Raw genomic sequence first — 72,089 nt, 5'->3', positions numbered from 1 at the left:
AGTGGCGACAATTTGACAGTCCAAAAAGTCACGAAAGTGAGAGCGATGGCGCCTATGTGACATGGGGGACCCAGAGCATTTTTTACATACTCCTGTTCGCTCAGCATAAAGTCAGGAGGAAACGGCCCCGCCCCTTGTGGTGCTATAACTTAATTCATGCTACATATTGTCACAGAGTGGTGCTGTGACGCTGCACATTCCTTCCCCTCCCAGGTATTTCTTCTTTTATTTGTCCAATTAATGAGTGCGCCTTTCGTCCATGGGATGCTAATCGTTCGGTTGGCGCAGTGTGCATGTACATAGAACCTTTTGAAGAAGTCATTTGCAAGTGTTGTTGCAAGGTAGCTCTCTAACTGGACCCTGGTCCTCTTGGTCTAATGTGACAGTGCCCATAAAGTGTGTGCGAAGAGAGCGATACTCATAAATAGTGATTAACGCGATTATTAAAGAGAGTGATTAATCAATAAGTAGACTAGACTCTAATTTACAGTGTTGTTTTAGTTTACTGTAAAGTCAGTTTGAATGTGCTACAGTTTATAGCTATTGTTTCCACAATGTTTAAAAATTATAGCTACAGTGCCCTCCATAATTATTGGCACCCCTGAAAAAGATGTGTTTTTTAGCTTCTAATAATTTTTTTTTCTATTCAAATAATATGGGACCTTAATGGAAAAAAGAGAAAAATCCAACCTTCAATACAAGTGTATTCATTCAGTGGGGAAAAAAATCCCACATAAAGAAAAAATTATTTCACATCAAATAATGCGTGTCACAATTATTAGCACCCCTGGTGTTAATACTTTGTACAACCCCTTTTTCTCATCTGACCAAAGCACACAGTCCAAGTTGAAGCCTGGAACCGTGTGTATTTTTGTGTGAGACAAAGATTGAGCTTTTTGGCAACACACACTCTAAGTGGGTCTGGCGTGCCACGAAAGATGCGCATGCTGAAAAGCACCTCATACCCACTGTGAAGTATGGGGGTGGGTCAGTGATGCTGTGGGGATGTTTCGCTTCCAAAGGCCCTGGGAACCTTGTTAGGGTGCATGGCATCATGAATGCTTTGAAATACCGGGACATTTTAAATCAAAATCCGTTGCCCTCTGCCCGAAAGCTGAAGATGGGTCATCACTGGGTCTTTCAGCAAGACAATGACCCTAAACATATGGCCAAATCTTCACAGAAATGGTTCACCAGACACAAAATCAAGCTCCTCCCATGGCCATCTCAGTCCCCAGACCTTGTTTTGTTGGCAAAAGGGGGTTGTACAAAGTAATAACACCAGGGGTGCTAATAATTGTGACACACATTATTTGATGTCAAATAATTTTTTCTTTATGTGGGATTTTTTCCCCACTGAATGAATGCACTTGTATTGAAGGTTGGATTTTTCTCTTTTTTTCCATTAAGGTCCCATATTATTTGAATTAAACAAACAAATATATATGAAGCTAAAAAACACATCTTTTTCAGGGGTGCCAATAATTATGGAGGGCACTGTAGATACAGTATATTTGTAGTTATATATTTCCCCGCGGTGGGACTAATAATGTTTATTCACATTTTATGTTATGCTAAACTGTTGAGCATGTTTTTTTTAATTTAATAAAACTTATTAATTAATTAATTAATAATAAATTTTATTAAAATCATAAAATAAAATATTACTAGATACATTAACATCCTCTGCCCCTCTCCCTCTCCATTAGTTAAGACAGATTGATGAAAAAGGGGTGGAGGTGTCACAGAGATAACCGGCGGGCTATGATTATTTCTAAAAACATTGGTGGATTTGTTGTAAGGTGTAATTTAAACTGGAAAAATCCATGGCATGTTGCTCCTCAGACTGTCCAGGAGCTCAGTGATGCCCTGGTCCAGATCTGGGAGAAGATCCCTCAGGAGAACATCCGTCACCTCATCAGGAGCATGCTGAGGCATTGTAGGGAGGTCGTACAGGCACACGGAGGCCACACACACTACTGAGCCTCATATATACTCGTTTAAAAGACATTACATCAAAGTTGCATCAGCCTGTAGTGTTTTTCCACTTTCATTTTGAGTACAACTCCAAATTAGGACCTCCATGGGTTAATATATTTGATTTTCATGGATAATTTTTGTGTGACTTTTTATCAGCACAGTCGACTATGGAAAGAACAAAGCATTTTATAAAAATATTTCATTCATACAGATCTACAACGTGTTTGTTTTTTTGAGCAGTGTATATATACAGGGGTGAAAGTGGGCCATAACGGTCCAGTCCGCCGTTCCGGGATTATATTTGAGGGCGGAACGGTGCTTTGATCCTAATAATATGACGGCAACTGTCAAACCTTCATGTAAATAAAAACCTGTCAGGCTGCCAGACACGCATCACCGAGAAAACAATCTACTAACGTCAGATTTACATACACAAGTGTTAACAACAATAATAATAATAAAGTGCTTGTGTGGCATCATCCGTTTCCACCGATATTTACCATTTATTTATTCCACGGAGTTCTTCCAGCATGTATATCTGAAGACCATGAGACAGTTGACTCGTGTCGATGTGCGCATGTGCAGAACCACCCTACCTGGACTCCAGTTGTCTGTTGAATTGGCTGACATACTGACATTTGATCAGCATAGATAGTTACACTGCTGGCCAAAAGTATTGGCACCCCTGCAATTCTGTCAGATAATGCTCAATTTCTCGCAGATAATAATTGCAACTACAAATGCTTCGGTAGAAATATCTTCATTTATTTTACTTGCAATTAAAAACCACAAAAGAGAATGGAAACAAAAAAATTAAATCATTATCATTTTACACAAAAAACCATAAATAGGCTGTATTGGCACCCTTTGAAAAATCATGTGTTGCCTCTCGAATTTGTGTAATTAACAGCACCTGTTAATTACCTGTGGCACATAACAGGTGGTGGCAATAACTAAATCACACTTGCAGACTGTTAAAATGGATTAAAGTTGACTCAACGTTCGTCCTGTGTCTTTGTGTGTACCACATTGAGCATGGAGAAAAGAAAGAAAACCAAACAACTGTCTGACGACTTGGGAAGTAAAATTGTGAGGAAGCATTTGCAATCTAAAGGCTACAAGTCCATCTCCAAAGACCTGAATTTTCCTGTGTCTACCGTGTGCATTGTCATCAATAAGTGTAAAGCCCATGTCACTGTGGCTAACCTTCCTAGATGTGGACGGAAAAGAAAACTTGACGAGAGATTTCAACGAAAAATTGTGCGGACGGTGGATAAAGAACCTCAACTAACATCCAAACACGTTCAAGCTGTCCCGCAGTCTGAGGGTACAACAGTGTCAACCCATACTACCCATACCCATACCGTCAGCGTCTGAATGAAAAGGGACTCTACGGTAGGATACCCAGGAAGGCCCCACTTCTGAAGCACAGAGACATAAAAACGCCAGGCTGGAGTTTGCCAAAACTTATCCGAGAAAGCCAAAAACGTTTTGGAAGAATGTTCTCTGGTCAGATGAGGCAAGGCAAGGCAAGGCAAATTTATTTATACAGCACAATTCAACACAAGGCAATTCAAAGTGCTTTACATCACATGAAGATCATAAAAATCACATTTAAATCAATACAACGTAAAAACCAAGACAATCAAAATCGGGAAAAAAATTATACATAAAAATTGCATTTATTAATAAATAGAATAAAAATAAATAAATAAATGAAAATAAAACAAAAACTACTACTACTAATAATAATTGAAATCAGCAATGGAGATAAGCACAAGAGGAATAGAAAGCAAGTTGATTGAAATATATAGACAGTTATGGATATGCAGTGCTAAACAAAAGCGTTTTTAGCCCTGATTTAAAAGAGCTAACAGTTTGAGCATACTTCAGACGTTCAGGTAACTTGTTCCAGAGGTGAGGAGCATAATAACTAAATGCTGCCTCATCCTGCTTGGTTTTAATTCTTGGAACATGCAAAAGACCGGTTCCAGACGACCTTAGAGGTCTAGATGTCTCATAGGAATCTAACAAATCAAGCATGTATTTTGGTCCCAGGCCATTAAGTGTTTTGTCGACGAGCAGTTGTATTTTATAGTCTATCCTTTGACTCACTGGAAGCCAGTGTAGCGATTTCAAAACCGGTGTAATGTGGTCCAGCTTCCTTGTATTTGTGAGGACTCTGGCTGCAGCATTCTGTACTAGCTGCAGCTTCCTGACTGATTTTTTTTATCAAGACCCGTAAATATACCGTTGCAATAGTCCAATCTGCTGAAAATGAATGCATGCATAAGTTTTTCCATGTCTTGTTGAGTCAGAAGCCCCTTAATTCTGGTTATATTTTTTAGGTGGTAATAAGCGGATTTAGTGACGGACTTTAGATGGCTATCAAATTTTAGGTCTGAGTCAAAATTACGCCAAGGTTTCTGACTTGATTTGTAGCTGTAAGTGACATTGAGCTAAGTTGCCTGCTTATTTTTGACCTTTCCTTTTTTGGCCCAAAAATGATCACCTCTGTCTTCTCCACATTTAATTGGAGAAAATTCTGGCACATCCATTCATTGATTTGATGAATGCATTTATATAGGGAGACTAAGGGACTATAATCATGTGGGGATTAAAATGTGGGAGACAAAAGTAGAGCTTTTTGGGAAAAGGCATCAACATAGAGTTTACAGGGGGGAAAAAACGAGGCCTTCAAAGCAAAGAGCACAGTTCCCACAGTCAAATATGGTGGAGGTTCCCTGATGTTTTAGGGTTGCTTTGTTGCCTCTGGCACTTGACTGCTTGACCGTGTGCATGGCATTCTGAAGTCTGAAGACTACCAACAAATTTTGCAGCATAATGTAGGGCCTGGTGTGAGAAAGATGGGTCTCCCTCAGAGGTCATGGGTCTTCCAGCAGGACAATGACTCAAAACACACATCAAACAGCACTAGAAAATGGTTTGAGAGAAAGCACTGGATACTTCTAAAGTAGCCAGCAATAGTCCAGACCTGAATCCCATAGAACACCTGTGGAGAAATCTGAAAATAGCACCCTTCAAATCTCAGAGACCTGGAGCAGCAGCTGGCCAAAGAAGAATGGTCTAAAATTTCAGCAGAGCAGAGCAAACTCATTGATGGATACCGGAAGGGGTTGTTCGCAGTTATTTTGTCTAAAGCAGTGGTCTCAAACCGGTCCTCAAAGGGCCGCAGGGGGTACTGGATTTCATTCCAACCAAACGAGACAAATACCTTTTCACCAATCTGGTTTCTTACAAGTGTAATCAGTTGATTGCAATCAGGTGCTGCTTATGTTAGTAGAAACCTCATTGGTTGAACTGTTTGTGCTGGATCTGTTGGAACAAAAACCAGGACCCACTGCGGCCCTTTGTGGAGTCGGTTTGAGACCGCTGGTCTAAAGGTTGTGCTACCATGTATTAGGCTGGGGGTGCCAATACTTTTATACGGCCCATTTTTGGAGTTTTTTGTAAATGATAATGATGCCCCCCCCACCCACCCCATTGTTTTTGTGTTTTTTATTGCATGCAAAATAAATGAAGATATTACTACCAAAGCATTTGTAATTTTAATCATTTTTGGGGGAAATTGAGCATTTTCCGACAGAATTGCAGGAGCGCCAATACTTTTGGCCAGCAGTGTAACTCTGATGATTTCAACTGCACGTGTTTCTGGAACAACAAAAAAATGAAAAAAGAACAAGCTTGTTGAATTAATGTGATGAAAAAGGGCTTTGCAACGGAAAATTGATCAGATCTTTTGTTTGAAAGCTTTATGTGGTCCTTAACGTAACAATTAAAAAAATGGATTGGTATACAGTATATGTTCTCAAATTTGAATCATAAATTATACATCAAACATTACATGCAGTTCTCGTTATAAAACAAATACAACTAAAGTGAAATTGAACAAAATACGGTTAAAATAATAATAATGATAATAATAATAATAACTGCAATTAGGTCCAGAAAAGCTGAAATGTAATTTATATATATATATATATATATATATATATATATATATATATATATATATATATATATATATATATATATATATATATATATATATATATATATATATATATACACTGTATACATATACATATGTGGCCAGATAAGGCTGAAAAAGCAGCTCTTGCAACCCTCTTTAAAATAAACTGCTGTATTTTAAACCATAAAACTTGTTTGACAGAACAATATTCATTTTTCCATTTTACCCTGGAGACCCCCGTTTACAGACACCGCACAACCGCTTTAGTTTCAACCCTGTCATAAAAAGGTAAGTAATTATATTTATGATATTGATGTCTAATATTTAGTTTCAAAAAAAGACTTTATAAAATTATTCACTCGCATAGTTTAAAGTTTTGAACAAATTACGTCACAATGAAAAAAATATTGTTCACGGATATCTACCTTAAAACTCGCTTATTGGTATTTTATTTTATTTATTTATTTATTTATTTATTTATTTATTTATTTATTTATTTATTTATTTTTAAAAAAGAAAATTTTTTTTTACTGTTATTGGCCTTTGAACGTGAGAAAAAAATACTTTAGAAGTTGGGAAATGTAGTTTAATTACTGGTTTTCCAAAGGATGCAAAACGTTAAAAGCAACAACTTTGACTTCGTTTCCCACAATTCATACCGCCTCGCATCGTGTTCATCGTCAGGTTTACGTCACGCATACGACTGTCATGCTCCACATCCGCTTCATAAGTATCAGACGCCAAACTTTGACATTATCTGTTTGTTTTATGGATTTGGGATTGTAGCCAACGAATCAAAATTATCATCCTGTGTTGACTGAGTTAACTAAGAAGTCCAAGATTGAGAAGAATAGCCTTTATATTGGGGTTTGGTAGCGTTCTTCCTCGCAATGTATACATTGTTATCCGGGTTTTACAAATACATGTTTCAAAAGGACGAATACTGCATTCTAATCCTTGGATTGGATAACGCTGGAAAAACGGTATGTTTCATCTCGTCCGTCTCGTACATCTTTATTACAGGGATCGCCATTTTGTTTGTTTACATTCCCTCGGAAAGCTACAATAAGAGCTGAGCTTAGTTAAGTTAAGGAGTACAACATTATGTTTTTTTCCTTTCCTAATGAAGATCTAAATGCCAACTTGTTTCGCTTTTCGGATCACTACAAGCATAGTTTGTCTTCATCTCTCGTCATCTTCCACTACATCACCAGAAAGTTCCATTACTCCGCAAGAGCTGCTTACTTCTAGAAATTGTGTTTTTGTCCGATCTAGAGCTAACATTTACATAATTTACATAGGCTACAGGTTTATTTGTTTTCTTAGGCAGGTCATATAAGGACTTGAAAATTACAACAATGTTTTTTGGTGTAATATACAGGATCTTCTCAAAAAATGAGCATATTGTGATAAAGCTCATTATTTTCTGTAATGTACTGATAAACATTAGACTTTCATATATTTTAGATTCATTACACACAACTGAAGTACTTCAAGCCTTTTGTTGTTTTAATATTGATTATTTTGGCAAAAAAATTGAGAAAAAACAAAAATCCCTATCTCAAAAAATTAGCATATCATGAAAAGGTACTCTAAAGAAGCTACTAACCTAATCATCTGAATCAATGAATTAACTCAAAACCCCTGCGAAAGATTGCTGGGGCTTTTAAAAACTCCCAGCCTGGTTCATTACTCAAAACCGCAATCATGGGCAAGACTGCCGACCTGACTGCTGTCCAGAAGGCCATCATTGACACCCTCAAGCAAGAGGTTAAGACACAGAAAGAGATTTCTGAGCGAATAGGCTGTTCCCAGAGTGCTGTATCAATGCACCTCAGTGGTAAGTCTGTTGGAAGGAAAAAGTGTGGCAGGAAACGCTGCACAACCAGAAGAGGTGACTGCAAGAAAGATTGTGGAGGAGGGCCGATTCCAGACCTTGGGGGACCTGCAGAAATAGTGGACTGAGTCTGGAGTAGAAACATCCATATCCACCCTGCACAGGCGTGTGCTGGAAATGGGCTACAGATGCCGCATTCCCCAGGTCAAGCCACTTCTGAACCTGAAACGGCGGCAGAAGCGCCTGGCCTGGGCTACAGAGAAGCAGCACTGGACTGTTGCTCAGTGGTCCAAAGTACTTTTTTCAGATGAAAGCAAATTTTGCATGTCATTCGGAAATCAAAGTGTCAGAGTTTGGAGTAAGACTGGAGAGAAGGAAATGCCAAAATGCCTGAAGTTCAGTGTCAAGTACCCACAATCAGTGATTGTCTGGGGTGCCATGTCAGCTGCTGGTGTTGGTCTACTGTGTTTTATCAAGGGCAGGGTCAATGCAGGAGATTTTGGAGCACTTCATGCTTCCATCTGCTGAAAAGCTTTATGGAGATGAAGATTTAATTTTTCAGCACAGCCTGGTACCTGCTCACAGTGCCAAAACCACTGGTAAATGGTTTACTGACCATGCCATTACTGTGCTCAATTGGCCTGGCAACTCTCCTGACCTGAACCCCATAGAGAATCTGTGGGATATTGTGAAGAAGTTGAGAGACACCAGACCCAACACCGTGGATGAGCTTAAGGCTGCTATCGAAGCATCCTGGGCCTTCATAACACCTCAACAGTGCCACAGGCTGATTGCCTCCATGCCACGCCGCATTGAAGCAGTCATTTCTGCAAAAACATTCCCGATCAAGTATTGAGTGCATAGCTGATATGATTATTTGAAGGTTGACTTTTTTTGTAGTAAAAAACACTTTTTTGTATTGGTCGGATGAAATATGCAAATTTTTTGAGATAGGGATTTTTGTTTTTTCTTGTCTTTTTGACAAAATCATCAATATTAACACAATAAAAGGCTTGAACTACTTCAGTTGTGTGTAATGAATCTAAAATATATGAAAGTCTAATGTTTATCTGTACATTACAGAAAATAATGAACTTTATCACAATATGCTAATTTTTTTAGAAGGACCTGTACTATCGTAGGTCCTTTTTATGATTTCAGAATCAATTCATTTGTTGTTATTGGGCAAAAAGCACAATAAAATTTGAACTCGAGACAGCATCTCTAATGGATGGTGTAAACAGAAGAACTGTTCAAGTTGCTAATTAAGTTTTCAATTTTGTCTTTTGAAAAGTTTAACAGTGAGGCTTTACTATCTTTTCATAGACCTTTTATTCTTCTTTAAAATTCCTTGGGTTTAACCATGTTGCAAAGACACTGTTAACAGTCTGGAAGGAGCAGAGTATCATACTCAGTCTGTTCACATCAAGAAGTGTTTTCAATATTTGATTACAAACATGTAAGTAAAATCATTTACGAGAGAGTGGGTAAATGTTTAAAAATTTTGTCTGGAAAAGAAATCACAAAAAGGGCATTTGTTGGTAGATTAAGATATATGCTGTTTCAATTTATGTATTTCTTAGTTATAGAAGTCCGTCTGATTTCAAACACAAAGAGAAAGCAATTCAGGAACACTTTTGAGCACCTTGAAAGGTGGAAAAGTGCTATACAAGTATAACACCATTTACCATTTATTTTAGTTGTCAAATAATTGTAACCACAACTGTAAAATGTATGTGTGATAACGCTCTCGTTACAGACCTTTTTGGAACAAACCAAAACAAAGTTCAGCAAGAACTATAAGGGAATGAATTTGTCCAAGATCACAAGTACAGTAGGACTAAACAGTAAGTAGGTTTTGTTGTGTTTGTGAATGTGTATATAAGTTAAACCAACCTGTGTATTGACAAAAGTGATTCCTAAAGTACCCCTCTCTGTAATGGAGATAAGCCTTGAGCTTAATAGTATTGAAAATTTTTAAACCAATCTGAAAATGTGCTTCAAGCCAAGCAGCCTCCCAACTTGGCACCTTGACACCTGTTTTGTCCTTGGGAGTGGTCCAAAATTTCCACTAGTTTTGTGAGAAACAAAACATTTTACCCAAGTCATACCATTTAAACTAGGTATGAAAAAGTATGTGAACCTTTTGGAATGTCTCACATTTTTGCATAAAATCACCATCAAATGCGATCTGATCTTTGTCAAAATCAGTCTGCTTTAACTAAAACCACCCAAACACTTACAGGTTTTCATATTTTAATGAGGATTGCATGCAAACAATGACAGAAAAATAATTGTAATTGTCAGACCGAAGCGACACGGCAAAACGCCACGCTAAAAAATAAGTAAAAATATCAAATTAGCTTACCTCTTCAAGGCCGGCTGTGGCAGGCAATGGATCAGCATTGTCATCTGTTGGTCCATGGCCCTCAACGAAACGTTTACTGCATATGAAAGTGAATGGCTTCACTTGGCTGGCGTTAAACTGGTCTTTTGGACGTCCGCACAAGTTTATCCGTTGTTCACATTTTCCCCTCTTTTTTGGCTTCGGGAAACGTATGAAGATAACATCCTTCATATGTGTGATGTCGAGAGTCCTTTCTACAAGTTCCATAGCAGCAGTGTTTACTCTGTGTGTTCTTTTTTGAAAGATTACTGGCAGAAAACAAGCAGTACTAGCATTCGTTGTATGCGAACGCGCTTCTATGTTGACCACCCTTCCGGTTTACGATAGTGACGTCACGCAGCCTTGCGGTCTACAAGTAGCATTCGTGTGGTACGCTATTGTTTACCTTTATTCAGTCAGTTTTTGTTACATCAATAGAATTTTAACAACCTGTCCTGAATTTTGGGGTTAAAATACCTTGTAAATACACAAAACTTTTATTTTTTTGAAACTTTTTATTTAATATGTGTATTAAATTGCGAATTTCATGCCTGTAGACTGGTCGACTAGTCGCCCAAAAAAATCTGAGACTAGTCGGCAGGGAAATTAGTTGAAATTCCAATCCCTATTCCAAGAGGACAAAAAGTTGAGTCAGAGTTCATTTCGGATCTTGAGGAAAAAAGTGCTTGTCTTTTTATGTATTTTATGGTTTGAACTGTGAAGTACGGCTTTCGACTGCTACTCAATCATTTTTGCTAATGTAAATCATTTGCAGTTGGAACTATTGATATGGGCAAGGCTCGTCTAATGTTCTGGGATCTGGGAGGCCAAGACGAGCTGCAATCTCTCTGGGACAAAGTAAGTGATTTTTAGTGATAAGTTAACAACCAGTTACACTCCCTGGGTGTTTATTAGAAAATATCTGTGGCATTTGTTCCTATGGAATTTAAATGTTTCCCTGTTTAGAGTGTTGGATTTGAACTTCGGTACAGTCAAAATAATTAACAAAGTTGCCATGCTTTTAGTCTTATGAAGCACATCACACACATCCTGCCCAGCCATACTTTGATGTCGATTGCTGTCAATGGCAGTGAATGACTGAACAATGTTTGTTTCACATTTAGTACTATGCGGAGTCCCATGGAGTTATTTATGTGATTGACTCAACTGATGAAGAACGACTTTCAGAATCAAAGGAGGCCTTTGGTAAGTCATCCCACGCACAGCAAGTACTGGGTTTCTGCAATTCCCAGAGTGTCTGATGACTTTTTGGTGTTCTACATGTACAGTGTATCACAAAAGTGAGTTTACCCCTTGCATTTCTGCAGATATTTAAGTATATCTTTTCATGGGACAACCCTGACAAAATGACACTTTGACACAATGAAAAGTAGTCTGTGTGCAGCTTATATAATAGAGTTCATTTATTTCCCCTATCTAAACCCCTGGCAACAAAAGTGAGTACACCCCTAAGTGAAAGTTGTCAATATTAACACACGTACAACATGTCAACTGTCAATATTATTTTGTGTGGCCACCACTATTATCCAGAACTGCCTTTACTCTCCTGGGCATGGAGTTGACCAGAGCTTCACAGGTTGCCACTGGAATGCTCTTGCACTCCTCCATGACGACGTTGCGGAGCTGCCGGATATTTGAGACTGCGCACCTCCACCTTCCGCTTGAGGATCCCCCAAAGATATTCTATTGGGTTCAAGCCTGGAGACATGCTTAGCCAGTCCATCACCTTTACCCTCAGCCTCTTCAGTAAAGCAGTGGTCATCTTGGAGGTGTGTTTGGGGTCATTGTCATGCTGGAACACTACCCTGCGACCCAGTTTCTGGAGGGAGGGGATCATGCTCTGCTGCAGTATTTCACTGTACATATTGGAGTTCATGTTTCCCTCAATAGAATGTAACTCTCCAACAACTGCAGCACTCATGCAGCCCCAGACCATGACATTCCCACCACCATGCTTGACTGTAGGCATGACACACTTATCTTTGCACTCCTCTCCTGGTCGCCGCCACACATGCTTGAAACCATCGGAACAAAACAAATTAATCTTCGTCCCATCAGACCATAGGACATGGTTCCAGTAATCCATGTGCTTTGTTGACATGTCTTCAGCAAACTGTTTGCGGGCTTTCTTGTGTACCGTCTTCAGAAGAGGCTTCCTCCTGGGGTGACAGCCATGCACACCAATTTGATGTAGAGTCCGGCGTGTGGTCTGAGCATTAGCAGGCTGACCCCCCACCTCTTCAATCTCTGCACTAATGCTGACAGCACTCCTGCGACGATCTTTCAAAGAAAGCATTTGGATGCTCAGGCTCAGCACATGCTCTCAGCTTCTTTGGACGACCGACCCGAGGCCTGTTCTGAGTGGACCCTGCTCTTTTAAAACGCTGGATGATCTTAGGCACTGTGCTGCAGCTCAGTTTCAAGTTTCAGTTTCAGGGTGTTGGCAATCTTCTGTTAGCCTTGGCCATCTTCATGTAGTGCAACAATAAGTCTTTTAAGATCTTCAGAGAGTTCTTTGCCATGTGGTGCCTTGTTGGAATTTTCAGTGACCAATATGAGACAGTGTGGGAGCTGCACTACAAATTTGAACACACCTGGACCTAGTAACACTAATGAGTCACATTAGATTTTGGAGTGAAAATGAGAAGCCGTACTCAATTTGGACATTTAGGGATGTAGATTTTAAGGGGCGTACTCACTTTTGTTGCCAGGGGTTTGGATATTAATGGCTATATTTTTAGTTATTTTAAGGGAAAAATAATCGAACTCTATTATATAAGCTGCACACAGACTACTTTTCATTGTTTCAAAGTGTCATTTTGTCAATGTTGTCCCATGAAAAGATATACTTAAATATCTGCAGAAATGCGAGGGGTGTACAGACTTTTGTGATACACTGTATACAACATACAGTATGTAAAGAAATTAAGAGGCTAAATTTTATTGAAAACAATTTTTCCCTCTTAAAACCAGACATAAATATTGTATTACACTCAAATTGTATTGTACTTTTTGAGTAAAAGATGTGTGTACTCTTGAACTAACATTGACCCTAACATTTAATGCTAAACCTTCAAAAGTTTAGACGAGTCACATTGATCGCGTGAAGTCCGTTATTTTCGTGATAGCAGCTGTCATCAAGGTCTTGTCAACCCACTAGAATGCTACCAAAACCAACGCAGGCTCCCTCGTAGAATCTGCAGACCTTATTGATAACACAAATTTCATGGAAAAACACCAATTTCATGGCTACGTTCATACCTCAGGTCAATTCAGATTTCTTTGCCCATATGCTGTATCTGCTATTTTCCTTTAGTAGGAACAGTCCAATCGACTTATCGCAAAGCCCCGTCTGCTTGTAAAACTGCGTCAACCCAATGCTCTGTCACATTCTTTCAGTGACAGTGATTGAGTGATTTGCTGATGATGGCGGTGTTCAAATTTCTTAATTTGCACTACCACAGACGGCATTAGACCTGTTTTTTTATTTTTTTTATTTCATATTGAAGCAGACAGACAGGGTTGCAGTATGCAGTGGAGCGGTATGTGGTGGTGGTGGTGTTATACTTATATAGCGCTTTTCCTCCTTTCAAGGCGCTCAAAGACCATGGCACAGTGGGGAGAACAAGTATTTGATACACTGCCAATGGGTTTTCCAATTGGCAGTGTATCAAATACTTGTTCTCCCCACTGTACTTAAACTTTACAGAGAGAACATTTTTATAATCAAGGCGAAATGTTACCGCTCACAACTTAAAAATGAGAAACCCCACTGGCTGAATACAGTGGTATAAAAAAGTATCTGAACCTTTTGGAATTTCTCACATTTAAAATCTCCATCAAATGTGATTTGATCTTTGTCAAAATCACACAGTTGAAAAAACTGTCTGCTTTAACTAAAACCACCCAAACATTTACAGGTTTTCATATTTTAATTAGGATAGTATGCAAACAATGACAGAAGGGGGGGGGGGGTAAGTAAGTCAACCATCACATTTAATATTTTGTGCCCCCCCCCTCCCCCCTTGGCAGCAACAACTTCAACCAGATGCTTCCTGTAGCTGCAGATCAGTCTGGCACAACGATCAGCACTAATCTCGGCCCATTCTTCTCTACAAAACTGCTTTAGTTCAGTCAGATTCAGGTCTTTAGGTCATGCCACAGCATCTCAATGGGTTTTAAGTCTGGAATTTGACTTGGCCACTGCAGAAGGTGTATTTTGTTCTTCTGAAATCCTTCTGAAGTTGATTTACTTCAATGTTTTGGATCATTGTCTTGTAGCAGCGTCCATCCTCTTTTTAGCTTCAACCGTCTGACAGACGGCTTCAGGTTTTCCTGCAAAATATCCTGATAAACCTTTGAATTCATTCTTCCATTAATGATTGGAAGTTGTCCTTGCCCTGAGGCAGCCCCAATCATGATGCTCCCTCCTCCATGCTTCACGGTGGGGATGAAGTGTTGATGTTGGTGAGCTGTTACATTTTTCCTCCACACATGACATTGTGTGTTTCTCCCAAACAATTCAACTTTGGTTTCATATGTGTAAGAAATTCCAAAGATAGATACTTTAGATAGAAATATACTTTTTCAACCCACTGTATACCACATTTCAATACACTGTAACACCAAATTTTATGAATCTACTCCAATAATGAATCGATTATAGAGCAGAAAATCCAATGTCCCTGCCGAAACAATATGTACTCTTAATTTTTTATTAATGGTGTCACTTTGCATATGAAAACTGGTAAGTCATGAAATTGAAGCATATATCCTCAGGTGCTGTACTGTAATTATCCTTAGATCACGATGTCACAGTTTTTTTTTTATATGAAGATTTTAAAAGTACCTTGACTTTCAATGCAGTAAGTTTTTTTTTTCATCATGAGAAGTCATTGAAAAGTCTGTCTGAAAGTCATTTCTCATGTCATTTTAGAAAAAATGATCAGCAGTAATGTGTTAGAAGGTGTCCCGCTCCTGGTCCTGGCCAACAAACAGGATGTACAGGTACTGTTGAGTTTTGTTCAGTTAAAAACAAATTGTTTTCATCTAACCTCCATGCTTTGTTTTTTATGAATCGAAAACAGGAACATTAAAGACGGTGCCATTTAAAAAAATTAATCGAAGAATGACAAGAATCCCATGACGCAAGAGCCACTTTTCTATTGGCACGCCTTAATTTAAGGAAATTAAGACATCTTCAAAGTGATCGAGGCTGTTGTACAATTTGACACATTTGCATGTTCATGTGCTTCTATGTGCAATCATTTGTATGCACTTGGCAATCATGTCTTTTTTTCTATGCACTTAACAAGGGCAAAAAAATATTAAAAACAAAGTACCTTTAAAAAAAAAAAAAAATCTTACATTTATACACTGGTATGAAAAAGTATCTGACCCTTTTGGAATTTCTCACATTTCTGCATAAATTAACCATCAAACGTGATTTGATCATTGTCAGAATCACACAGATGAAAAAGCAGTGTCTGCTTTAACTAAAACCACCCAAACATTTAGAGCTGAAACGAATACTCGAGCAACTCGAGTAACTCGAGTTTAAAAACTGATCCGAGTAATTTTATTCACCTCGAGTAATCGTTTATTTTGACAGCTCTAAGCATCACGTTTTGCTCGGACTACTTTTAATGCGGGACAACGCGCTGATGTCACGTGCGTAGAGGAAGAAGCAAAAAAAAAAAAACTTACTGCAGCCGACAACCGCTACAAACGACGCCGACGTTGCTAAATACTAGCCCGCTCATGCTACGTTAGTTGCAGGTGGCGTCCAGTGAGTCTCATAGAGATCACATGTATGTTGAACTAGATGCGCAATGACAGACTAGGCCGCGTCTGGGCAGCGTTAGCAAACAGCCGCCATCTTAAAGCAGTAGAGCGCTAATAAAGAGCGCTAAACGCTAATATACTGTATAAGATTAACGTTACTGTCACTACTAGCTCACCTTACGTTAGCACTGCGGAGGGCTAGGTTTCAATTAATTAAGACCGCTTTCGATGCGTTGCTAACGTGTCTTACATACAGGCTATAACATAACATAGCGTTGTGGAGTGATGAGGGTGTCAAATAAAAACTCAATAATGCTAACTATCAATTTTAGCTCAGTAGTCATTGCAGGATAAAACACCAAGTAGCACTAGTCCCTAATGTGCTCCAATACAGCCTGTATCATACATTTATTTTGAACAGTGCAAAAACTCAAAATCCTATCAGGACTTACAGTTTAGACTAACTTAAAACTTAACTAGAACTTAAAAATGGCTTGACACAAATAGAAATTTAATTGAAAAACGTGGGAAAAAATCCCAACTTTTAAGTGATGTGTGTTATCAAGCGTAAAGGCATTTTTAGGTGTGTTTATATATATATATATATATATATATATATATATATATATATATATACTTTTTTAAAATAAGATCTAAAGGTTTTTTGAGTGAAAGCAGTGAATTAGTCATTTTTTAAAATTCTAGTTACATCTGAGATGCAATTGTTGGCTGTTTTCAACAATATACATAAAAAATAAAGACATTGATTGACTAAAAATGATAAAATGTCTTGTTTTCTCATGTATATCTATAATTGCTCTTCACCTAAAAATATATTTGTTTTATCCGATTACTCGATTAATCGATAGAATTTTCAGTCGATTACTCGAGTACTAAAATATTCGATAGCTGCAGCCCTACAAACATTATAGGTTTTCATATTTTAATGAGGATAGTATGCAAACAAAAACAAAAGGGGGAAAAATAAGTAAGTCAACCATCACATTTATATTTTGTGACTCCCCCCACCCCACCTCGCCTTTGGCAGCAAAAACTTCAACCAGACGCTTCCTGTAGCTACAGAACAGTCTGGCACATCGATCAGCACTATTCTTGGGCCGTTATTCTCTACAAAACTGCTGTAGTTCAGTCAGATTCCCGGGATGTCTGGCATGAATCGCTGTCTTTCGGCCCAGCATCTCAAAGAGGTTCAAGTCTGGACTTTGACTTGGCCACTCCAGAACATGTATTTTGTTCTTCTGAAACAATTCTGAAGTTCATTTACTTCTGTGTTTTGGACCATTGTCTTGTTGCAGCATCCATCCTCTTTTTAGCTTCAACTGTATCACAGACAGCCTCAGGTTTTCCTGCAAAACATCCTGATAAACCTTTGAAAACCTTTGAGGAATTCCAAAAGGTTCAGATACTTTTTCATACCACTGCAGTTATGTATTATAGAGACTTGAAATTTCAAGTTGAAGTCTTTTTGCAGTACAGTAACACTCAATATCGGCGGGAAAATTTTGAATCAGTTGCCATCTAAAGTGAATATCCCTGATTCATCAAGCACGTGTCATCTTGTGCGTAACAGTTTTGTTAACTAATCATTTTTGCATATCCAACTCCTTCCCTGTCAGAACTGTTTGTCCGTGCCGGACATTAAAACAGCCTTCAGTGACTGCGCACCAAAGATTGGCAAGCGAGATTGTTTGGTCCAACCATGTACTGCCCTCACAGGGTACGGAAGCAACATTTGTTATATTCTTTCACAAAATGATCTCACAGCTGGATTATACTGTATATGCATTTCTGATGCAGAGATGGAGTCAACGAAGGCATCGAATGGATGGTAAAGTGTGTGATCAGGAACATTCACCGGCCACCTAGACAGAAGGACATCACATAGAAGTGGATCATGTCTCCTTTTTCTGATATTGGATTTATCAAGAACATTCCCTGTAAACCTTGGAGATGTCTACTCTCTCCTCCTGTGTCTGCTGTGACTTGGAACAGCATGAATATTTTCTGGTTTATGAACTTATGATAGAGTGTCTTTGACTGATACAGGGATACTAAACTATTATGTGGACATGGTCGTTCTCAATCTTTGTCAGATTGTCAGATTTTCAACGTAAGCTCGCTTTTGTAAGCCTGAACATTCCTATTACCCACTGCCTCATCAGAATTAAATATTGTCTCATCACATTGATCCAAGTACTGTAAATCAATCGTCATATTGGGCAGAAACCTCCCATGTCAAAATGTCACTTTCTTATTTTGGTTCTGTTATTTTTACAAGTTAATGACCAATTTAAACCCAAATAGTAAAATATCGTTATAACATCATTTCCCAACATTCACATGCACGCAACAGCAGGGCTAAACAAGCTTCAACACTGCAGAAGTAAACAATGTCATTTTGAGGTGCATCAAATGTACATGAAGAATTAAGAACTAAGGGAACAAGAAATATACAACCCCTAGCAAAACGTATGGAATCACCAGTCTCAGACGAGCACTCTTTTATTATGTAGAACAAACTCAGATAAAAAAGCTTGAAAAATATTGAATTGGTTCAAAAGTGCAACTCTTTAGCATTCAGAAATACTAAAAGAAATGAAAAAATAAAATAAAAATTGTTTTCGGCAACGACGACTATAACGAAAGTATTTCGTCAAGACAATAACGGGCTAAAAACTTTTATTGGGAGATTAAAACATAACGACATGAATGCCAGTTTTCGTCTGACAACATAAAAATGTACCATAGTTTTTGTCTCATGTTCACAAAGTGTGGTTGTGTCACTCATGTGACGTGCTGCGCCCTCCCCTTAATTGACCTGCTAGTGTCCTCTCCAGTCTTCCCATTGCCTGTTTTGAGATACACACGCTAAGATTAGTCTTCTTTTCGTGGCAAGAAGAGAGAATATGCAATGTTGCTTTAGCCTTTAAAGGTCTGTGCGGAGTGATCATCATACACAAAATGTAACTCGTAGCGTTAGCATAGCATTCATATTCACGTTAACAGAAGGCTATTGCAAATGGCAAGCGTCCTATTAAACTATGCTGAGTAATCACACACTAAATGGAACTCGTAGCGTTAGCATCTGGCTATTGCTAACAGCAAGCGTCACACTCTCAGACAACTTTTTTTTTTTTACATACAGTTTGTGGCGTCCTGGTGGGTATATATATATTTTTTTCCATTTTACAGACGAAAACTTATTAAACGTCAACAAAAACTAGATGAAGACAAACCGATTATGAGATAACTAAAATATGACAGACTAATAAGTATTGTCGTCCAAAAGACTAAGACGAAAATTAAAAGAGCTGCCAAAAACAACACTGGTGGTCAGTAAATGTTACTTTTATAGAGCAAGTGCAGCGAAATAAATATAGAATCACTCCATTCTGAGGAAAAATATATGGAATCATGAGAAACCAACACAGAAATAACAAGAGTTCAAAACACATCTCTAGTAATTAGTTGCACCACCTATGGCTTTTATGACAGCTTGCCGTCTCTGAGGCATGGACTTGATGAGTGACAAACAGTATTTTCCATCAATTTGGTGCCAACTCTCTCTGATTGCAGTTGCCAAATCAATCTTGCACTTTGTGGTGGAATTTTTTTTTTTTTTTTCAATTTCCACCACAGGTTTTCAATAGGGTTGAGAGCTGGGCTATTTGCAGGCCATGGCATTGACTGGATGAGTCTTTCTCCAAGGAATGCTTTAACAGTTTTAGCTCTGTGGCATGATGCATTGTCATCTGGAAAATTACAAACATATTTTCAATTGATGGGATAAGGAAGCTGTCTAAAATTTCAATGTAAATTTGGGCATTTATTGAAGATTTAACCACAGCCATCTCCCCAGTGCCTTTGCCTGACATGCAGCCCCATATCATCAAGGACAGAGGGAATTTTGATGTTTTCTTCAGACAGTCATCTTTGTAAATCTCACTGGAACGGCACCAAACAAAAGTTCCAGCATCATCACATTGTCCAATGCAGATTCTTGACTCATCACTTAAAAAACAGGCATGAAAATCTCTCACCTTTCGGCGAAATTCGCCGTTTTGAAGTCAAAAAGGATGACCTACTTGAATCGTGTAGATCCGAGGAGAAAAAATTGTAAAGGGGGGGGGGTCGTTTGTAGGCATGTGCCAGTTACCTTCACGGATACCATGCTATGAAAACGTCGCGGTTACAAAACCACTAAAATTTTCCGTCATACAGTAGTACGTATTCGTTATTTTTCATGTGTCGAAAATGCAGCCAGAATTAGCTTGGCGCGGCAGCGCTTACCCCTTCCCCTGTTTGATGCTGCGTGTGTCAGTGACGCTATTCCAGCAAACCCAAAAACAAGCACTCCAAACGCAAGGCGTAAATTCTTCAATTTAATGATCTCTCAAATCGTGGTAACTGAAATATACCAAATGAATACATTTAAAACGTTGTACACTCGTATTTTTCCACATGTGAGTAGCTTCAACAGTTTAGCTTCATGAAAAAGTTCGTCAAAAACAAAACACACATTTTCCTTTCAAATTCAATACACAAAGTTACTAAAAACTTACAAAGACGAATGATAGGCAAGGCTTAGCTAGGACAGCAACTTCATTGAGGTTAATCACAGCCGCTGAGAGTAGAGAGAAACAAGTTTGTATGCGGGGAGGGAAAAAAAAAAAGAGCGTCAAAGATCGCTAGTTGCGACAGATGATCTTGTACTAAGCACAAATTCACATTCGCTGGAGGAGGTAAAGTATCACTCCCAATTGTTTTTAGATGAATGCATTTGCCAGCATATTGAATTTAGTGAGTAATGGTTTTCGTTTTCATATTTTGTGGTATGACAAAGTTACTGCCGTTCGTTGCAGCTTGCGTTGACCACTGCCGGAGCGTCCGGTGAAAAAATAGCTCCCGTTAAGGTAGCGTCAAGCTTGTGTATTTAACGGTAATATAAAAGCAGTGTTGTCAATAACGCGGTATCGTAATGCGTAACTAATCTGATTACTTTCTTTCAGTAAAGAACAATCTAACGCGTTCATTTTTCTAAATCAGTAGGCAGGAGATATACTACAAACGGCTGCATTTGCACACTGGAAACACAGCCATTACTTCACATTTTTGTCCAGTAAAGATAACAAAAATATCCCCGTGCGCTGCATCTTTGCGCTGGCTCAAAAAGACTCTCGACCGCTAAAAGCATCCAATTCAAGCACCACTTGGAATTACAGCACAACAGGTAACACGACAGCCAGGACTTTATGATACTGCTCGTGCTCAATCCTCGGTTCAAGCTCAGTTGTTGTTGAGGGTTTTGAAAGCTTAGGTTTAAAGAAATTCTAAATATCCATCTTGCCTCCTCAGCTGTAGTTTTGGCTAAGCAATGCAAACGGCTGTCTCTAAGGTTCTATAGTCACATGATCTGTTCGAAAAATAATTTGGACCCATTATGAAATACTTTGAAGGATTCCTGTTCATTTTATTCATTTGTGTTGTTTGTTTTATTGCTCTAAAACTTTTATAGACAACATTTTAAGGGCCATATTCAATGGTCTTTATTTTAAAGGGGAAGTTCAGAATTTTTTACATTAGGCTTAATCTTTGAGTTAGCCGGGGTTTAATTAGTCGTTGGAAATGATTTGAACAAATTCTGTGCAGTTTGACAGTTATTTGTTAGTTTCAGGGCTCCGGAGTGGCTAAGCTAGCGCGAGTCAATGGTGGTTGAAATCAACTCCTTCAACTAATTAAACCCCCGTTAACTCGAATATTAAGCCTTATGTGAAAAATTAAAATGGTCAAATTCGCCACATGTAGGACGTTTTGCCGACGGCGGACATTTTGGCAGAACTCCGGAACATATTTCCTCCACACCTTTCTCACCTTTTTAACCCCTGACCCATTTTCATGCCTGAAAAAACCTTCATCCAGTCTAGGGATGGGAATTGAAAACCGGTTCCTATAGAGAACCGGATCCGCGTGTTTCAATTGCATGGAATCGTTTGGCAGTTTATTTAACAATTCCAACCAGCACGAATTACGTAACGTGGCTTCTGTGTTCTCTACTGCTGGAGACACCATAAATCCAGAAAGATCATGTATCCTTCCTGAAAAAGCAGACATGCTTATTTTTCTGCAAAAGAATTTTTTTTTTTTTTTTTTATATAAGTTTTGAGTGTTATCAGCTCATATGTCCTTTTGAAAAGGAGGGGTTTTTTTCTATTTGAAAAATCAGTGAAATGTTACACATTCTTGTGTATTTAGCGTCTTTGTGTGGCTTGAAAAGCGCTCTAGAAATAAAATGTATTATTATTATTTTCCACAGTTGCCACAGTTAACATTGAGGCTTTGGGCCTCTTTTGACCTCATTGTGAGCAGTGGTCACACAATGTGAAGTTTAAAGGGTTTTTGGGACAACTGGCCCTAGCCCAATTCTTTACCCTCCACTTAACTAGACACAAGGGTATTGCGATAACTAGATAGTAACCTTTGCTATGTGTGGAAGTCATTTAAAGTTGTGAATCAAGCGTTAAAGTTGTTAAAATTGCTCCTGCTATTGCATTACTTCCCTTCTGTCTACTTTCAACATGTGTAAGTTTTAAAACTGTTTCATCATTTAAAGATAGATTTAAGTCAAGATTTTGCCGATTTAGGACCATTTTAGATTAAAAAAAAAAAAAAAAGTAGGTTCGCTAGGAAGGATCTCTACAACAGAGCCTTCCTGAGAGGTCTGCTTTAAGATGGCGGCTGTTTACTAACACATGTAGTCCTTAAAACATGTTGCCAATGCAGCCGTGTCTATCAATTGCATCTAGTTCTATAATATGTGATATTTACCGTATCATGTGGGCATAGTTTGTAGGCTACAGTCAGGTATTATTGGAGCCACCTAAGATCGCGTTTGCAATGGCGTCTTCCCCACTCCTGCTCTGCTCTCTCGTGCCATGAGTCCGTCTCTCTGACTTTTTTTATTCAGCCAACTTAGTAACGCATAGTAACGCACGCCTTTCCCACCTCAGTAACGGTAATGGCGTTGCCAAGATGAGAAAAGTAATAAATTAGATTACTCACCACTGAAAAAAATAACGCCGTTAGTAACGCCGTTATTAACAACACTGATTGTGAGTTTGTAAGGTTGGGACTTCTGATTAAACAAACTTGATGCCAATCAAATTTTTTTCTTTTTTCCCAAATTAGAATCGATAAAGAATCAAATCGGTAGGCAGTATCGATAATGGAATCAGAATCGTAAAAATCGTATCAATTCCCATCCCGAATCCAGTCATTCACAGTCCATGATTGCCTCTCCTTAGCCCATTGCAGTCTTGTTCTTTTCTGTTTAAGTGTCAATGATGGTTTCCTTTTAGCTTTCTTGAATGAAAATCCTATTTCCTTTAGGTGATTTTGCACAGTTCTGTAACATACCTTGACTCCAGCTTCCTCCCTTGTCTTCATTTGTCTTGTACATCTTATGTTTTTAAGACATGTGGCCTTAAGTTGTTTGTCATGGCATTCGGATGTCTTCCTCGGTCTACCAGTACACTTAACTTTAACAACCTTGCCATGCTGTTTGTACTTGGTCCAGATTTTTGCGACACCTGACTGTGAACAGCCCACATCTTTGGCAACCATACATTTAGCGTTACCTTCTTCAAGAAGTTTGATAATCCTCTCCTTTGTCTCAAGAGACATATCTCTTGTTGGAGCCATGATTCTTGTGAATCCACTTGGTCCAACAGCCCTCCAAGGTGTGATAACTGCACTGTTTTTAACTGCTGACGAGCAGATCTAATCTGAGGCAGGGGCCCAATTAAGGAAAGGAAATTGACTGGGTGTGTCCGTATTTTCTACTCAAAATGGATTGATTCCATATTTTTTTCTTCAGAATGAAGTGATTCTATATTTATTTCCCTGCACTTGCTTTATAAAAGTCACATTTACTGACCACCACAATGTCTTTTATTCATTTCTTTTAGTGTTTCTGAAAGCCAAGGACTTGCACTTTTGAACTAATTCATTCTTTTTTCAAGCTTTTTATCTGAGTTTGTTCTACATAATAAAATGTCTTAGTGAGTGCTCGTCCGAGACAGGTGATTCCATACTTTTTGCTAGGGGTTGTAGTTGGCCATATGGCACCTAATTATAAAACCACACAAATTCAAAGCAGTTCAGCATCACACATTGTGATTACATGAGAACACTTTTAACTATTTCAACTAATAAGAACACGTGGAGTAGCCTACTAGCCAGAGGTGGGTAGTAAGCAAAGCAAAAGTTTGACTCAAGTAAGCTACTCAAGTAGCGTTACTTCAAAAATATTATTACTATGTACAGGTTGAAAAAACGTAATCGGTGACAGGATTACTCAAGTAATGAGTAACTGCTTACAATGTCAGATTTATTTAAACAGTGGTGTATATATTTTATCTTGGCACGTCTTCTATATGAACTGTTAGTATACTGTACCATAACCTATTACATGACTACATTAGGCCAACAAATACACAAAAATCATTTAACAATGAACAGAAAAACTTAAGAAATGAAACATCAACCATTGAAAAAGCATCAGTGCCTCTAGTGGAGAAAACATTTCTTACTATGAAATTAAAACGATCATATTCCTGGTTGTCCGTGGTCGTCTTTTCGGCTTTTTCCCTTCAGGGAGCGCCACAGCACATCAGTTGTTTCCATCTAACACTGTCGTCTGCATCCTTTGCTCTGACACCAACTACTTTCAGATCCTCATTAACTACATCCATAAACCTTTTTGTATCAATGCAAAATAAAAATTGGGAAAGAGGTTGAAATCCCGCGTACAGGTTTTGTTGACCGCAGCGCTCTATGCGAAATATTTAATGTTTTTATAAAGCGCTTTAAAGTGCCTGTGACACAAAAAAGCGTGTTTATTTCTTATTACACGCAGTATTTAATGCTCCTGAATGAAATAGACCACTTGGATGTGTGTGGAAGCGATCGATATATTTATTAGATCATTTTCTGAATCCCACGCTCTTAAAATGAGCGACTTCCGGCCAGAATCTAGATTGAGGAAGAAGGCGAATGTGATGTAATCGAAATATCCATCTTCACAATACAGCCATTACTATCATATGCAGAAGGACTGCGGGTTCAGCTAATTTTGCGGCTTCATTCATTTATTTTTTGCATCACGCCAGCCCAGTGGCTTGGGTGGGCGCAGGCTTTGTTGCTACACCAGGTAAAGTGGTATGGGGCTATTTGGATTTCCAAAAGATCCTGTTCACTGCGAAAAATGGGCAAAACAAGTCTGACAATCAAGCGACCATTGGACGGACGACGAAGTGAGTAAGCTACATGTTTTATGTCAAATACTGGGATCATGGCAAACGTTTTAATAAGGAGGTGGCTTGCATTTTCTGGGTGACAATGCTCCCTGTCCACCGAGAAGGCCATTCTGCCGGCGGCTTGTCGCACACCATGGTCACCGGCCGATAAAGGCGTGCCCGCCAATTGAGCGCTATCCTCTGCTTGGGCCCGGGGAGCACTATGCTTGGGCTTGGGCAGCCACGCGCTGCGACGTTGGCCAGTTAGTCCACCGAGATTGCCCCATTTTCGGCGTTCATTCCCCTCTGCGTCCCAAGTTTTTCCATGTCTTTTTGAGTCAGAAGCCCTTTAATTCTGGCTATATTTTTTAGGTGGTAATAAGCACATTTAGTGACTTCAGATGGCTATCAAATTTTAGGTCTGAGTCAATGATTACGCCAAGGTTTCTGCATTGATTTGTAGCTTTAAGTGACATTGTGCTAAGGTGCCTGCTTATCTTGGACCTTTCCTTTTTTGGCCCCAAAAATGATCACTTCTGTCTTCTCCACGTTTAACTGGAGAAAATTCTGGCACATCCATTCATTGATTTAATGAATGCATTTACTCAGGGAGACTAAGGGACTATAATCATGTGGGGACACAGAAATGTAGAGTTGTGTGTCATATGCATCGGTGTGATAGGAGATGTCTTACTGTTCCATAATCTGAGCTAGGGGAAGCATATAGATGTTAAATAAGAGTGCTCCAAGAATTGACCCTTGAGGGACTCCACACGTACTGATGGTTTCCGATTGACACAAAGAAATCCCTATCATGTAAATAAGATGTGAACCACTGAAGAAGTGTGTCAGTAAGCCCTACCCACTGTTCCGATCTGCTGAGTAGTATGTTGTGATCAACAGTGTCGAATGCGGCGCTGAGATCCAATAGTAGCAGAACAGATGATTTGCCTGCATCGGTATTCCGACGGATATCATTTAGGACTTTGATAAGCACAGTCTCGGTGCTGTGTTGTGGCCGAAATCCAGACTGAAATGAGTTAAAAATATTGTTTTGCATCATAAAAACCTGGATCCGTTTGAACACAACCCTTTCGATAATTTTCCCCAGGACTGTCAGAGTTGATATTGGCCTATAATTACTAATGGTTGAGGTAGCCAGATTTGTTTCTTTTAGAAGATGTAGTGCTGGAGTGCCCAAGTACGGTTCTCGAGATCACGTATCCAGCCTATTTTCCATGTGTCCCTCCTCAAACATACCTACGGTAAATCAAATAATCAGGATCGTTATCAGGCTCCCACAGAGTCATTTGTTCAGGTGTGTTAAAGGGGGAGACATGAAAAACAAGGTGATCTTGAGGACTGGACTTGGTCACCTCTGGTATAGTTATGATTGTGTTTGTGAGAATTTCTACCATTGAATCTGTTGGCGGACCTGAATGGCTGTCAAAAGAGTCAGTGCGTTCAACAAGTTGTTTTTTTTTCACTCAAGTGATTGAGAATTTTTTTACCCAGAATGCCTTTGAAGACAATATCAGCATTCCACCGAGTTTGCATCATAAAAAGCTGTGGTGTCCAAACTATTCCACATAGGGCCGCAGTGGGTGCTGGATTTTATTCATACAAAACAAGACGACATCTTTTCACCAATCTGGTGTCTCACAAGTGTAATCAATTGATTGCAGTCTGGTGCTGCTTGTTTTAGCACAATCTTCATTGGTTAAACTGTCTGTGCTCAATTGGTAGTAACAAAAACCAGGACCTACAGCGGTCCTTGAGGACAGGTTTGGACACCCATGATATAAAGTGAAATGTTAACGTAAAAATAAAGCTAGTCATACAGCACATCTTATTTAAATAAGACCCATGACATCACTATCAGTCCAGTAAAGAAAAAAACTTTAAACGTTCATTACCAATGATACTGATGCCCATTATAAGCATTAAATCACAGCCAATTGAATTAGTTTTACATCGTGCATGAGCCAGCGTAGGTGCCCAATTGAGACAGCACTACCTATTCTAAACCGTTGGTTAGGCCTTGTGTCTTTGCTGCTTTTGAACCTGAGCCTGGACCTAACGACAGCTGCCCCTACTTTACAAAAACATTTCTAAATCTAAAGGTCTCAGTAGTCTTACAAGAGGCTAAACGTTTGTGTGGGTGTTTAACTGAAGAACAAAAATAGTTGCACAAATCCACTGAGAACACATTTGTTTGCAGCTGAAATTTTGTTACACTTAATAACACTGAATCTGACTTTCTTATGGCACTTTGTGTTAGCTAGATTTAACATTAATAATAGACAAAACAGAATTTATCTGGTGTAATTAAAATTAAGAACAAGGTTGAAATCTGTTAATTGGATTCTGACTCAGACAAGTAATTAAAAAAAAATCCCAGTACAGTAGTCAGTAGTTAAAGCATTTTAGGGGAAAAACAACAAACACAAGTGTGTAGGCTGAAGGCTGACCTCTACTGGCTAACTCTTAACCTACAATCAATCGCAACATTAATTCATTCGTTCATCTGTGCGCTTAAGCTACGTGACTACGTCTACACTAGGGCCATGCCTATACGTAGCAGCGTATTTTACAAAAAGAATAATTTTTTCCTTTGGTTTGGCCTATCATCCACACGCACACGCACATTTAAACCAGAGTTCTTACAAACTCCTTCTGAAGTGAAGAAGTGCGAATTCTGCGTTTGTGGCGCCATCGTGTGGACACTGATAACCGAAGATTTAACTGTGGAAAAGTCACTTGCTGCGAAAAACTTATTTGTGAAAAGCTAAAAGTTTTTGTGAATAATTGCTTACTGTATTACCGTATTTATTGGGGGTTTTTTCTCTGGTGTGCAATGTTTGGAATATTTATACCCCCTGGCATATTTGTGTTTATTTTCTCTTATTTTTTGGTTTGCATTGTTGATTGTTCTTTTGTCTATTTTTGGTTCGTATTATTTGTTCTGTTTATCATGTTGTTAATGAAAAAATAATTTAAAAAAAAAAAAAAAAACGAAAGTTCCTGTTTCACACGTCATATGTCACGTGCTTTTAAGCAAGCGCCTTTGTAGTGGTGCAATATAAATATACGTCATCGTTTTTTTTTTTTTTTTTTAGTAGAGCTTCAATTGGGCCATACTCTAGAATAACTTACATTCAAATATGTATTTTTACCTGTACAGTATTCAGGTATACTGTGAATATAATTTATCTCCAAAAATGCATTCGATTGAACACGTTTACTGACGTGGCACAAATTAAAATGTAATATAAATCAGCTGTCACAACAGTGGACTGATTTACACGTGAATATTGGATGACAAAAACGTGTAGTTTGCCGAATGAACACAAGAGGTCACGTGATCCGAAGATCAGTGGCCTATACTACGAAGCCGGTTTTCTGGCTTAGCAGGGTAACTTCGAGAGTAACTTTATCACGTGCGACGTAAGTTCGCGGCTATGCGAGACTACGAAAGGTGGATATGTTGGAACCGAGAAGTGTTGCCATGGCAACACACGCCACACGCCAAACCTGGTCGTGTCAGAGTTAGATCTTGCTTAACATCAGGATTCCAATTAACCACGCTCTATTTAAACAGCACCCCTCCGCGGACGTGTCCTCCTGACAATGACAGCGTACTTGGACGACCCATACGACATTGGCGCGCGGATTGTGAGGGGCTCTCTCCGGAGGGCACGGGTATTTCGGGACCGCCAAAATTCGCTGGCGTACCCGGAAGATGTTCTCCATGAAAGACATATTTTCAAGTGAGGAAATTCTTTACCTGTGCCAACTGATCGAGGCGGACGTCACTAATGTAACCCGCCGAGTCAGGCCCTCACAACCGCTCAGCTTGTGTGCCTGTCCGTGCGCTCTTTTGCCAGGAACAATATATGTATTCCATGAGTCCATCGGTGATGCTGAATATCTGCGTAAGAACACTGTATGCCGTGCGATTCGGAGTGGGGTATGGAAACGCTTCAAATTGATTGTTGAAATCGCTGAATGTAAACGAATGCGGAGCTTTGCTCTCATACAAGAAATATATTTAACGGACTTTCCAGCGTTATTTCGTTGTGTAAATATTTATAATAATCATAGAAATATGTAGACTATTTAAACATTGAGAAAACTTGCGTTTTTTTCTGCCAACTCGAAGAGATTAAATTGTCAAATCCACTGATAGGACAGACGCACAAATATAAAAGATATAAATGTTTATTGAATATGCATCTTACAGTCTTGTTTGTCAGCGAAAATTCGTTACAAAAGACGGGCTTTAATTTACGCAACAACGCATGGCATCCCGGCATTTTCTTCTTCTCCTGAGTCCTCACAAATATAACATAAAATTTTGGGAGGGGGGGTTGGGCTTGGGCCTGCAAATCAAGTTGATTGATCGGACTCGGGTCGGGTCGAGCTGGATTTTTTAGGCCCAAACTAAAAAAAAGAACATAAGTATTCATACAGTCAAGGAGACTAAACATACAATCATCCTGCCTCATGTGGTGATGCGCGATAAATTATTTCTTACTGTTAACGTACCAAATCTTCTTTTATTGTCCTGTCCTTTATTTCTTTTCATGGACATAAGTAAACTGGCATATTGACGCATTCACAAATCACACGATCTGTAAATTCGCTGTCAACAAACCCGTCGCGCTCAACTCGCCGAATCGGTGTTGGCTTTCGCGGTGAGGGTGGATTTTAATCATCGCGCATTCCTCCTCTGTGAAGTAAGGTGCCCGTGCCATCGTCACAAGTAGTGTTTGACTCTGCTCTCCGCCCCCTTTTATGTGAACGCGCAGTAACTCTGACTGGGTTGACACAGGTTCGACTAATCAACCTCATAATCAGCGTCGTAGCACCGATTGAGCACAAACTAGACAACCAGGTTTTGTCAACTCCGGTTACCCGCTGGTAAACTGGATTACTTCTGGGGAGGTTGAACTCGGTTCGTAGTATAGGCCACAGGGCTGTGGTCTTCGTTGGATTCATCTATTTTTATTTATCCATCAATCTATTTTTCATGAATTTAACTGCCGCTGCAATCTCTGCAATATATTTTTCATCTTGTGTCACTAAATTATTTCCGGTTCGACAGTTAAAAAAACAAAACAAAACAAAACGTTCAAACACATTGAATTACATTGGCCGTTTTTTTTTTTTAAGGTAAGAATAAAAGAATGGTAACAACGTCGTTGTTGGTGACAGATTGTGCTCGACAGCAGCGCGCATCAACACGTGCCCTCGCACTTTACAGCATGGTCACGTGAACTGCCATGCTTGACGGAAACCACTGGACGAAACCATTCACTGGACGAAACCATTGTAGCATAAGCCTGCGGGTGTGTAAACAAATGTTTCACCAAATATCAATTTCAATGTAAATAGTCTAGAAGCTTGAGCGTCAGTTTGTTAAAATGACAATATTACACGCACTTAAGTTGCTAAAAGACGTACGTATTTATGTGCCGTTTTAAAATAAGTAGCCTACATTCAGTGAGGAAGACTAAGTACATTCAGTGAGAAAGACTAACTCGGCAGGGTAATAACATTTATTTTATATAGAAAACGACAATTAATTAAAATACATTTTTAAAACTTAAAAGGAGTAATTAATAACTAATCATTTTCGGTACTCCGTGTTCCTTGCAAACTTGAATGAACCCTGTAACCCGGACTGCACACTGTGCATAGGTTAAGATAGCATTCGTGGAAAAACTAATTCCGGTTTTAAATCAGCGTTTGAAAAAATAATAGTTAGAAGCGGGAAATAGTGCAAACTAAGAGATGTTTCAAATCATTAAAGGTATCGCGTAAAACTAAACTAAATGCCACTTCTTTTGATCCTGTTTCTGTAATCACTATTAACATTATTGAAAAGAATTGAATTCTAGAATGGCAACCCTACGGGCAACGCTAATGTTTTTTTTTATTTTGAAGAGCTTCAAAGCGGAAGTTTTAACACACACCGGCCTCGGCGGCCTCACCATTGCCATGCCAGTCAGCCGATTTCCTGTTACGACAGTTCAAAACCAAAACACGAAAAAGTAGTCGCATTGAGAGTTCCGTAGGTGCAACCATGCGCACAAATTCCTTTGTGATGTTTGAATCCATGGATTCACGATGAGCACAGTTGGCGACAACCGGCGGAGACGTACAAGGAGCGCAGTCTGCTACAAGCTAACTGGAGGGCGAGGCGACGAGTCCACCGTGCTACGATGCCTGAGCGAGGGCAACGCAGGACAAGAACATGACATGGAGGAGGATACTGGATTCTTCAAGCAAGGCGACTTGGAGAGAAAGGTCATGGCCCCGCGCTACAGCCTGCTTCGGGAGATAGGGAGGGGCACATACGGTGTGGTGTACGAAGCAGTGGCCCGGAGGTCCGGTGCGAGGTTAGCCGTGAAAAAGCTACGGTGCGACGCACCGGAAAACGTTGAGCTCGCCCTTCAAGAGTTTTGGGCACTGACAAGTTTGGAGAAACGCCACCAAAATGTCGTCCAACTGGAGGAGTGTGTGCTTCAAAGGAACGGAATGGCCCAAAAAATGAGCCACGGCAACAAGCGGTCCAAGCAATATTTGCGGCTAGTTGAGACGTCTCTCAAAGGTAAGGCTTTTTTCCTCCTTGAACGTTGATAAACGTATGCCCTTTGTGCTGAGTCACTTTGAAGTGCTTTCAACTGACGTGTGCTGACCAAGTCACTTTGAAGTTTTTTCAAATGACGTGGGACAGATGTTGTAGCTGCCGATTTGTTCCCAACTTCGTTAGCTAATGCTAGGTTGACTGGTAGCGACAAAATTGACTACTTAACATACGAATTGTTTGGACGCCGTCTCATTTCTAAGAGAATGGGACATTCAACGTTAACACAGAAATAGCAACTTAGTTCAATAAAGGCTTGTATGTAGAGTACAGGCCAATTGACGCCATGACACAAATTTGGTTGGGGAAGGGCCTGTTCAGGAGCTCGTGTCTCTCTAAAATGGAGACAGCTGACTGTTTAGTCAGTGTTTTCCCACAGGTGTTTAGTCCAGCCCACAGCCTACCGTCGTCATGATACATTTACCGAGCCACTCCTTCCCGTTCACTTCACCATGTCAGAACTAAGGACTGCATATCACTGCCAATAAAGTAGTCATTTATTATAGACTTGAAACTTAATTGTGGCGAAGGTATGCCATGTATTCGAAAGAAACGTTTAAGATAATGTATGCTATGTCATTTTTTTTTTTTTTTTTTTTTCTTTTTGGCTAAGCCACGACTAGATGACACAACCCTTAGCAAAAAGTGTGGATCACCAGTCTCGGACGAGCACTCACTCACGTTTTATCATGTAGAACATGCAAATCTTTAGAATTCAGAAACACTAAGAGAAATGAATAAAAAAAAACATTGTGGTGGTCAGTAAATGTTACTTTTATAGAGCAATTGCAGGGAAATATAAATATGAAATCACTTCATTCTGAGGAAAAAAAATATGGAATCATGAGAAACAGAGAAATAATCAAAACCCATTTCTAGTATTTAGTAGTGTTGCACTGATACAGTTTTTTGGCCCGAAACCTGGCTGTGCAGTATCGGCCGATACCGATGCCACCCCGTTTTTATATATATATATATATATATATATATATATATATATATATATATATACATATATATATATCCCCCCCCCAAAGAGCTACATTATTGGCTGTGAAATCATTGCTATCAAGGCTTTGTCAGGCTGTTGCTTACCTTTGCAAAATAGGAAAAAGTACACTAAACCCTAGTAGGCAATAGTGGAATAAACCTTTGGCTCTCAAAAGCCAAAATAATGCTACATTTATGAAATGAATAAAACATGTATAATACTAGCCCAGCAGTAAGAAAGTAAAAATAAATTCATAATAATAAACTCTGAATGAACTGAATAAACTTTTTTAAACCTCTCAAAGGCCAAACAGTGCAACTTTCATGAACTTATTGTTACATTCTGCTGCTGGTTGGATTGTGTTTTGTTACTGTGCTGGTAGTGGGGGCGTTCCTGACGTCGCACCTGAATCCAATGCAGGCTCATCAACGCAGCATTTAAGCACGGGTGATCTCAGAGAAGGCTGCCGAGATATTTGCCTTGCTGATCGCCATTTGACATCTCGCACTATAGTCTCGCTACATTTGCTTGTTACGCCCCTGCATTGGGTTTTTTCTGTTAGTGTGCTGCTCTCGTTTGTAACCTCTACCCTGTGCATGTATTTTGAGTGTTTTTATTTTGGCTTTTTGGCTCGCTGCCTATCGTCTTAGTTAACCTTCGACTTTGTAGCATTGAGCTCCGTCGACCTGCTGTCACGGACTCCTTTTGTTATCTCTACTATCCCGCGATCGCGTGTTATTTTTTGTTAGCAATCATTAAACCCTTGTACGTATCCCCCGCTTTTTGTCTGCCTCGAGGTTCAACCTTGTTTCCGCATTTTCGGACGCAAACAAGCATCCCGTCTCTCTACTAGCCTCCTTTTTTTCGCGACGGGGGAGTCCCTTATTTCAATTTCTGAAAGGTGGCAACCCTACTTTGGAAACAGTTCCCAAATTACTGCGGCATTTTTTTCAGTAAAAGACAATAAAAGTAAAGTAGACGTAGTGAACTGACCAGAGATTGTTGCTCCGGTCCAGCGCCCTTCCTTTGGAGAGCAGTCCTGCTCTTCCAGGCCCAAACTCGTCGTGTTCGTTCATGTTTCGTCTTCAAATGTTTGATCAGGTTCGAGGTATTGAAACTGGCCGATTTAACTCCACATCTTGAAACTGTCAGGCCGCAAATCTTGCATGCAGCCATTGATTTTAATCAACGGGATTTCCATTTTGGAAATATTTCCCGACTGCCGCCATTTCTCCTGGTTTGCTTTTGCTCCATATGAAAAAGCGCCCTTGTAATTGGTCAGAGTGGCTATAGGCCCGCTCTCATTGGTCTGGAGCAGGCCAATAGCGATAGCTGCTTGGTGTTCACGTGTCATCACACAACACAGAGAAAATGTAGTGAGCGCCAGGAGGAAAAAAAGGCAGCGGTCAAATGTTATAATAATGGATCGGTAAATGGTATCGGCGCAGTCTTTGTTGGTACTCACCGATACCAATACCACCATTTCGGGCCAGATAGGGGTCCCCTGCCGATACTAGTATCGGTATCGGTGCATCTTTAGTATTTAGTAGCACCACCTCTGGCTTTTATGACCGCTTGCAGTCTCTGAGGCATGGACTTGATGAGTATTCTTCATCAATTTGGTGCCAACTCTCTTTGATTGCAGTTGCCAGATCATCCTTGCAAGTCGGACCCTTGCTGCGGATCATTTTTTTTCAATTTCCACCACAGGTTTTCAATAAGTTTGTGATCGGGGCTATTTGCAGGCCATGACAATGACTGGATGAGTGTTTCTCCAAGGAATGGTTTAACAGTTTTAGCTCCGTGGCATGATGCATTGTGATCTTGGAAAATGACATATTTTCAATTGAAGGGATAAGCAAGCTGTCTAAAATTTTGATGTAAAATTGTGCATTTATTGAAGATTTAACCAATGCCGTCTCCCAAGTGCCATTTAGCCCCATATCATCAAGTACTGAGGGAATTTTGATGTTTTATTCAGGCAATCATCTTTGTAAATCTCACTGGAACAGCACCAAACAAAAGTTCCAGCATCATCACCTTGTCAAGAGTCAAGAATCTGCATTGGACAAGGTGACAAGAGTCAATAATCTGCATTGGACAAGGTGGTGATGCTGGAACCTTTGTTTGGTGCTGTTCCAGTGAGATTTACAAAGATGACTGCCTGAAGAAGACATCAAAATTCCCTCATTCCTTGATGATATGGGGCTGCATGTCAGGGAAAGGCACTGGGGAGATGACTGTGGTTAAATCGTCAATAAATGCACAAGTTTACATTGAAATTTTAGACAGCTCTCTTATCCCTTCAATTGAAAATATGTTAGTCATTTTCCAAGATGACAAAAGTGACTAAAGATGACTAAAGAGTTGCACTTTTGAACTAATTCATTATTTTTTCAAACTTTGTATCTAAGTTTGTTCTACATGATAAAATGTCTGAGTGAATGCTCGTCCGAGACTGGTGATTCCATACTTTTTGCTAGGGGTTTTATTAGCTCAGTCCTCAGCGGGGGTGGGTGCTAAGCATGTGACCCTAGGAAACATTTATTTGTCTGTACTCGTAGGAAGTTAATAACAGATCCACTATTGTATCTGGACGTCTCTATTTCATAACTGTTTTTTTATGCACTGAACATCTGCTCACAAAGCACAGAAAGGGAAATATGAAGTGCAGAGCACAAACCCTAAAAAAACTACATGAAAAAAATATTTAACAGGGCTAGAAAAAATGCGGAGAGACGGAAGTAATGAGAAATTGGAAACTCTAGAAAGCTACGATCAAGAAATATGTCCATTTACAACTTGGGTTCATTGTGACCGTGGTGAGAAAAGAGGAAAGACTGGTACGTGTACTTGGTCTTGGCTAGACATTTAACGGTTACAAGGTATACCGTGGTATGAAAACATCACGGTTTTCAAATTTTCCGTCATACCGTTCCTATGGTATTGGCTATTTTTATGTCCTAAAGGTAGAAATCCCTCACTTGCATTTGCAGGGCTTACCGCTCCCCCATCGGTTGTTGCTCAGTGAGTCAAAGGGTCAGTTTACATGGCAACTCTGCGACACAATGACTGTGTTGCGGATTGGCCTCGCGTTCATATGGTGGCGGCGAAGACGGAAGGCAAAAACCCAAACTTTGGAATCCTGCCTCCAAAGTGGAAGGATTCGATTGCGGGGGCTTGAGGGGGGTTGCTCTGCATCCATATCAATGGAAAGCTCCCACGCCGATAACGTCAGCACTCCACACGTCCTATTGGGGGTGCACAGCAGTGCTACTAAACATTGAAAACGGCACTGGCGGAACGTCGGCTTTAATTTACTTTAATAATATTCTTAATTTAAATATGTTGAATGTTTCCATTTTTGTGCCTTTTGGAGCAAAAGAAAAATGCCATTGCTTTGAGTGGGCGGGCATGTTGTCTTCCAGGCTGAGGAGTTAATGTCCATGTCCATCATTTGCTGTCGCCTTGTAAATCTGCACCGCCCCCTAGGGCCTGGCATGAATACTACATCGTTTTGATGCTGAATTGCGACATTGGTCGAATGGAGACTGAACCATATAGATGCAAACGTGAAATTTTTCGTCGTCTTGGAGAGACACAATTTAACGGCCCCAAAGAGTCAGCTGTGCTACACGATAGCTGGAGGAGGTGAAACACCTGAACTTTTCCTCCATAAAACAAAACTAAGTCGTTGGTATTGGAATACTCTGGCTATAGAAAAGTTACGGCCGCGGCTGAGAGGAAGAGGGCCGACCGACATGTAAAACATGTTTGCAGAAGGTGGCCGCCAGAGGAGGCAATACCTCCAATATATTATTAACTCCAGCATGTTTAGTGTCTCGCGGTGGTAAAACAAATACGGCAGTTGGACAATAATTCAATTATTTTTGTTCTGGTGATAATAATATTTAGCTGTGGCTAAGTGTTTAGGCTCACCTGAAGGATTGCATTTATTTTAATTTCATTTAGAATATTTCATTACATTTTCCTATTTACTAATATGTTGTTTTGAAAAGTAAAAATCCTGTGCAATGGAAAAAAGTTTTTTTTAACAGACATTTCAAAATAACACATTTTAGAGCCATAATTGCAATAGCAAGAAACAGTGGTATTTTTGCTTAAGGTTATCATACGTTCAGAATCTCATACCGGCACATGCAGTCTTGGCAACAGAAAGCATGCAGCGAAATGGTCAATTGCAGAAAAATCACACTTGCATTGTAAGTAGGGTTGCAGCTATCAATAATTTACTGTGTTTAACTACTGTGCGCACTACTGTGGCGTGGCCGTGGAAAATCATGCACTTTCATTTAATTGATTTTTAAAAAGTTTTTGGAAATTGAATCCGGTAATATGCTGTTGCGGAGTATCCATGCTGTCCAATGGTCGGTAATCATTCAATACTCTTCCATATCAGTAAGTGTCAATAGTAGGGCTGTCCCAAACGACTTATTTTCTCCCGATTAGTCAGCCGACTATTTTTACGATTAGTCGACTAATATTATAATTAAAAAAAATTTTTTTTTTTTTTTTTTTTTTTACTAATTTAGCAATGAAATTTTGTTTTGACGCTTGTCAATTCACAAAAACATTTTGGAACACTTAAATTCTTGATTAAAGTACAAATAAACAGATAAATAACAATTATAAATCACAAATAAACAATGAGTTCAAATGCTGATTGAATTAACTTGTGCAAAAGAATGGAATGTAAACAGATTCAGAACACTGACTTCACCTTTCCAAAATGATTCAAAACAATTCTTTAAAAAATACCTAGCATTAATATTATAGTATGCTGTAGTACTATATATAATAGTATTATAATAATTATTCATTGCCAATCAGAATTTTCATAAAGGGTGTCATTTTAAAGGTATTTTTAGTGTAGAATCTGAAGTATGTGGGATTAACGCCAGAAATCGTTATTTACGTATATGACGAACATTACATGCTTTTATTTTGAAATGTTCACAGGAAGTACGTTCGCTAAACCGCTAATTTAAGCTTTACACTCTGTAAAAAAGCACTTTTTGTCATTGCATGTGTTGTCAGTAATAGATTTTTTTTCCTTTTGCAAATGCTGTTAACCAGCGATTTTTCATGTTTGAAGTGTCACCTTTTAACTGCAAGTTTTGGAGAAGGCTGCCTGTTTTATAGCCGGCTAAAGTAGGTCGTCTTTTTTCCCCATTCACCTCAAAGTAGCAATGCTAACGTACATAGTGTTTAATATAGATGTGTTTTCTTATTTTGTATGTGTGAACTTTAATTCTACAGCGTGTTGATGAGAGAAAACCATTACCATGCACGCGCGCGCAGCAATAAAACGCAACCGTGAAAATGACCGCCCTCATTTTTATTTACCACGCGATAAATGGACTTATTGCATATCGCACATCGCAACTTCAATAAAACATGTCATTAGTTAGTTAGACGGACTTACAATGTCCTGTCGTTATCATTCATGGCCGATGTGCAGCCAAGCTTGGCATTGAAGAGACAGGACACAACAGTGTACCCTCCTTTGTTTCTTTAAAAATAAGTCAATGTTTTGGACTCTGGTGCGCTTTTTTGGCTTTGTGCCGCTTTCCCCGCTTGCATACCAAGCGTGCGACATTCTGAACTTTCCACGCATATATTTTTTTAACCCTTCATTAGCCGTCGACGGGATGTTGTGCTCGTCGACGGATTTACGTCATCGATGACGTCAACCATGTCGACTAGTCGGGACAGCTCTAGTCAATAGGTAGCTAATTACTTTGTTTGGTAATGTGTAAGAGTGGCATTGGGGCTTGCCAGCGAAATAATCCAGAAATACAGTGGCATTGCCAAAATATACAAATATGTTTTAAAATCTGCAACACTCCTGGAAAAAGATGAAGTACTGTAAGAAGTGCAGTACTGTAACATGTTTGGAACTTTTGTTAAAAAAAAAAAAAATATGGGACTCTGTTTCGGTTTATATTATGGTCTCATGATTATAACTTAACGTTGACAATAAAGTCAAGGAATGCCGTCTTTGTGTTGCAGGTGAGAGAGTGTTGACGCCTCCAGAAGAGCCGTGTTACTTGTGGTTTGTCATGGAGTTCTGTGAAGGAGGTGACCTCAACCAGTTCATCTTGTCCCGACGGCCTGACTCGCGAACCAACAACAGCTTTATGCTCCAACTTACCAGTGCTGTGGCTTTTTTACACGAGAACAAGATTGTACACCGAGACCTCAAACCGGACAATATTCTCATCTCCGAGAGATCGGGAACTCCTATTCTCAAGGTTGCAGATTTTGGCCTGAGCAAAGTTTGCGCAGGTTTGGGAAACGTCACTGAGGGCAAGGAAGGCGACGACAAAAGTAAAACTATCAACGTCAACAAGTTTTGGTTGTCATCAGCTTGTGGCTCAGACTTCTACATGGCTCCCGAAGTCTGGGAGGGCCACTATACAGCCAAGGCTGACATATTTGCTTTAGGAATCATCATTTGGGCAATGTTGGAGAGAATTACTTTTATTGATGCCGAGTCCAAGCGAGAGCTCCTCGGAACCTATGTGAGACAAGGAGCAGATATCGTGCCGGTGGGCGAAGCGCTGCTAGAAAATCCAAAGATGGTACTAAACATCCCCCAGAAACGCAGGTCATGCATGTCTGATGGAGTGAAGAAGCTGCTGCTGGACATGCTTGCCGTCAACCCTCAGGACCGACCAGATGCTTTTGAGCTTCAGACAAGAATGGACCAGGTGATGTGTCCTGTCTGACTGTCATCCTCATCATTTCTCAGGTATTGCCCCGATATTTCTTTGACCATTCTTTGTTTGCTCGAACTTTTTCAGTCCTTGGCATTTTCTGTCAAGGCAAAATTGTATTGCACAATGCAACACAAGGTGCTGTACATCATATGTGTCCTAATTGAGGATCTGCAGCCTGGGAAGTAGGGGTGTGACAAAATATCAAAATGGTGATATATCGTGATACTTTGTATCGCAAAATTGTATCGATATGCTCCTGGCTAGAATTATTTATTGTTTTGAAAAGGTGTTTGAGAATAAAAAAAAAAAGAACCAACTAGTTGCCACCAAAATTGTCCACTAGAACACTGTCTCTGTTAACTAAATGGCTGCCTTTGACGGCGCTAGACGGCCAGTCCAATTACACTGGGAGGGGAAACCAAAGTATTCACAGCCAGTCTTGCTGATTTTTGAGACATTTAAAGGTCACTTTCTGTTCATTTTAGGGCATTTACTGGTCACTTTCTGTTGAGTTTGAGTCACTGCTTAATCTTTTGGTTAGGTTTATATTGACTGATATGAGTTTTTCAGGACAGATACCGAATATTAATAATTAGAGGGGCTGATAACCGATTTTTGGAGCCGATATTCATTTGCAGTGAAAGTGTAAAAATTGGCGTAAAAAAAAAGAATCATGAAAACACTGAACTTCATTAAATGCCTAAAGCATGTTTATTGAGTAATCCAAACAGAAAATAATAGAAGTACCAGAAGTACCTGAATTTTCTAGACTCTTATAAAGTTGAATAAAAGTAGAGGTGCAACAATTAATCGACAACTAATCGATTAGCAAATTAATCGACAGCTATTTGGATAACCAATTAATCGTTTAGGACCTTCTTCACCTTAAACTTTAAATTCTTTTATAACATCTCAGCTGTAAATATGATCAGATTTCTTATGTTTTTGTCAAGTCAAAGACATGAACAAAATCTGCTTTTGCTTTGGAAACCTACAATTCATATTTTTGCCAATTTTCTGACATCTTACTGTCTAAACAAGCTTCTTAATAAGGGTGCAACAACTAATTGACTAAATCGCTTAAAAAATTAGTTGCCGACGAATTTGATATTCGATAGTTGTAGACTACAGTTAAGTCTGCAAGCTGTAATAAATATTATTTTTTGAAGGAAATAGTCATTCATTTTGCCTCCATTGTCAATTACAACATGCCTAAAACAACTTCAAGGTAACTTGTAAAGGTAATTGAAAAAAGTGATATTGTATCAGATTAATCCTTTAATTGATCGTCCGATTAATCGATTATGAAAATAATCGTTAGTTGCAGCCTTAAATAAAAGGTTAAATAGCTCGCTGAATTTTTTTCACAGAAAATATAACAAAAATAAAAGTTCTCAAGCTCAGTAGCACCACTTGTAAAGTTAAATGGAAAACTTGGATAATAGCTCAGTGAATTTTTCCGGAATTCTCCGCCCTGATGACCTCGTATAAGTATCCATGAGCAAGATACTAAATCTCATGTTGCGCCTGGTGCTGTGTCACCAGTAGGTAGAAGAGGATATAGTGTGAAGTACTTTGAGGGCCTTAAAATGGTGGAAAGGTGCAATATTAGTGAGCCGAGAATATGTTCCAATCCACGGTAAAATCAGTTTTAAATGACCAAAAACACATCGCCACAGGTCATTGACAACAGTCTGTCTCGCGCTAGCCATGTTGAATAAACTCCGCTCTCCTCGTATGTTTACTACCGCGCGCAAGTCCCTCGTCCCACCCGTCGCTGATTGGTCCACTCCGCTGTCTGTTTGCTGTGGCTTGCTCCGCCCTGGAAATTTTATCCGCTTAATGGTGGCCAGACTCGATAGCTGGAACAGCGTTGAGTCTGGAGTACCAGGCTACCCTATCATGGGTCAAACGTTTACATGATGGAATGAAGGTCGGTGACCAGTAATAGCAGAATAGTCCTCATGAATCTCATTTTCATATGATATATATATAGTAGTCCTGCACAATACTGTATATCGTTTGAACATAGCCATCGCGATGTGGGCATGCACAATAGTCCTATTGGAGGATGTGCGATTATTATTATTTTTTTGACCATGTAAACTTTTGGTTTGCTTCATAAAAGCAGCAAGTGTGCTGAGACATAGCTTCCTATATCCCTTTGATATACAGCGATCTTCATCTTTCACAGATAAACCACCTTAGCTTGGATTAAACGGTATAATAGGAATACAATCATATTTCACGGTTTTGCAATTTTTTGCATATAAGTTTTTTCCAATATCATTCAGTCCTAATATATGGCGGAAAACACTGAGTTGACTGGAAGTTCCGCTCTGAGACAGCCAATTTGGCCAAATTTCAAAATTGTCCTATATGCATGTGTGATACATCATTAGAAAGCTTAAAATGTCAATTTTCTGGGAAGAAAAAATTTGAACAGGAGGACATTCAAAAAAATAAAATAATTTTAAACTCCAAAAACCCTAACAGGAGGTGAGCGCACGCGAGAGCATAATTAAAGACGCCACGATTTTAACGAGATATTATCACGTACTTGTTTTGATCCAAAAACTCCATGTAGCATGTATCATCAGGTGTCAAAACACAGATGTGAATGGCCACAGCCGGATTTTGGGGGGATTTTATGGGTAAAACATGGTAATATAACAAGGGTTGCGATGCAGAAATCGCAGACATCAAAGAGTAGTAAAGTTTTTCTTTTTCATATATTTACCCTTCTAAACTTTTTTTTTCTTTGTTTGGAGCGATTATTTATCATCTAAAATATTGGGGAAAACGTGACGGTAACGAAAAAACTACAATTAACCGATAGTTATGAGGTAGATATCCATGACTTTTTTACAGACGCCAATTTTGTCATTGTGACGTAATTTGTTTAAAAGTTAAAAATATGCAAGTGAATAATTTTTTTAAAGTCGTTTTATTTATTTATTTTTTTTTTAAAAACTAAATATTGGAAACCAATTAAAGATTCTAAGCTAAAAATGACAGACATTTCGAATAATAAATACGATTACTTAGTACTACTTTTTATGGCTAAGTTGAAACAAAAGCGGTTGCGCGACGTCTGTAAACGGGGGTTTCCAGGGAAAAACGGACAAATTGCAAATAGTTCGGTTCGGGGATTTAATGTGCCATGAATCCGCAATGGCAGCATAGAGACATATTGTTCTATCAAACACAACAGTTGTTTTGGCTTAAAATACAGCAGTTTATTTTAAAGAGGGGTGCAAGAGCAGAAACTACTTTTTTAGCCTTGCCTGTGTTTTCTGCCATATAGATATTAAGAATAATACTTATTATATAATTAATAATATAAATAATATTATATAATCTTAAAAATGGATTAAAATCCTTTTTACCCCCTTTGTTTGGTCTGTAAAAGTAATCATGACTGATGGCCACAGTTTGTTCTCATGATATCTTTCTGTGAATTTAAAGCCATAAAGTTGTTTGCTTTTCTCACCTACACAATTCGACTGAGTCAGCATCCATTTATACTGGTGGTTCCATAATTTTTGCCATAGATTGCATAGCCAGTAGTGATGTAACAAGGTACGCCTACCCTTCAAAGTGTGTGTCGAGTAGGGCTGCAGCTATCGAATATTTTGGTAATCGAGTGATTGACTGAAAATTCTATAAATTAATCGAGTAATCGGCTAAAACATTTTATTCAGGTAAAGAGCAATTATAAATATACAGGTACATGAGAAAACAAGACATTTCATCTAATATTGAACCATTTTCAGTCAATCAATGTCTTTATTTTCGATGTACATTATTGAAAACAGCCAACAATTGCATCTCAGATGTGACTAGAATTTTAAAAAAAAAAGACAAATTCACTGCTTTCACTCAAAAACTCCTAGATCTTATTAAAAAATATATATTTCTTGCCTAAAAATCTCATTACGCTTGATAACACACATCACTTAAAAGTTAGGTGTTTTTCCTCACGTTTCAATTGAAATTCCATTTGTGTCAAGCCATTTTTAAGTTCTAGTTTTAAAATAGTGTAAACTGTAAGTCCGAATAGGATTTTGAGTTTTTGCAGTGTTCAAAATAAATGTATGATACCTGCTATATTGGAGCCCATTAGGGACCAGTGCTAATTGGTGTTTTATCAAGCGATGACTACTGAGCTAAAATTGACAGTTAGCTTTATTAAGTTTTTATTTTACACCCTAATCACTCTACAGCGCTACTTTTTCAGATTAAATAAAGCCTGTATGTAAGACACTTTAGCCACACATCGACAGTGGTCATAATTAATAGAAACCTAGCCCTCCACAGGGCAAATGTTACGTGAACGAGTGATAGTAACGTTAATCTTATTTATTAGCGCTGTGAAGTCTACTGCTTTAAGATGGCGGCTGTTTACTAACGCTGCTGAGTCTTGTCATTTCGTGGCTAGTTCTACATACATGTGTTATCTATGAGACTCATCAGACACTACTTGCTACCACCGTAGCATCATGCAAGTGTAGTTTTTAGCAACGTCGGCGTAGTTTGTAGCGGCTGTCGGCTGCAGTAAGGTTTTTTTTGTTGTTGTTGTTGTATTTTTTATATTCATTGCTTCTTCTACGCACATGACGTCAGTGCGTTGTCCCGCATTAAAAGTAGTCCGGGCAAAACGGGATGCTTAGAGATGACAAAATTAAACGATTCCTTGAGGTGAATGAAATTATTCGGATCAGTTTTTAAACTCGAGTTGCTCGAGTATTCGTTTCAGCTCTAGTGTCAAGTAATGTTTCCACGTACCGAGGCTCACTTCATATAAGGTGCCGAAAATATTGATGTCCGATGCCTTGCTGCCCAGCTGTACCGCGTGATTGCTTCAGGTGGTGGTTTACATTTTGGTTTACATTGGCATGCGGTTTGACAGCTCGCTACAGTATATAAACACCTCAGGCTACATAAAAAATTTGGGTGTTTGAAGGACAGTTGTGATTAGGTGAGACTCGTGAGAGTTTGGGTAGTTTGGAGAGTTGGGAAAAGTGAAAGGTTTAGAGAACCAGCAAGAAAGAGAAGGACTTCCTCAGTGGAACATCTTTTGTTTTTGAATAAACCTGAATGGAAATCCCCCCATCCATCCTGTAGTTACAGCAATGTCCAAGTGACACAAGCATAATATATACTAGAGGTGTGCGAAATTTCCGATTCTTAGATTATTCGCGATTCGGCCGTGGAAGATTCGAGAACGATTCACAAACACCCACTTATTGAAATACACCAAGTAAAGTGGAACTAAAACACAGCGCGGTCTTCGAGACGCAATGAGGAACGGACTGAGAGTAAACATCATGCTAGTCATAACCCGGGTAATGACAATGCTCAACTCACAGCTCTGGCTCAATTCATGCCGCTAGATAAAAAACAAACAATAATACCTGACTGCTGCCTACAGCCGCTACAAAGCACACCCACACAATGCTACGGTAGATATCACATGTATAAAAAACTAGATGCGAAATGACTGAATCTGCGGCGTTAGGAGCACATGAGTAGAAAACTAGATGTGAAATGACAGACTTGCCGGCGTTAGTAAACAGCCGCCATCTTAAAGCAGTAGACTTCCATGGAAGGCTGTTGTAGCGGACCTAATTAACTTTTTATCTGAAATACTCTTAAATTGGAAAAATCTTGACTTAGAAATCTATCTTTAAATGATGAAAGTTGTAAAACTTTCACATGTCGAAAGTAGACAGAAGGGAAATTATGGAATAATGGGAGCAATTTTAAAAACTTTAACGGTTGATTCACAACATTAATTGAATGTAGTTTAAAGCTGCTGATACAGAATGTGGACTTGACTATTTACTGTTTTGAACTGTTAACTCGATACTGAAATAGTCTGTGTACAATTTTTGTAACCAATGTTTGCATGCCTTTGATTTTGCCTTTACATTTCAAAGAAAAAAAAATGTTCACAATGGCCTGGTTGGGTCCCTTTTTTCAGGACACCATAACTTTCATGTCCAAACTGTTGTTTTTCTTCACTGACCAATTATAACCAACATTTTGGATCGAAAAGACAAAAAAAAATTTTGGGGTCAAAATGTGCAATATTGATGTCCCATTAAAAAAACAAACATGCTCAATGAAACGTTTTGAAGCTTAATAATATTTATTCAACTTGTTAGGTTAAACATTCAACAGAGAAAATGAGACTAATAGTTTTATATTTGATAATTCAACAGAAACGGTATGTAGGGTTATGGACGTTTTTGTTCTTTCGAAATACTTTGGTCAAAACGGGTTATATACAGTAGACCAACATTGTAAAATAGTGGAAAAAATGTCTACCACAAAAAGGGTTTGGAGGATATCTCTTTGTGAGGTTAGGTATTGCAGCCCTCACCTTATTAAAAGTATGTATATACAATCTACTCCAACAAACAGATTTATATACAAATTGAAAAGATTGACCGTGAAGGAAAAAATCAAATATAACTGGGAAAAAAAGTGTTTTCAAAAATATGGGCAATAAACTAGTTATTTTATTTTTTAGACATGCTACTCTGTTTCCCCTTACACAGGGCTATTTGATACCGTACGTCACACAGCCCACTCTTTCCCCATTTGCGCACTGCTGTCAGCCTGTCACTTTTCTCGCTCGCTGACTCATCTGAAGAAAACCATAAGAAATCTGGCCCATCCTCTTCGATTCAATGAAATAATTCATTAGCTTGCACTAAATTTAGTTTTCGATTCATTCCGCTGCTCGCTCAATCCAACCGGCCGTCACTCACTCACTCGCCTCGCTCGGCAATTTATTAAAAATGTTCACATTACGTTCATCCTTCGTAACCTCACAATGGTTGCTGGGATATGTAGTTTTTTCCATGGTGCTTTCTGTTTTGAAAAAGGACTAGAGATTATGGAAATATGGACATAAACACATGGTCCATGCAGTGTTTTACTGTTTATTTATGAGGGCTATAATACTCAAATGACATTATCTCCCCTTTTACTTGGTCATTGACTTCAAGTAAATACGGACGTGGACCTCAACTTCCACACTTTAGAATGAGACCAACCAGTGGCACGTGGGTGACGTAATTACAGCGTGACGAGGCTCCAAAGATGATATGCGTAAATGTGTAGCTCCCAACATGTCCTTTGGTAAAGGGTTAAACAAGTCAAAATGAGGCTCGGTAGTGCGTGAGGCCTCCACCTGATCTTAACATTTTAATGGCAACTGTTCAGAAATCTGATCACAAAGGAAAAAGTATTTAAAAAGGCTTGTAATTGTAACGAGATGTTTGTGTTTCACAGGAAGAACATCTCTTGTATCCTCTCATGTTTCTTTAGAAGTTTTGAGCTTCTTCTAATCAAAACAAATTTGTACTTGTCTCCCTGCAGACATGCATCTTTTACATGGAGCTGCTACTTCACTGAAGTGTCCCTGTTGTATGTGATGACGGAAGATAAAGGGGGAAACGTTTGTATCTGCAGTTGAATACTTGCATTTGTTGACCTAAGAACTTTTGACTTAAAGTTTCATCGCTAATCCTGATGGAGAATTTGCAATGCCTTGAATGTTCTAATAAAAGAAGAAACCTTTCATCGCCTGCTTGTTGTGGGTACCTTAAAACCAATAGATGGGCTGCACGATTTATCAGTTTCATCGTGATCATGATTTTGGAAGCGCCAATTAATTTAACCTTGATCATTAGCTTTTTTTACATTTATAATGTTGACTTTGCTAGACATCTAATGAAAACACCTGAATAATATTTCAGCCAACCAATAGGGGGAAAGCATACAGTCAAGGCTTCGTTAAAGGAGCAATATGTAAGATTTGCACTTCAATTATTCATTAAGTAGCCCTAAAATATCAATAGACATTAAACATGTTTTTTGGAAACGATTCTAACACTGTTCTCAATGGTTTAGCAGACATTTTCCAATTTTTAGTTGACTATCAGCCCGTAAAAGGTATTGTTTTGATTAATTTAAATAAGACTAAGACAAAGATATGAATATATGTCGTGTACTTGTACCACAAGCGCGTGTACAGTGATCCTTTGCTACTACGCGCCCTCAGTCCATCGCCCATCACCATCATCCATCATTTCTTTCAATTAAAAAGCAAATATTTTATATAAAAATGTTAAGATATATACATGAATAAATCATTGTTGTCTTTTATACATACTGTATCTCATTTATACCATAATTATTACATTTGCAGTGCTTAAAAATCATTTATAAAAAGTATCCGGGTTATGTTCGTACGCTGGTGATGTAACCGGAATTTTCGTGTGTTAAAATGAACCCTTTATATACCCCGCAAATCTCATAATGACTATCCAAAAGCATATAGTATAGCATATTGCATAAGCATATTGTACTCTCGCCAAGACGTTGGAGCTAAATCCTAGCTAGACAACGGGCGAAACTGTAATCTTTCCCTACCTCTCTCGCTGTCCCACTTGGCTGCGTGACTTCTTCGTGTGCGCAAATAGGTTCTTCATGTGTACATGTGCTCTCACGCGCATGCGAAAGTACTACCTGCTCTACGCTTCCTGGGCCAAAATAAAAGCATGCATCACAAAAGTCAACATTATAATCAAAAACACATTTCGCCAAAGGGCAAAAATCATATTAATAAGTTAAAAAAAATATTGTTAGGTACAATAAGGTACTGTTTACGCGACTGAAAAAAAAAAAAGAATGACTGGAGACGAAATGGCGGGCGAAACTCCGTTGACCTAAAGTAGAAATCACGTAAGTCGGGTACATCGTACGGTGTTTTTGTTGTTGTTGTTGTTTTTTTTTTTTATTATACTTTGGAGGGGGAAAGGGAAAAAACATGTCTCATATGCATCTCTTTCCAATACAGTTAAATCTGAAAGAATACATTGAACACACAAAAACATTTTTATGTAAATAAGCGCTGCCTCTTTGCGGGTTTTCAATTTCGCATGGGGAGTGGTCCCCATTAACCGCAAAAAGCTGGGATCACTGTACTTGTACCACAAGCGCCTGTACTCGTACCACAAGTGCACTACAGACCAGCACAGCAAAATGCCACATTGGTATGATAACGCAGCTTGATTTTTAATTACGAAACTTCTCTTGCTGACCAAAGGAGAAGGGAAGTTGTGTGCATCAATATTTTGATTGTTTGGAGTACCGTTCTTCTCGTCACCAGCCTTGCATATTGTTCCTTTAAGTTTCAATAAGCAACCGCTCCCTGCTAAGTAATAGATAAAAAAAATACAGCAAAAATTGAAGATGAGTTAATGTATAGAAATTGATAAAAATTTTGTTTAGACTTGTTTCAAATTAAGTGCAAGTGATTTTGAAAATCTTAGGATTGTCTTCCCTACACCCCCCATTCTTAATTTAATGGGTAATTCTAAAGTGAAAATTATGTTATTTATTGAAAAGTAGTGCAGTAAAAATGTTTTCCCTCACACAATAAATTATACGAATGATAAGCCGATATTGTTTACAATGTTGATTGAAAACATAATCCTTATCATTAGGGCAGTCTCATGGGAAAAACTAAGATGGCAGGTGCACAATTCCTTGTCTGGTTTTGGAATGTGCCACCTGTGATATTCTTGTGGGATTCATTTTAGGTTTTAATTTTCAGGTAATACTGCATTTTCCATTGTACACACACATGTAAACATTTAAAATGTCACGCATGATCCCTGACGGAAAAGCTGGAAGTCACTTCTACCGTGTTTTCCACACTTTAAGGCGCGCCTAAAAGCCTTCAATTTTTTTTTTCAAAAACCGACAGTGCGCCTTATTATCCGATGCGCCTTATATATGAATTGATATTGATTAATCATGACATGACTCTCTTTAGCACAGCGCCATCTAATGGGTGCATAGTACCCAACTACTACCACTACTAGTACTGCACCTTACAGTGCGGAAAATACGGTATTTTACTGCTGTTTTTAAACAACCATGTTTTACATATCCCTCCCAACCCCTTCATCCTCTCAGTTTATCTCACACACACACACTTGAAAGTTCATTTTGGTCTGTGCAAAAGTGATAATTCACCATTTTTATTTCTCGATTGTATTTTGTGTGTTTGCAGATATTGTGCGTATGACAGATGATTATTTTCACTGTTACAAAGTTGTTGTTTTTTTCTCTTTGATTGGAGAGTTGCTGAAGAGATTTGACACCTTATCACGCCTTCTGCCACCCCCTAGTCAGTTGGCACCTTTTTTTTTTTTTTTTTTTTTTTTTTTTAATTACAAATCCTGGGGAGACTTTAGCTTTGAAACAAACACATGACACCATTTTCATCAGAGGTGGGTAGAGTAGACATTTTTCTTTTTTTTTTTTAACTAAAGTAAAAGTAATGTAACTTCAAAAATAACCAAGTGAAAGTATTCATCCCAAAAAGTGAAATGAATACTCGGCAAGAGCTGCTTACAAAGTTTTTAAACTGGTATATTTTATTTTTCTCATCACAACATCTAGATGAACTGTTATTTTTAAACGGTACTATAACTCATTGCATGTCCATATTAGACCAAAAAATACACAAATGATTGAATTACAACTCGAAAAATCTTTAAAAAATGAAACCTCACCTGTCCAAAAAGCATGAGTGCTCTCTAGTGGACAAAATATTTCCTGCTATGAAATTAAAATGATCATATCTTTGTGCCAAATAAAAACTGGGAGACGAGGTGAAATATGCGCTTTTCTAGTCATGTTGATGTAATGTGAAATGGTTTATTTTTTACAGTACTTTAAAGACACCGCGTGATTGAACAGGCCGAAGTGATCATAGGACTTCCGACTGCAAGCTTGCGTGTGTTCATGCGACTTGTTATAATGGAGTCATGTGATTATTATTGCGACATCTCATTGGTGGAAATGATAGAGCCACTGTGGGTTTCGCTGACATATATAAAGTAAAAATGTAATACAGTATGTAGAATTAAAAGGGGAAAAAAATTTGTGTAGTGGCGTAAGATTAGTGTTTCTTCCCAAAGGGGAAGTTCAGAATTTTTGACATTAGTAAAGTAGTTTGACAAAAGTAAAATGGTAAAACTACTCTTAGAAGTAATTTTTTCTCTACAAGTTACTCAAGTAAATGTAACGCAATACTACCCACCTCTGGTTGGCATTATTTGACCTTTTCTTGACACAGCTTAAAAGTATACTATTGTGATTTTTTTAATTGAAAAATATGTTAACATTTACTATTTATAAATGTTTTGATGTTTTGTCTTCTACCCTTTTATCCAAAAACTCAGGATGCTGGTATGGTCGGCAGGGTTTTCATAGCGCACCTTATTTAAGTTATATACACGCTTTTAAACAGTCAAAGAAAAACTGGTGACTTACTTTTGTTTCAGTCATAAGTCTTTTGCCAACAAACTTTGGATGACAAATTGAAATACCTGCAAACTTTTATTACAGTGGTATGAAAAAGTATCTGAACCTTTTGGAATTTCTCACATTTCTGCATAAAATCAGTTCTGATCTGGTCCTTGTCAAAATCACACGGATGAAAAAACAGTGCTTTAACTAAAATCACCCAAACATTTATAGGTTTGTGTATTTAGGGGATAGTATGCAAACAATGACAGAAAAGGGGGGTGGGGGGGTAAGTAAGTAAACCATCACAATTAATATTTTGTATATTTTACTCATCAGTGATTGGGCACACACCTGACTTAAAATGTTTGGTAAAAATTGGTTTTAATTGCCCTTAAAGTAAAGTAATTAAAATATGAGAACCTATAAATGTTTGGGTGGATTTTGTTGAAGCAGACACTGTATTTTAATCTGTGTGATTTTGACAAAGATCAGATCACATTTGATGGTAATTTTATGCAGAAATGGGAGAAATTCCAAAAGCTTCAAATTTTTCATACTACTGTGTTTTCACCTAAGGTGCCTGCCAAGTTTCGCAAGTTAATATATGGCCTAATGCTTGCTGAAATATTGGGCGTTTTAATCATCATGGCTTACGATCTTAACTCATTTCAGTTTCCAATCATTTACAGGTGACCTTTAAATTTAGTTTTGTGCTTGAAGTGTCCCTAATTTTGTTTCTGAACCTGATGAGGATCAAAACTAGGATTTAGAAAAGTTTCGGTCAACGCTTATTAGGGTTATTTTTACACTTACAATTTGATTAGTTAAAACGCACTACCTCATGTCTCTGCACCTTTTTACTGTGACTTTTTCTCCCCCTTGCCAGCAAATAGCATTCCACAGCCACTGGATTTTTTTCCTTCACCAAATGTCAAACACTTTTGCAGTATATGTAATAGTTCACTCAAATGCAAGAGAATTTAGAATATGCATCACGTCTGTTCAGCGTTTCTATTTTGTTTACAGACCTATAAAGGTCATGGTTAAAATGTATTTTTTGTTTTTTATTTGATGTCTTAATCATCATTTCATCACTTTTTCCACTTAGGTAAAAGGCAGGGTAAAATTATATCACTGGCTTAGTATTCTGCAAAGCCATTGGAATTGCTTATGTGATGATGATGTGTGCACAACCTGTCTTTTTTTTTTTAACACCATGGTTGACTACACTAAAAATCTTTCTGGACACAAATGTACACTATGCAATCGTCACTTTCGCAGAAACTGTTAAGAGTCGACTCGACCACCTACTTGTTCTGATGGATGCACCTAGCCTTTCTTTTAGTAATGCTGTATTTTCAGTCAGTCAGACCTATTACTGCAAATAATTTGTGACAGCATTTTATACTGCTTCGTTTCGATTTCAATAAAAGTTGGACATTCAGCACCATTTAGGTATGTTTGTTTTCTGTTTTGTTTTGTTTTTTACATTCTATTTGGCATCTTTTGGATGGCTTGTGCGTGTGTGAATTTTCCAAAAGAACAGAGATACAGGTATTGTCCATGAGCTCCAGACTTGAGGCAGAAGACCATTCATAACCAGTGTTCTAAGTTTATATGAATGGCATACCGCAAGCAACACGTCACTTTTGCTCATGAATATTCATGACGTTAGCAATTGTTGCTAGGCGGGTCAACCTCCCGTTTAATAGTAAATGCATGTCAATAGTATACAAACGAGATGTGATAAATAAACCTACCAATTCTGTCCAAAATGATGTCCCTGGTGCCAAATTCACTGGTAAAGATGTGGAAGAACATACAAATGTTTAGTTAAAGAGATGGCTTGAGTATGGAGGGCTGAAAAAGAGCCGACCTGATCCAGAGGTAGGTGTTCTATCGACACCTTTTTCTTGTGTGTATTGACTTTCACCACTGACAATGACATTCTCCTGTTTCAACAATCTATTCTTTACCACCTTATATCCTCTGGTTGTCTTACGTCTCTGACTGTTCTTGGGGGTAATTTACATTGCTATTTTTGTGTAGCGATCGCAAATGCTACTGAGTGACAGCCAACTTAATTTATTCATTAATAACAAATCTAGAATTTATTTATACTTCCCCCTTACTAAAAAAAAATTTTTACAACAGAAAAGGTAACAATAGTGGCAGTCAGATACCTGAAAAAAATTAAAATTGTCATTCATTGTAAGACAAGCAGCATGGCAAAACACCACGTTAGAAAATAAGCAAAAATATCAAAACGGCTTAACTCTTCGTCCTCTGTAGGACCCTAGCATCCAAGAAAATGTTTACTGCATAGAAGGTGAATGGTTTTGCCTTGCTGGCCTTAAACTGGTCTTTTTACATTCGCACAAGTTGATCCATTCTTCACATTTTTCCCCTCTTTTTTGGCTTCGGGAAACGTATGAAGAAAACATCCATCATATGTCGTAATATCTAGAGTCCTTTCTACAAGTTCCATAGCAGCAGAATTTACTCGGCATGTTCTTTTTTGAAAGATTACCGGCAGAAAACAAGCAGTAATAACATGAATATGCGAGGCCGTGTGTATGTTGACCCACTTCCAGGTTAAGATGGCAATGTACGATTTAAAAATAGCATTCGTGCGATACGCTTTTGGAAGTGTATCGCCATGCATGGCATTAGGTAAATACAATTTAGAAGAAAAAAAAAAAATCAACTTTGGAGTAGGCATGTGCCGGTACAGTATTCTGATGGTATGATAACCCTAAACCAAAACATCACGGTTTCATGGTATCACAGTATTACTTTGAAATATCTGGGTTAAAAACTTTTTTTTTTTTTTTAAATCCATTGAATAGGATTTTTACCTTTCAAAACATATAGACAAATTAGAACACAAGTATAATGTTTAAATAAATGTAAAAAAAAAAAAAAAAAAAAAAATTCTAATTAAGATTTAAATCAATGAAGTGCTTTATGTGAGCCTAAACCCATAGCCACATTATTACCATCAGAACAAAAATAATTGAATTATTTTCCATAAAAAGCATGTGTGTATGGCTCGTTTCACTTTTACATTATACACACACACTTTCTCAAGTGTGTGTAGAAAAAAAGTTTTTTTTCTCTTTTCCTATAGAGAAAAAAAAACGTTTACCAATGCTAGAAAGACAGCTGGTGGGCAACATTCATGACAGTGTTTACTAACCTTCAATTTTATATAAATGCGAAATCAGATTGGAGGTATTGCTCCGTTAGCAGCCACACTCTGCAAACATGTTTTACATGTCAGTTGGCCCTCCTCCTCTAAGCCGCGGCCATCTGTAACTTTTCTGTAGCAGAAGTATTCCTATACCAGCAATTTCATTTTCTTCGATGGGGGGGGCAGTTCAGGAGTTTCATGTCCTCCAGCCATCGTGTAGCACAGCTGACTCCCTGACCAACAACCGGTGGGGGAGGGTTGAGCCATGCAGCTGCAAGTGAGGTATTTCTCCTTGCATTTTTGGGACATAAAAAATGGCTAATACCTTAGCAACGGTATGTCGGAAAACCCTTGACGTTTTCATACCAGGGCCTATACCTTGAAATAGGTAATCGGCACATGTCTACTTTGGAGTGTTACTTGAGCCTGTAAAGTGTATTTCTGTTTTTATTCATTTTACACTTTTTCTCGATGAGCAATTTATTACAATTTAGGACTGCAGCATTTACAGTAAGTGCCTTATACCTCCTCTGTGTTTGGTGAACAATGGAGAACCTTGAAGAGAGCAACCAGACAAGTGTAAGAGTAAGGGGAGGAGGGGGGAGGACAAATTGGAGCAGGAGGAGAACAACGAGGAAGAAGACTGAGAGGAGCAGAAGGAGGACAGAGAAGAGCAGGAACACGAGGAGGAAGAAGAACTATACTGAGATTTGGGCCACTGTGGTAGACGTTGTGCTGAACCATGGTTAGAGCATGTGGTAGGCTGGCTTCAGGGTCCAGCCATATCTCAACCAATGTACAGTTTGTGCCATTATATGAACACTCAGGATTGACAAAGGGTAAATCTATGCCTCGTGTTCTGTAAAATAATACAGCATTTGTGTACTATACTGGACTGTCTCAAAAAATTAGAATATTGTGTATTCTAATTTTCTGAGACAGTCCAGTATACATTGCTGGCCAAAAGTATTGTCACCCCTGCAATTCTGTCAGATAATGCTCAATTTTTCCCAAAAATATTTGCAATTACAAATGCATTGGTAATAAGTATTTTGCTTGCAATGAAAAAACACAAAAGAGAATGGGGGGTGAATCATTATCATTTTACGCAAAACTCCAAAAATGGGCCGGACAAAAGTATTAGCACCCTCAGCCTAATACTTGGTGCCACAACCTTTAGACAAAATAACTGCGAACAACCGCTTTGGGTATCCATCAATGAGTTTCTTACAATGCAATGATTTTAGACTATTCTTTTTTGGCCGACTGCTCCAGGTCTCTAATTTGCAGGGTGCCATTTTGAGATCTCTCCACAGGTGTTCTATGGGATTCAGGTCTGGACTCATTGCTGGCCATTTTAGGAGTCTCCAGTGCTTTCTCTCAAACCATTTCCTAGTGCTTTTTCATGTGTTTTTTAGGTCATTGTCCTGCTGGAAGATCAATGACCTCTGAGGGAGACCCAGCTTTCTACATTGTGCTGCAAAATTTGTTGGTAGTCTTCAGACTTCATAATGATATGCACCCGGTCAAGCAGTCCAGTGCCAGAATTAGCAAAGCAACCCCAAAACATCAGGGAACATCCGCCATGTCTGACTGTGGGGACCGTGTTCTTTTCTTTGAAGGCCTCATTATTTTTCCTGTAAACTCTCTTGATGCCTTTTCCCAAAAAGCTCTACTTTTGTGTCATCTGACCAGAGATCATTCTTGCAAAACGTTTTTGGCTTTCTCAGGTAAATTTTTGCAAACTCCAGCCTGGCATTTTTATGTCTCTAGGTTAGAAGTGGGGTCTTCCTGGGTATGCTACCATAGAGTCAGACAGTTATTTGGTCTTCTTTCTTTTCTCCATGCTCAATGTGGTACACACAAGGACACAGGACAGAGTTTGAGTCAACTTTAATCCATTTTAACTGGCTGCAAGTGTGAATTAGTTATTACCATCAAAGGGTGACAATACTTTTGTCCGGCCCATTTTGGGAGTTTTGTATAAAATGATAATGATTGTCTTTTGTGTTTTTTCATTGCAAGCAAAATGAATGAAGATACCAAGGCATTTGTAATTGCAATCATTTTCTGGGATAAATGAAGCATTATCTGACAGAATTGCAGGAGTGCCAATACATTTGGAAAGGACTGTATTTACACAAGCACACCCTAACTTATGTTTTTAACCATATCTGTCATTAATAACACAAAGCACACATTCATGACTCTTTATTGGTAATTCATTAATATTTATTTGTAAATAACACATCAAAATCAGAATTTGTGTGTGCATCAAATTAAAAGGAAGTCTTTGTGCAGTTTTAGCTTTTGCCAGAAGAGGTCCCATGCTTCATGTACTAAACGCATTTTAGAAACTTTTTTGTTTGTTTGTTTAAATCCAAGTGGTTCAGAGCTTTACAAAAGCTTCATTTTGCTATCACTATTTTTAAATATATTTTTATGGTTGCAATGTATTAGAATAACAAACTCAACAATAATAATAATAGCAATAGACATTATCAATAAATTGGCCATATTTACACAAGCACACACACAAACTTTTCAACCATATCGCTCTCATTAATAACACAAAGCACACATTCATAAGTCTTGTTTAGTCATTCTCACTCGCTCCCTAAACCCATCCGCACCTGTTCAGACCTTTCTACATTTAAAAAAATGTTGAAAACTCACCGTTTTAAACTAGCTTTTGATTTATAATTCTTTTCTTTCTTGTTTTTTTCTGCTCATGTTGTTTGCTGCTTTTCCTTGTAACAACTGTAAAGCGTCTTTGAGCATTGGTAAAAGCGCTCCATAAATAAAATGTAATATTATTATTAATTCGTTAACCTTTTTTTGTAAATAGCACATCAAAATCAGATTTTGTGTGCGCATCAAATTAAAAGGACATCTTTAAGAGCCTGTGCAGTTTTTGTTTTTGCCAGAAGAGGTCACAAGCTTCATGTACTGAAGTTTTTTTTTTTTTTTTTTTTTTTTTTTAATCCAAGTGGTTCAGAGCTTTAGAAAGCTTCATTTTGCCGTCACTATTTTAATATATTATAACCGTGCAATCTTATTTTTATGGTTGCACTGTATTTGATTAATAACATACTGAAACAACAATAATAATAGTATATTTTCAGTCTTTGGTGAGTGTGCTCAATGTCCTGGGGTCAACCTACCACCATAGGCGGAGTTTGACTTTTGGGGCAGGGGGGGCACAACATGTTGATGACCCCGAAACGCAGTGTCAGCAATAAAATTAACTTACAATACTATTTATAATAATAAGTTGACAATAAGCGTTTTTTGTTTCCCATCATTCTTGAGGGGAATTCTGAATCAGGCTGCTTAGGCAATACTTTTCGCCAAGATCGTCAACCATTGAATATGATACGCCATATTGTCGTGCCAAAGTAGTTACTCCAGTCAAAAATTGTATCCCCTGGGCGGAGCCATATGGAGGTAGATTTGTGTCTTTATTATCCAATCAAAAAAATTGCCTCAGTAAAAAAAAAAAAAAAAAAAAAAAGTTGCTTCAATCAAAATATATATTTTCAATCAAAAAAATTTGCTTCAATCAAAAAAAAAAAAAGTGTTTGAATGTGAAAATAAATTTGAAACTAAAAAATGCATGTGAAAGCCTATTTTTTCTAATTGATTAAATTTTTTTTTTTTTTTTTTTTTGGGAATCAAGTTGTTTTTGATTGAAGCAACTTTTTTGATTGGAGTAATGTTGATTTTTGTTTGGGCCATATTTTGACTAAGGCGTTTTTGTCTTTATTATTCAATCAAAAAAATAAGTTGCTTAAATATATATATTATATATAATATATATATTTAAGCAACTTATTTTTTTGATATATATATAATATATATATTTAAGCAACTTATTTTTTTGATATATATATATATATATTAGGGCTGTCAAACGATTAAAATTTTTAATCGAGTTAATTACAGCCTAAAAATTAATTAATCGTAATTAATCACAATTAATCGCAATTCAAACCATCTATAAAATATGCCATATTTTTCTGTGAATTATATATATATTCTGTAAAATAAATTGTTGGAATGGAAAGATAAGACACAAGATGGAGATATACATTCACCATACGGTACATAAGGACTGTAGTGGGCATTTCACTCTACTGTCATTTAAATCTGTCTATGCTGTCCTCACGCCGAAGCGTCTACTTTTTCCAAAGCTAGACAGCTAGTGAACGACGCCTTAATAATCAGACTTCTTCCTTTTTCATCTGATTTATTAATAAAATGGCCTCAAACCATTGTCCTCTTTAGACCGTCCTAAAACTACAAAAAAAAAAAAAAAGTACACAAGCATTGCATTAGCAACAACGTTAGCTTAGCACACTATACAGGTAAACATAAACAAAAAGCGTCTCATACAAAAAAATATAACATTTCGCTAATTAACATAATATGTACATTCTTTACAACAACCATACTTACAGACAAATCTTGTCCAAGGATCATATAAGCACAACAGAGACGTTGTGCAGCCATATTGAACAGGCAAGAAAAGAATAAACCATGTCGCAAAGCGACCACAAGAGTTCGCTGTTAGACAGCAGAAAAAGCCTTGCTGTAAAACTTACCAAAAGGCAGAATACTGTCTGAGCGGGACATGTGCGTTAAATGCGTCAAATATTTTAACGTGAGCCATTAAAAAAATTAATTACCGCGCGTTAACGCGTTAATTTTGACAGCCTCCCCTCTGCCTCGGCTGCTGGCCGCGGGAGTAGGTTGGGGGGTCGGGTCTCTGATCTTGCATCACCCCGTGGCAGTTCCTGGGCGTTCTCCTGCCTCCGCCTTCCCCTCTCTTCTCTGGCTGGGCATCCGCCCTGCGCTCCGTCGCGGGTCGCTGGCTGGGCGCCGGCGTATCAGCGGGGTGTCGCCTGCACCGGCGGGGGACCCTGCCTTGCCTGGGGCTTGGTGGACCGCTGGGGGTCCCGTGGCGTGCCGTGCCGGTTGGGGGGCTGCGGCTCGTGGCCCGGGTGGGCGGGCGGGGGTGGGTGTAGGCGTGGGGTTGGTGATGCGTCCCCTCCTGCCATCCCTGAAGGCCGGTTGATGGGTGCGCGGGTGGCCCGGGGGGGGGGGGACGATGGCTCCTTTGCTGGGCTGCAGGAGGAGGGATGGGCTGCGCATGGCCCCCCAGCCCTCCCACCCGCCCTCCCTCCCCGGGCTGGCTGGGTGGGGGCCGTGGCCCTGGGTTGGCGCCCGCGCGGCTTCTCCGTCCGTCTACGTGGCTGTCGCGCGCCCGGTGGGGCCTGCGTGCTGCTGGATGTGGTAGGGCATGCTCGGGTTGGGGGTCCCGGTGCCGGGATTGGCGATGCGGCGGCGTAGGGTTGGTCGCCAACGGGCTTACACTCATAAGAGATTCACACGATTACTGGGTTCTAGATCACAGAACTGATTTGTGTACACTCTACCCCTTTCAATCACTTAATTTATAGGCTTATAGACACCCCCACCCCCATTCTCCTCTTTCACTGGCCAATAGGCCCCCGCATGGTGTAAACCGGAAATACATCTCGCTGACGATAGCACCAGCATATTAGTAACTAGTTTAGATGATCAATGCATTTCTTGTTGTTGTTTGTGTATGTGTTTCTTTTCCTTCTTCTCTTGTATTTCTTTTCTTCTGTCCCCCCATAATCCCTTATGTTCGCTGCTTTGTCATAATAAAAAGATATTTTGAATGATCACAATGGGAGTATGTCAGACTCTCAATGTGAAACATTAAAACTGTTCAGAATCCGGGCACTTAGACTTCCATTCTCTGTGTCAAACAGCTGAACAGGACAGGTTTTAAAAAATAAATAAATAAATAAATAAATAAATAAATAAATAAATAAATAAATAAATAAATTTTGATCCATTATAAAAAATAAAAAAAAATTGGTTCAATTATTCATTTTTGTTGCAGTTTTATTTCTTTAGAACTTTTATATATATACATACATATATATATATACATATATATATATATATATATATATATATATATATATATATATATATATATATATATATATAGGAAAGTCAATTTCATGCAATGACACTTTTCGGCCACCATGGGGGGCCTGGCCCCCTTGGCCCCCCATTAAAATCTGCTTATGCCTACCACCTCCAAATGTATGGCCAAGATGTTCTAAATTTTCCAGATTGTGAGCAACAGTGATTCTAATCTATAGTATTGCCAGGGGTATCACTAGGTTTTGAGCGGGGGTTAGGTAGACCTCGGTGAAGTTGTCCCCCCATCAGATGCAAATTTATATAAAAATCATGTCATACGTTTGTGCTACGTTTGTGCTTGTTTGTTCTGTACATTAAAATCTTCTTATGCCTACCACCTCCAAATGTATGGCCAAGATGTTCTAAATTTTCCAGATTGTGAGCAACAGTGATTCTAATCTATAGTATTGCCAGGGGTATCACTAGGTTTTGAGCGGGGGTTAGGTAGACCTCGGTGAAGTTGTCCCCCCATCAGATGCAAATTTATATAAAAATCATGTCATACGTTTGTGCTACGTTTGTGCTTGTTTGTTCTGTACAGAGGTCTGTAGAGTAGACAAAGATTTTACTCAAGTAAGAGTAGCATTATTTCAAAATAATATTACTCAAATAAAAGTAAAAGTAGTCGTCCAAAAAATGTCCTAAAGTACAAGCAGAAAAGTATTAGTTGCAAAGAATACTCAAGTAATGAGTAAGATTATGAGTAACTGCTTAAGATTTTTTTTTTTTTTTTTTTTTTAAACACAATCGTATTTTTGTTTTCAGACAACACAACATTATCTATATGGACATTGTTATGATGATACTGTATAATAACCCATTACATAATACATATATACACAAAGTAAAAAGTATAGTTTAGTAAAACTACTCTTAGAAGTACATTTTTCTCAAAAAGTTACTCAAGTAAATGTAACGGAGTACATGTAACACGTTACTACCCACCTCTGGTGCTGTAAAAAGTTTCATTTGTGCTGCTTTTCGTTTTGAGATATTAACCATTTTTATAGGTCAAATATAGGTCAATCTGAGGTCAACCAGCGGCCCATTTTGGTCAACATGGGTAACAATTGTGTTAATCGCTTATGTTTGGTTTGTGCTGTAAAAATGTTCGTTTGTGCTGCTATTGTTTTTGAGATATTAATTTCGAGTGATGACGTGACTCGCAGCCCCCATTTACAGCAAAATAGACCCGAAACGGTGTCATTCGTCTGTGCTCCATTTGCTCTAGTTGTTGGAACATCCCTCTGTTATTGAGAGAGTTGGTACACTCCGTTAGCCGAGACGGAGGGGCTATTATTGACGTCATCACTCAAAATTAATCTCTCAATATCTATAAAACAATTGCAGCACAAACGGATTTTTTTTCAGCACAAACCTAGCCCAAACGAATGACACCATTGCGGTTCAGTTCCGCCGTAGATGTGGGGCTACGTGACGCCATTACTCGAAATTAATACCTCAAAAACGATAGCAGCACAAACAAAACTTTTTTACAGCACAAACTTAGCACAAACAGTTAACAGCATTTTTACATTAATTTGCATTTGATAGGGGGCCAACGTCATGGAGGTCTACCCACCACCTGCTCAAAACCTAGTGCTGCCCCTGGCAAATCGATAGATTAGTGTCACTGTTGCTCACGATCTGGAAAATTCCGAATATTTGTCCACACATTTATGTATTTTTTTATATACAAAATGTAAAAAGGAATATAATAATATATCCTTATATTTCTGTAAATGTTGTTGCGAACCAATTAAAGCTATGAATCCAAATGTGTCAAATGTAAAATCGAATGTTACTTGTATGAACATCCCAGTTTGATTTTATGTTGTATTCGGCTTCAATTTATATTGGAATGAACACTCAAAAAAATGAAGTTATAATATGATTTTCAATAGACAAAATGTTGTCAAATATCCAATTTATCCATCCCTTTGCAAAAAGACTCACAGTTATACACATTCCAATTTCCAGCTAATGTAACCAAGAATTTCTTAAAATGCACAAAAAATATTTCCCTCCTATTTCCATGTGATTCAGATCACATGTTCATACTTGCTCACATTTACTCGTGGACATTCCTTTCTCCCATCTCAATCGGGTCAGAACATGTTGGGCTGTACACTAAACCTAGGGTAGCTTGTGGTGGGGCAGTGCATAGAAAGCCCATCTCTGTGGCTAAGAATTTGTCATTGGCTCACAGAGTGAATTAATTGTCCTGCTGACACCATAAATGATGAATAATGTCTTATTTTTGTAATGATTCATTTTTGTAGCCTTACATATTAATACTAATGCATGTATTAATATTGCATGATATTAATACATGTTTTTGGCAGCCCTTTTAATTTTTGTTTTAGTCTTTTGGACGAAAATACTTATTAGTCTTAGTCATATTTTAGTCATTTCAAAATCTGTTCGTATTTGTTTAGTTTTATTTGACGAAATCCCATACAAATTTTGTCTAGTTTTAGTCGACACTTACTCAAAATATTTTTGTTTCAAAAGTTTTAGTCCAAAAATAAAGGTTTCCAACAATTTCGAATGAACATAGAGAGACTAGCACATATTGTAGTGTGTAAAAGGACAACGCCAACTTACATCAGTTGGGAAAAAAAAACAGTACATCATTTTCAATTATACTCACCTGGAAGCTACGAACTGTATGTAAAAAAAAAAAATGTTGACCGAGCATTCAACACTGGGAAGATTTTTTTGTTGTTACTATTCTTAGAGTCTATCTAGAATGCGGAAAACGCAGACAAGGCTGAAAAAGCAGTTTCTGCTCTTGCACCCCTCTTTAAAAGAAACTGCTGTATTTTAAGCCAAAAGAACTGTTGTGTTTGATAAAACAATCTGTCTATATGCTGCCATAGCAGATTAATGGCGCATTAAGTCTCCGAACTATTTTCAATTTGTCCGTTTTACCCTGGAAACCCCCGTTTACAGACGTCGCGCAACTGCTTTTGTTTCAACCTAGCCACAAAAAGAAGGTAAGTAATCAAATTTATTAATCGAAATGTCTGTCATTTTCAATTAGAATCATTAATCGATGTCTAATGTTTAGTTTAAAAAAAAAAACGACTTCAAAAAATTATTCACTCACATATTTCAAACTTTTTAAAGAATTACGTCACAATGAAAAAATTGGGGTCTGTAAAAAAAGTCACGGATATCTACCTCATAACTATCGCTTAATTGTATTTTTTTCATTACTGTCGCATTTTCCCCAATATTTCAGATGATAATTAATCGATCCAAACAAAGAAAAATGATTGAAAAAAAAAACGTTTAAAAGGGTAAATATATGAAAATGAAAATCTCGACCACTCCTTGATGTCTGCAATTTCTGCATCGCGACCCTTTTTATACTACCATGTTTCACCCATAAAAACCACCAAAATTCGGCTGTGGCCACTCACAGCTATGTCTTGACACTCAGTGATACATGAAGTTTTTTGATTGAAAAGAGGTAAGAAAGCGATAATATCTCGTTAAAATCTTTAGGTCTTTAATTCTGCTCTCATGTGTTCTCACCTCCAGTTAGGGTTTTGCTGTTTAATTTTTTAAACCCTAACCCTTTTTTTTATGCCCTCCTGTTCAAAAATTTCTTCCCCCAGAAAATTGACATTTTTAAGCTTTCCAATGATGTATCACACGTGCATATTGGACAATTTGGCCAAATTGGTTGTCTCAGAGCGGAACTTCAAGTCACCTGAGTGTTTTCCGCCATATATAAATTAAAGCAAAAAGCATCTGCCTTATTTACTCCAGATGCAAACATTGGTCTCTTTTGTGACGTAAGAACAAAATTTGTCGCAATCAGTGACGTTTCACAGTTAAATCTTCGTTTATCAGTGTCCACATGATGGTGCCACAAATGCAGAATTCACACATCTTCACTTTGGACACAGTTTTTAAGAACCCTCGTTTAAATGTGCGTGTGCAGGATAGGCCCAACCGTAGAAAAAGTTATTTTTGCCAAACACCCTGCTGCTACATGGAGACATGGCCTCAGTCTAGCCAGAAGTTGCAAGCAATCAGTATTTCCCAGTAATTGCTCATTTGCCCAACAAAACAGCTGAAGTGGGCTATTAGCTAAATGCCATATCGCCAACTGGCTCTCCTCTAGACTTACTTACCCGAAAAGCCAAGTGCCTCTGCTTTAGACTGTCCAATGTTTTAAAAAGGGCACTGGCAATTCTGAAGCTAATGCCAACGCGAATTCAAATGCTACATTAGCGCTAGGAAGAACATTTAGTGTCTGATGATCACTGACCACAGACCTTAAAAGGCGAGAGCAGCATTGCATATTTTCTCTTACCAAGATAAGAAAACAAATTTCACCGTGTTTCCAAACAAGGAAGATGGAGCACAGCCTAGCTTTAGACACATCCTAAACTCCGGTGAGAAGAGAGAGGCGTAGCACATCTCACATGAGTGACACGACTCAAACACTGCTCTGATGCAAGCTGACGTACTCCACGTGCAATATGAAAATGTCACGCATTGTGAACATATTACAGAAACTATGTCGCATTTTCATCTTGTTGTCGTCTCGTCAGATCTGTACTTTAAAAAAGTAATTCATTACAGTTACAAATTACTTCTCCCAAAAATTAATTGATCTAGTCACTCAGTTACGTCAGAGTAATTGGTTACTTGGCAAAGTAACTGGCATTGCTTTTCATGTTTTACATGTTATTACATGATCCATTCTATAACGTCTTTCACATCAAATATGTTCATATTAACTGATTGAATTGAACTGTTGTTTTTTTCCATTCCCCCTAAAAAAACAGGTCACATTATGTGAAGCTCATAGGATTTTAGGGACAAGAGGCCCTAGCCTAATCTGTAACCTAAACATAACTAGACACAGGGGTATTGCGGATAGTGTGATAACTAGATTGTAACCTTTGCTATGTTTGGAAGTTATTTAATGATGTGAATCAACCGTTAAAGTTGTTAAAATTGCTCCGGTTATTGCATTAGTTCCCTTCTGTCTACTTTCGACATGTGAAAGTTTTAAAACTGTTTCATCATTTAAAGATAGATGCAAGTCAAGATTTTGCCGATTTAGGAGTATGTTAGATAAAAGTTACTTAGGTTCGCTAGGAAATTTCGCTACAAGAGACTTTCTGAGAATTCTACTGCTTTAAGATGGCGGCTGTTTACTAACGGTGGCAAGTCCACAATTTCGCATTTAATTCTCTGTACATGTGCTAACGCCGCTGAGTCTGTAATTTCACATATACAACCCCTAGCAAAAAGTTTTACCAGTCTTTGACGAGCACTCACTCAGACATTTTATCATGTAAAACAAACTCAGTTAAAAAGCTTGAAAGAATAATGAATTAGTTCAAAAGTGCAACTCTTTAGCATTCAGAAACACTAAAAGAAATGAATAAAAAACATTGTGGTGGTCAGTAAATGTTACTTTTATAGAGCAAGTGCAGGGAAACATATTTATGGAATCACTCCATTCTGAGGAAAATAAGATGGAATTGTCAGAAACAAACAAAGAAATAACAATCAAAACACATCTGTGGTATTTAGTAGCACCACCTCTGGCTTTTATGACAGCTTGCAGTCTCTGAGGCATGGACTTGATAAATATTCTTCATCCATTTGGTGCCAACTCTCTTTGATTGCAGCTGCCAGATCATTCTTGCAGGTCGGAGCCTTGCTGTGGACCATTTTTTTCAATTTCCACCACAGGTTTTCAATAGGGCTGAGATCTGGGCTATTTGCAGGCCAAGACATTGACTGAATGAGTCTTTCTCCTGGGAATGCTTTAACAGTTTTAGCTCTGTGGCATGATGCGTTGTCATCTTGGAAAATGACAAACATGTTTTCAATTGAAGGGATAAGAAAGCTGTCTAAAATTTCGATGTAAACTAGTGCATTTATTGAAGATTTAACCACAGCCATCTCCCCAGTGCCTTTGCCTGACATGCAGCCCCATGTCATCAAGTACTGAGGGAATTTTGATGTTTTCTTCAGGCAGTCATCTTTGTAAATCTCACTGGAACAGCACCAAACAAAAGTTCCAGCATCATCACCTTGTCAAGAGTCAAGAATCTGCATTGGTAGTGTTTTTGTGGGAGTATGTGTCTGAACCATTTGTCAAGAGCACTGTAAAAAAAAAAAAAAAAAAAAAAAACCTTAGCATTTTCAGCAGTTAAGCTAGCGGACTTTTGCTATGTAAGTTAGCCAATTGTTATTGTTTTTGTACTGTACATAGATCCTCATTTATTTATTTTTTATACCGTTTGTGGCTCCTCTCAGGTATCTTAATTTTTCATGTTCCTTATCCGATTACTCGATTCTTCTAACTTGTCCATCGATTAATCGACTACTAAAATAATCGAAAGCTGCAGCCCCAAATTAGATATTAATTAATACTGTAGCGCTTGCAAAAATTGGCAGCGGAATGTTGCTTCTGTGAATTAGCACAGGAGTCTAGCTCACGTTTCACACTTTATTTTTCTCCACACCCGCCCAGGTCATGCACCTTACAACTGCATACAATCGTGGTGTAGTAACCCACCAATGGGGAAGTCGCGTTGCCTTATTGAACACACCAATAAGAGTGTCATGTTAGCGAATGGAACGCACCAATGGGAGCGGCGCGTTGCTGTATCGAACGCACCAATAGGAGTGTCGTGCTGTGGCACCGAAGTAGTCCTAGTGACACTACAATCCGTTTCTGTTGAATTTTATTTTGTGCGCTGCATTGATTTTCTTGTGCGCTGAGTTTGTGCGCGCGTGCGCACCTTAGCGGTAACATAGCTCACTTCTGAAAAAAATAACGGCAATAGTAACTCCGTTATACTCTAACGCCGTTATTAACAACACTGCTCCCAAGCCACGTTTTTACCTCGTCACTGTGTCGTCATCATCATGAAAAATTGTTCATCGACGAAATATTTTGGTTATCGTCATTGTTGAAGAAAACAACACTGGCCGGGCCAACATACAGCTAGTGATAAAATAAAATCACTCTTCATAAGCCACAACACTGCCTATAAATCATAAGAGTGGGAGACAATTGTGAGCTGGGGCGTCCCCATCTGCTACAAAGCCACAACTGTCATTTCCCGTCCTCCAAGAAGCAACTGCTGTTTGCATAGTAATCTACAAATGACGCTTTTTACCGTTACGTTCTGGAGTGAGTCGCCTTGCAATACCAATGGAATTTTCAATGACGAGAATGAATGAGTTTTACAATAGAGATGAGATTGACAGACCGCCTGTAACTGACTGTTGGTCAGAAACAACCTCCCACCGAATACCACAAAAACCACAGGGTCTGTCTGACCTCTGATTCACCTTTAAAAGAATTGTTAATGACTCACAACAGAGTTTTTTTTTCCCAGCACAAACCTAGCACAAAATGAATGAGAATTTTTCTATAAATTTGCTTCTGATGAGGGGGCAACTTCATGGAGATAGAGACAGGAATTACGCATACAAGATCCAATCCATTTAATTCCTCGGCCGATAGCCTGAAGTACTTCATTCCCCTGTTAGCACTAGCGCAGTGGTTCTTAACCTTGGTAAAGGTACCGAACCCCACGAGTTTCACATGTGTATTCACCGAACCCTTCTTCAAATTCAAAACCGATGTAGGCTAGCAAGCTAATATGACAGTGAGTTCCCATTCAAATTTACTGCAAATAATTTTGCCATTTGCTGTTGATTTTCACGTTGGAAATTTTGCCATTTGCTGTTGATTTTCACGTTGGAAAATGGTAGAAACGGCAGTAGAGGGCCTCCTCTTCATCTGCACTGCAAATTTATGATTTCTTAATCAGATTATTTTTCTTAAATCTAGTCAAATAATTTTCTCCATCTTGCTTTGAGTGTTAAAGACTTGTTAACAGATTAATGTGTCAGATTATTCCACTTTAAGTAAATACTTCTATTTGTTGTTATTTATTAAGCCCATACAAAAGGCGACAATTTTTCACCTAAACTGCTGGCCAAAAGTATTGCACCCCTGCAATTCTGTCAGATTAGATCAGGGGTGGGCAAACTATTCCACAAAGGGCCGCAGTGGGTGCGGGTTTTTGTTCATACCCATCATGAGGACAGCCTTTCACCAATCCGGTTTCTAACAAGTGTAATCAGTAGATTTCAGTCAGGTGCTTCTTGTTTCCACTGATACCTCATTGGCTAAACTGTCTGTGCTGAATAAGTTTGAACAAAGACCAGGACCCACTGCGGCCCTCGAGGACCGGTTTGCCCACCCCTGGATTAGATAATGCTCAATTTCATTTATTCATTCATTTTCCATGCCGCTTTTCGTCACGAGGGTCGCGGAGGTGCTGGAGCCTATCCCATTGCAATTACAAATGCTTTGGTAGTAACATCTTCATTTATTTTGCTTGCAATGAAAAAACACAAAAGAGAATTAAAAAAAAAAATAATAAGTGATTATCATTTTACACAAAGTTTCAAAAATCATGAAAAAAAAATCATGTGATGTTTCTCTAATTTGTGTAATTAACAGCACCTGTTACTTACCTGTGGCAAATAACAGGTGGTGGCAATAACTAAATCACACTTGCAGCCATTTAAAATGGATTAAAGTTGACTCAACCTCAGTCCCGTGTCCTTATGTGTACCACATTGAGCATTGAGAAAAGAAAGAAGACCAAAGAACTGTCTGAGGACTTGAGAAGCAAAATTGTGATGAACAACGAGATTTGTGTCTTTTTCATTTTAAGTGGGCCAAATCACTTATATTAAAAGTAAACTAATGCAAATTGCTGCAGTAATTTCATTCTTTTAATAACCCATGTAATTTGCTATGATCCAAGGTTTTGAACAGGCGTGTTACTGGTTTGTGGGCACTTGGTACACATCTGACGTTGCTTACCGTGGTCTGCAGTGCGCTCAGGGAGCTTGTGTGTCTGCTCAGACACAGGAAAAATTAGAGGGAACATTGGCTACTACCCACCTCTCATAATTACTTAAGCATCATGTATTAAGAAAAGAACAATTAAAAACTTGCTGGCCAAGGAATGCCCTAGGTGCCTTCAAGAAGATTCCGTCCCTGACCTTCCGAATGATACACTTTATATTATGGCTTTGCAAATCGGCAATTTAGTGCCAGCCCAACAGCTAGGGAAAAACAATTCTTATCTTGATAACCTTGGTGAGGAATGAAGGCTCCCAGACCTCTTGCCTCTTAACAAGAAAAAACAATCACACAGTTCACAGATGTCAGCAATATACTAGCAATGAATGAATATGTACAATCATATGAATAAACAAATGTGTGGGAATAAATAAATATATCTACAAAGGCGACAACCCATTTCCCACCATCACCAAATTGTTGGAGATGCAGACATGGTAGCATTTCAGGAAGTAAGAAGTGAAGCTTTTCGTCCACCATGTTTGAAAAGCAACACAAAAAACTCCAAATGTTCCAAACCTCTTTCTGAACGTTTTGTGTAATTTTGTCTTTTTTCAAAGAGCTATTAAAACTTTTTAAAGTTTACCTCTGGTGGTCAGCTGGGGGGAAAAAGTTCATACACAGGCCCTTCTTAAAAAATGTGCATATTGTGATAAAGTTAATTATTTTCTGTAATGTACCGATAAACGTTAGACTCTCATATATTTTAGATTTATTAGACACAACTGTATTTCAAGCCTTTTATTGTTTTAATATTGATGATTTTGGTGAAAAAGTAAAGGAAAACAAAAAATCCCTATTTAAAAAAATTAGCATATTTCATCCGACCAATTAAAAAAAGTGTTTTTAATTAAAAAAAAAAAAAGTCAACCTTCAAATGCGTAATTATGTTCAGTTATGCACTCAATACCTCGTCGGTAATCTTTTGGCGGAAATGACTGCTTCAATGCGGCGTGGCATGGAGGCAATACTGAGATGTTATGGAGGCCCAGGATGCTTCGATAGCGGCCTTAAAGTGCCTGTGACAGCATTAAAAAAATAAATAAATAGCATTATTATGTGAATTAGAATCATATTTTGAGACGATTCAACTATATACAACAATTAGGCAAAGCACAGATGACAAGATATTACCGGTAGTCTTTTAATCTGCTGTTTAGCCCCGCCTGTCATTATAGCGCTTTAGCGTCCCCAGCTGGAGGATGACGTCGGCAGGGTCACGATTTCATTCGATTTAGAATTCAGCCCATTGAGGGGGAAGATTCAGAACACGGAAAATGCGACGAGTAGAGAAGCAAAATGTCATTGTTTCAATCTCTCTACTCCATCAGTTTTACAGTTTATTCTTTTTATCCAAGTATTTTTCCCCAACTGCTAGATAAATGGTATGGTCATGACAAATAAGTTTTGGACTAAATGGAATATGAAATATTAAAAATGCATTTTTTCAGTATGACAGGGCAAAATTACTCTTGCTGAATCCGGTTTTGAGGAATGAACCAGGATGGGAATTTTCAACAGCCTCACAAATCTTTTGCAGGTGTTTAGAGTTAATTAGTTAATTCAGACAGTTAGGTCAATACAGGAGTCAACAACCCGCGGCCTCTCATGCGGCTCAGTTTTTAAAATAAAACACCAGTATTTAATTATGAGATTTATCAAAGGAATTTAGCATTGCTGTAGTGAGCAGAACAAGTCAGGCTCACTATGTTTGTAAAAAGAAAACACACATAGGTCATTATTTCACCAACTATGTAAAGTCACGGTGTCACTTATGTGACACCGTGACTTTACATAGCTGGTGAAATAATGACCTGCGTTAGTGTTCTGTGAATAAAAAGAAGAAAGTGAGCCTGACTGATTCCCGAGCTTTGGCTAACATCTTAATTTGAGATTGCAAAGTGTGTGAGCCTCCCAGTGTTGTCTTTTCAATGGAAACCAGGTCGAAATGCCTCTTTAGGTGTTAAAGGTTGCCGACCCCTGGGTTAGTAGCTAGTTTAGAGTACTACCTTTTCATGGTATGCTATTTTTTTTAGATACAAATTTTGGGTTTTCATGAGCTGTATGCCAAAATCATCAGTATTAAAACAATAAAAAAATATTTCAGCCTCCTAAAACCACAGAAATGCAAACAAAAACTGCTTTTGGCAGTTATACCTATAACACAAACTAAAACACAACAGGTTTTACACATGCATTAACCTACTGCATTACACTTAAGGCCGAGTTATGCTCCTGTGGCAGATCTACACCGTCAAGGCAGACCCGATTTACGACTCTCCGCTGTAGCCTGCCGTGAACCTCCACAGATTCTTAACTGGGGGTCACGTCAACATGTGGTGACGTGACGCAAATGGACTGTGATTGGTCCGCTAAGACTGTTGTTTTCGGTTCATCGTGAAATCACCGCCATTTTTAAATATCGTTGTGCTACACGCAAAAATGGACCAAGCCGACGAGAGTATCATCGAAGAGGTCCGGAAGTACGACAACCTCTGTAATGTCTCGTCAAGACATTATAAAGATTACCAAATAGCAAGCAATTCATGGAAGGAGATTGTTGAAAATAAGGGGCTGGCGGTCAGCGATTGCGAAAAACGGAAGAACCTCTGAGACGTGTATGTGTGTTCGGAAGCGAATGGCCACACGAAGCGGTGACCCAGTCGGCCAAAAACTGCCAGCTTTTTATCACTTTATGTTGTATTTTTGGTTGGTGCACTTTATCATTTATTGTGTACAAATGATTGATGTGAGTCTGTGACTTATTTACATTTTACACCTCAAGTATATAAAGAATAAAGCACAGGTTTGGTGTCAAAAGAGTTGTCTTATTGTTTAATTTTCAACAACAGACAGTTCACATACTAGAGAGAAATAGATTGCATATAATAGTTA

At 38.5% G+C, this 72,089-nt stretch overlaps 2 protein-coding genes across 3 annotated transcripts; both read left to right on the top strand.

Annotated features, from left to right (window-relative positions):
* The first annotated feature begins 6,646 nt into the window (after window positions 1-6,646).
* Window positions 6,647-20,126, top strand: arfrp1 (ADP-ribosylation factor related protein 1). Of its 2 annotated transcripts, XM_057847098.1 has the most exons (7): window positions 6,647-6,957; window positions 9,571-9,658; window positions 10,973-11,055; window positions 11,322-11,403; window positions 15,155-15,225; window positions 17,640-17,740; window positions 17,821-20,126. In XM_057847098.1, exons 1-7 carry the CDS (start codon window positions 6,865-6,867, stop codon window positions 17,906-17,908), a joined length of 606 nt encoding a protein of 201 aa, XP_057703081.1. In that variant the 5' UTR covers window positions 6,647-6,864; the 3' UTR covers window positions 17,909-20,126. The 2 variants fall into 2 exon arrangements, with proteins under 2 accessions (XP_057703081.1, XP_057703082.1); XM_057847099.1 differs by lacking the exons at window positions 17,640-17,740; window positions 17,821-20,126 and adding an exon at window positions 15,306-16,572.
* An 11,154-nt stretch (window positions 20,127-31,280) lies between these two features.
* LOC130922263 (serine/threonine-protein kinase 35-like) lies at window positions 31,281-47,298 on the top strand. Its single transcript, XM_057846927.1, has 3 exons — window positions 31,281-31,932; window positions 38,993-39,734; window positions 47,095-47,298. The coding sequence occupies exons 1-2, from the start codon at window positions 31,449-31,451 to the stop codon at window positions 39,709-39,711; spliced, it is 1,203 nt and encodes a 400-aa protein (XP_057702910.1). The 5' UTR covers window positions 31,281-31,448; the 3' UTR covers window positions 39,712-39,734; window positions 47,095-47,298.
* The last annotated feature ends 24,791 nt before the right edge of the window (window positions 47,299-72,089 follow it).

Source organism: Corythoichthys intestinalis, chromosome 9, assembly GCF_030265065.1.
Source record: "Corythoichthys intestinalis isolate RoL2023-P3 chromosome 9, ASM3026506v1, whole genome shotgun sequence".
Classification (NCBI taxonomy): Eukaryota; Metazoa; Chordata; class Actinopteri; order Syngnathiformes; family Syngnathidae; genus Corythoichthys; species Corythoichthys intestinalis.
Note: the sequence above shows the minus strand (reverse complement) of the source record. Positions and strands in the feature narration are given on the sequence as shown.

Excerpts from the sequence above, each read along its gene's own strand:
- arfrp1 (XM_057847098.1), top strand. The coding sequence starts at position 6,865 with ATGTATACATTGTTATCCGGGTTTTACAAATACATGTTTCAAAAGGAC. Across the intron at positions 11,056-11,321 it reads TGCAATCTCTCTGGGACAAA|TACTATGCGGAGTCCCATGG; the intron begins GTAAGTGATTTT and ends TTTCACATTTAG. Across the intron at positions 11,404-15,154 it reads AGAATCAAAGGAGGCCTTTG|AAAAAATGATCAGCAGTAAT; the intron begins GTAAGTCATCCC and ends ATGTCATTTTAG.
- LOC130922263 (XM_057846927.1), top strand. The coding sequence starts at position 31,449 with ATGAGCACAGTTGGCGACAACCGGCGGAGACGTACAAGGAGCGCAGTC. Across the intron at positions 31,933-38,992 it reads AGTTGAGACGTCTCTCAAAG|GTGAGAGAGTGTTGACGCCT; the intron begins GTAAGGCTTTTT and ends TTTGTGTTGCAG.